Source organism: Styela clava, chromosome 2 (genome assembly GCF_964204865.1).
Source record: "Styela clava chromosome 2, kaStyClav1.hap1.2, whole genome shotgun sequence".
Classification (NCBI taxonomy): Eukaryota; Metazoa; Chordata; class Ascidiacea; order Stolidobranchia; family Styelidae; genus Styela; species Styela clava.
The window spans coordinates 25,520,412-25,584,228 of NC_135251.1; the positions used below are offsets into that span (position 1 = coordinate 25,520,412).

Here is a 63,817-nt window from a genome sequence, read left to right on the forward strand (position 1 = left end):
CAGAGCACTATTGCTTATTTCGGATCAGCATCATATTTGTCACGAGACTGACGACATGGCCAAGTATTAAGGGCATAAAACGGCCTGTTAAAATTTAGAAAACCGTTATTCCCAACAAAAAAACCATCAGTAGCCCAATTAATAAAACATTTTCAAACTGCCAATTAAGGTTATTGTTTAATATTTGAGATTCCAGCCTACATATACGAATGCTGTCAATCATGTTTTGTCGAAGTACGATTGAATCATCTCATTGGCATACGCGACCAGTATAACCCATGGAAGTTGGTCACAAGATAGTAAAGTTTGGTGTGGCGATCGGGTTGTGAATAAAGCGCCGTTAGGTCAGGTACCGAATAGTATAGCACCGTAGGTCAAAGATATGTAAGTTGTGGCAGATAGGGGAGTGGGTCTGAGGATAGCTAGGTTGAGGGAGATAGAACAGTAAGTCGAAAGGAGAGAGTTTGAGGGAGATAAAGCGATGGTTCGAGAATGTGAAAGTTGGGGAGAAAGAGCAAAGGGTCGAGGATAGGAAAGTTGAGGGAGGTCGGGTAGTGTGTCATGGAGATAGGGAAGTGGGTCGAGGACAGTTTTAAGTGTTTAACGGAGTACTTTTGGCACGCAAATGACAAAAGTTTACCGACCTCGTGTTTAGACTTCAGAGCCAGTGAAGTACTGCCCTTTCTCCCTCAACCTTCCTATCCTTGACCCACCGCCCTATCTCCCTCAACCGTCTATCCTCGATCCACTGTCCTATTTCCCCCAAACTTCCTATCCCCTTCAACCTCTTTATCCCCGACTCATTGCCCTATCTCCCTCAACTTTTCTTTCCTCTATCCACTGCACTATCTGCCTCAAATTTCCCACCCTCGACCCACTTTCTGATCTCCATCAAGTTACTTATCTTTGACCTACGACGCTATACCACTCAGCCCCTAACCCAACGGCGCTACAATCACGACTAGGTCGTCAAAAAGAACTCCACCATCTTGCAACCAACTTCCATGTGTTATACTGGTCGAGTATGCCAATGAGATGATTCAAACGTACGTCGACAAAACATGATTGACGGCATTCGTAAATGTAGGCTGGAATCTCAATTGGTAATCAATAACCATAATGAGTGGCTTAAAAATGTGCTACTACATGAGCTACTGATGGCGTCGGGTTTGAGGTGATTGTTTTTAAAATTTTGAAATGCCATTCAATATCGACATACCTGAGTTCATTTTCCGAAACTCATTCAATGTGGCTTTTATTTCCGTTCAAGGCAAAACGATGAGGAAATAATAAAATATTTGCACGCGTACTCATTTTCAACAAATGTTCTGCCATATTCTGTTGTATATACAAATTTCTTTTACGTGACTGAGGAGACTGAAAAGTCAAAAACAGTCAAAATATAAGTCGCTCAGTGAGTGTAATCCCTTCCAAACTATTTTAGAGCCATGAAATGTTTTGTCGTAGCTAGCGTTGCCAACTTCCCTTCAATTCAGCGCATAGTCCCAAAATTGAGCTTATCTTATCTGCAACTTAATGAAGTTGCAAAGGACGCAGTTAGTACGTAATCTTTGGCATCGTTTTTACTATAAAATGTTGAAGAAAAATACTTTATACGGACCAGAACACTATTGCTTATTTCGGATCAGCATCATATTTGTCACGAGACTGACGACATGGCCAATTATTAAGGGCATAAAACGTTCTGTTAAAATTTAGAAATCTGTTATTCCCAACAAAAAACCATCAGTAGCCTAATTAGTAAAACATTTTTAAACTGCCAATTAAGGTTATTGTTTAATATTTGAGATTCCAGCCTACATATACGAATGCTGTCAATCATGTTTGTCGACGTACGATTGAATCATCTCATTGGCATACACGACCAGTGTAACCCATGGAAGTTGGTCGCAAGATAGTAAAGTTCAGTGTGGCGATCGGGTCGTGAATAAAGCGCCGTTAGGTCAGGTATCGAATAGTATGGCACCGTAGGTCAAAGATAGGTAAGTTGTGGCAGATAAGGCAGTGGGTCCGAGGATAGGTAGGTTGAGGGAGATAGGACAGTAGGTCGAAAAGAGAGAGGTTGAGGGAGATAAAGCGGTGGTTCGAGGATGTGAAAGTTGGGGAGATAGAGCAGTGGGTCGAGGATAGGATGTTTGAGGGAGCTAGGGCAGTGGGTTGAGGAAAGAAAAGTTGAAGGAGGTCGGGCAGTAGGTCGAGTATAGATAGGTAAGTAAGTAAATGGAGGTAGGACAGTGGGTCGAGGACGGTTTTAAGTGTTCTTTATTTAACGGAGTAATTTTGGCCCGCAAACGACAAAAGTTTGCCGACCTCTGGTTTAGACGTCAGAGCCAGTGAAGTTAAACAGTCATCCCATCACAAATCCGCCACCCACTGCCCTGTCTCCCTCGCCCAACTGCTCCACCTCCCTCAACCTTCCTATCCTCGACCCACCGCCCCATCTCCCTCAGCCGTCCTATCCTCGACAGACTGTCCTATTTCCCATCCCCTTCAACCTGTTTATCCTCAACTTTTCTTTCCTTCATTCACTGCACTATCTGCCTCAAACTTCCCACCCTCGACCCACGACGCTACACCACTCAGCCCCTAACCTAACGGCGCTACAATCACGACTAGATTGTCAAAAAGAACTCTACTATCTTGCGACCAACCTCCATGTGTTGTACTGGTCGAGTATGCCAATGAGATGATTCAATCGTACGTCGACAAAACATGATTGAGGGCATTCGTAAATGTAGGCTGAAATCTCAATTGGTAATCAATAACCATAATGAGTGGCTTAAAAATGTGCAACTAATTTAGCTACTGGTGGCCTCGGGTTTGAGGTGACTGTTTTTAAAATTTCGAAAGGTCATTCGATATCGACATGCCTGACTTCATTTTCAGAAACTCATTCAATGTTGCTTGTATTTCCGTTCAAGACAAAACGATGAGGAAATAATAAAGTATTTGCACGCTTAGTCGTTTTCAACGAATGTTCTGCCATATTCTGTTGTATATACAAATTTCTTTTACGTGACTGAGAAGGCTGAAAAGTCAAAAACAGTCAAAAATATGAGTCGCTCAGTGAGTGTAATCCCTTCCAAACTATTTTAGAGCCATGAAATGTTTTGTCGTAGATAGCGTTACCAACTGCCCTTTAATTCAGCGTATAGTCCCATAATTGAGCTTATCTTATCTGCAACTTAATGAAGTTGCAAAGGACGCAGTTAGTACGTTATCTTTGGCATCGCTTTTACTATAAAATGTTGAAAAAAAATACTTTATACCGACCAGAGCACTATTGCTTATCTTGGATCAGCATCATATCTGACACAAGACTCACGACATGGCCAATTATTAAGGGCATAAAACGGCCTGTTAAAATTTAGAAAACTGTTATTCCCAACAAAAAAAAATCAGTAACCCAATTAGTAAAACATTTTTAAACTGCCAATTAAGGTTATTGTTTGATATTTGAGATTCCAGCCTACATATACGAATGCTGTCAATTATGTTTTGTCGAAGTACGATTGAATCATCTCATTGGCATACACGACCAGTATAACCCATGGAAGATAGTAAAGTTCAGTGTGGCGATCGGGTCGTGAATAAAGCGCCGTTAGGTCAGGTACCGAATAGTATAGCACCGTAGGTCAAAGATAGGTAAGTTGTTGCAGATAGGGGAGTGGGTCTGAGGATAGCTAGGTTGAGGGAGATAGGACAGTAAGTCGGAAGGAGAGAGGTTGAGGGAGATAAAGCGGTGGTTCGAGAATGTGAAAGTTGGGGAGAAAGAGCAGAGGGTCGAGGATAGGAAAGTTGAGGGAGGTCGGGCAGTGTTTCATGGAGATAGGGCAGAGGGTCAGGGACAGTTTTAAGTGTTTAACGGAGTACTTTTGGCACGCAAACGAAAACAGTTTGCCGACCTCGGGTTTAGACTTCAGAGCCAGTGAAGTTACTGCCCTTTCTCCCTCTACCTTCCTATCCTCGACCCACCGCCCTATCTCCCTCAACCGTCCTATCCTCGATCCACTGTCCTATTTCCCCTGAACTTCCTATCCCCTTCAACCTTTTTATCCTCGACTCATTGCCATATCTCCCTCAACTTTTTTTTCCTCTATCCACTACACTATCTGCCTCAAATTTCCCACCCTCGACCCACTTTCCGATCTCCATCAAGTTACTTATCTTCTACTTATCTTTGACCTACGACGCTATACCACTCAGCCCCTAACCTAACGGCGCCATAATCACGACTAGATCGTCAAAAAGAACTCCACCATCTTGCAACCAACTTCCATGTGTTATACTGGTCGAGTATGCCAATGAGATGATTCAAACGTACGTCGACAAAACATGATTGACGGCATTCGTAAATGTAGGCTGGAATCTCAATTGGTAATCAATAACCATAATGAGTGGCTTAAAAATGTGCTACTACATAAGCTACTGATGGCGTCGGGTTTGAGGCGATTGTTTTTAAAATTTCGAAATGCCATTCGATATCGACATACCTGAGTTCATTTTCCGAAACTCATTCAAGCTCGCTTGTATTTCCGTTCAAGGAAAAACGATGAGGAAATAATAAAATATTTGCACGCTTAGTCATTTTCAACGAATGTTCTGCCATATTCTGTTGTATATACAAATTTCTTTTACGTGACTGAGAAGGCTAAAAAGTCAAAACAGTCAAAAATATGAGTCGCTCAGTGAGTGTAATCCCTTCCAAACTATTTTAGAGCCATGAAATGTTTTGTCGTAGATAGCGTTACCAACTGCCCTTTAATTCAGCGTATAGTCCCAAAATTGAGCTTATCTTATCTGCAACTTAATGAAGTTGCAAAGGACGCAGTTAGTACGTTATCTTTGGCATCGCTTTTACTATAAAATGTTGAAAAAAAATACTTTATACCGACCAGAGCACTATTGCTTATCTTGGATCAGCATCATATCTGACACAAGACTCACGACATGGCCAATTATTAAGGGCATAAAACGGCCTGTTAAAATTTAGAAAACTGTTATTCCCAACAAAAAAAAATCAGTAACCCAATTAGTAAAACATTTTTAAACTGCCAATTAAGGTTATTGTTTGATATTTGAGATTCCAGCCTACATATACGAATGCTGTCAATTATGTTTTGTCGAAGTACGATTGAATCATCTCATTGGCATACACGACCAGTATAACCCATGGAAGATAGTAAAGTTCAGTGTGGCGATCGGGTCGTGAATAAAGCGCGGTTAGGTCAGGTACCGAATAGTATAGCACCGTAGGTCAAAGATAGGTAAGTTGTTGCAGATAGGGGAGTGGGTCTGAGGATAGCTAGGTTGAGGGAGATAGGACAGTAAGTCGGAAGGAGAGAGGTTGAGGGAGATAAAGCGGTGGTTCGAGAATGTGAAAGTTGGGGAGAAAGAGCAGAGGGTCGAGGATAGGAAAGTTGAGGGAGGTCGGGCAGTGTTTCATGGAGATAGGGCAGAGGGTCAGAGACAGTTTTAAGTGTTTAACGGAGTACTTTTGGCACGCAAACGAAAACAGTTTGCCGACCTCGGGTTTAGACTTCAGAGCCAGTGAAGTTACTGCCCTTTCTCCCTCTACCTTCCTATCCTCGACCCACCGCCCTATCTCCCTCAACCGTCCTATCCTCGATCCACTGTCCTATTTCCCCTAAACTTCCTATCCCCTTCAACCTTTTTATCCTCGACTCATTGCCATATCTCCCTCAACTTTTTTTTTCTCTATCCACTACACTATCTGCCTCAAATTTCTCACCCTCGACCCACTTTCCGATCTCCATCAAGTTACTTATCTTCTACTTATCTTTGACCTACGACGCTATACCACTCAGCCCCTAACCTAACGGCGCCATAATCACGACTAGATCGTCAAAAAGAACTCCACCATCTTGCAACCAACTTCCATGTGTTATACTGGTCGAGTATGCCAATGAGATGATTCAAACGTACGTCGACAAAACATGATTGACGGCATTCGTAAATGTAGGCTGGAATCTCAATTGGTAATCAATAACCATAATGAGTGGCTTTAAAATGTGCTACTACATAAGCTACTGATGGCGTCGGGTTTGAGGCGATTGTTTTTAAAATTTCGAAATGCCATTCGATATCGACATACCTGAGTTCATTTTCCGAAACTCATTCAAGCTCGCTTGTATTTCCGTTCAAGGAAAAACGATGAGGAAATAATAAAATATTTGCACGCTTAGTCATTTTCAACGAATGTTCTGCCATATTCTGTTGTATATACAAATTTCTTTTACGTGACTGAGAAGGCTAAAAAGTCAAAAACAGTCAAAAATATGAGTCGCTCAGTGAGTCTAATCCCTTCCAAACTATTTTAGAGCCATGAAATGTTTTGTCGTAGCTAGCGTTACCAACTGCCCTTTAATTCAGCGTATAGACCCAAAATTGAGCTTATCTTATCTGCAACTTAATGAAGTTGCAAAGGACGCAGTTAGTACGTTATCTTTGGCATCGCTTTTACTATAAAATGTTAAAAAAAAATACTTTATACCCACCAGAGCACTATTGCTTATTTTGGATCAGCATCATATCTGACACAAGACTCACGACATGGCCAATTATTAAGGGCATAAAACGGCCTGTTAAAATTTATAAAACTGTTATTCCCAACAAAAAAAAACATCAGTAACCCAATTAGTAAAACATTTTTAAACTGCCAATTAAGGTTATTGTTTAATATTTGAGATTCCAGCCTACATATACGAATGCTGTCAATCATGTTTTGTCAAAGTACGATTGAATCATCTCATTGGCATACACGACCAGTATAACCCATGGAAGTTGGTCACAAGATAGTAAAGTTCAGTGTGGCGATCAGGTTGTGAATAAAGCGCCGTTAGGTCAGGTACCGAATAGTATAGCACCGTAGGTCAAAGATAGGTAAGTTGTTGCAGATAGGGAAGTGGGTCCGAGGATAGCTAGGTTGAGGAAGATAGGACAGTAAGTCGGAAGGAGAGAGGTTGAGGGGGATAAAGCGGTGGTTCGAGAATGTGAAAGTTGGGGAGAAAGAGCAGAGGGTCGAGGATAGGAAAGTTGAGAGAGGTCGGGCAGTGTGTCATGGAGATAGGGCAGTGGGTCGAGGACAGTTTTAAGTGTTTAACGGAGTACTTTTGGCACGCAAACTCCCTCAACCTTCCTATCCTCGACCCACCGCCCTATCTCCCTCAACCGTTCTATCATCGATTCACTGTCCTATTTCCCCCAAACTTCCTATCCCCTTCAACCTCTTTATCCTCGACTCATTGCCATATATCCCTCAACTTTTCTTTCCTCTATCCACTACACTATCTGCCTCAAAAAAAAAAAAAAACGAAAAATTTTTGCCGACCTCGGGTTTAGACTTCAGAGCCAGTGAAGTTACTGCCCTTTCTCCCTCGACCTTCCTATCCTCGACCCACCGCCCTATCTCCCTCAACCGTCCTATCCTCGATCCACTGTCCTATTTCCCCCAAACTTCCTATCCCCTTCAACCTCTTTATCCTCGACTCATTGCCATATCTCCCTCAACTTTTCTTTCCTCTATCCACTACACTATCTGCCTCAAATTTCCCACCCTCGACCCACTTTCCGATCTCCATCAAGTTACTTATCTTCGACCTACGACGCTATACCACTCAGCCCCTAAGCTAACGGCGCTACAATCACGACTAGATCGACAAAAAGAACTCCACCATCTTGCAACCAACTTCCATGTGTTATACTGGTCGAGTATGCCGATGAGATGATTCAAACGTACGTCGACAAAATATGATTGACGGCATTCGTAAATGTAGGCATGAATCTCAATTGGTAATCAATAACCATAATGAGTGGCTTAAAAATGTGCTACTACATAAGCTACTGATGGCGTCGGGTTTGAGGTGATTGTTTTTAAAATTTTGAAATGCCATCCGATATCGACATACCCGAGTTCATTTTCCGAAACTCATTCAATGTCGCTTTTATTTCCGTTCAAGGCAAAACGATGAGGAAATAATAAAATATTTGCACGCGTACTCATTTTCAACGAATGTTCTGCCATATTCTGTTGTATATACAAATTTCTTTTACGTGACTGAGGAGACTGAAAAGTCAAAAACAGTCAAAAATTTAAGTCGCTCAGTGAGTGTAATCCCTTCCAAACTATTTTAGAGCCATGAAATGTTTTGTCGTAGCTGGCGTTGCCAACTTCCCTTTAATTCAGCGTATAGTCCCAAACTGAGCTTATCTTATCTGCAACTTAATGAAGTTGCAAAGGACGCAGTTAGTACGTAATCTTTGGCATCGCTTTTACTATAAAATGTTGAAGAAAAATACTTTATACGGACCAGAACACCATTGCTTATTTCGGATCAGCATCAAATTTGTCACGAGACTGACGACATGGCCAATTATTAAGGGCATAAAACGGCCTGTTAAAATTTAGAAACATGTTATTCCCAACAAAAAACCATCAGTAGCCCAATAAGTAAAACATTTTTAAACTGCCAATTAAGGTTATTGTTTAATATTTGAGATTCCAGCCTACATATACGAATGCTGTCAATCATGTTTTGTCGAAGTACGATTGAATCATCTCATTGGCATACACGACCAGTATAACCCATGGAAGATAGTAAAGTTCAGTGTGGCGATCGGGTCGTGAATAAAGCGCCGTTAGGTCAGGTATCGAATAGTATGTCACCGTAGGTTAAAGATAGGTAAGTTGTGGCAGATAAGGCAGGAGATAGGACAGTAGGTCGAAAAGAGAGAGGTTGAGGGAGATAAAGCGGTGGTTTGAGGATGTGAAAGTTGGGGAGATAGAGCAGAGGGTCGAGGATAGGTAGGTGGCGTAGTGGGCCGAGGATAGGATGTTTGAGGGAGCTAGGGCAGTGGGTCGAGGATAGGAAAGTTGAAGGGGGTCGGGCAGTAGGTCGAGTATAGATAGGTAAGTAAGTAGATGGGGGTAGGGCAGTGGGTCGAGGACGGTTCTCAGTGTGTTTAACGGAGTCATTTTGGCCCGTAAACGACAAAAGTTTGCCGACCTCTGGTTTAGACGTCAGAGCCAGTGAAGTTAAACAGTCATCCCATCACAAATCCGCCACCCACTGCCCTTTCCTATTCTCGATCCTCTGCCCTGTCTCCCTCGCCCAACTGCTCCACCTCCATCAACCGTCCTATCCTCGACAGACTGTCCTATTTCCCATCCTCTTCAACCTCTTTATCCTCGACTCATTGCCATATCTCCTTCAACTTTTCTTTCCTTCATCCACTGCACTATCTGCCTCAAACTTCCCATCCTCGACCCACTGTCGGACCTCCATCAACTTACTTATCTTCGACCCACGACGCTACACCACTCAGCCCCTAACCTAACGGCGCTACAATCACGACTAGATCGCCAAAAAGAACTCTACTATCTTGCGACCAACCTCCATGTGTTATACTGGTCGAGTATGTCAATGAGATGATTCAATCGTACGTCGACAAAACATGATTGACGGCATTCGTTAATGTAGGCTGGAATCTCAATTGGTAATCAATAACCATAATGAGTGGCTTAAAAATGTGCTACTAATTTAGCTACTGGTGGCCTCGGGTTTGAGGTGACTGTTTTTAAAATTTCGAAAGGTCATTCGATATCGACATGCCTGAGTTCATTTTCAGAAACTCATTCAATGTCCCTTGTATTTCCGTTCAAGACAAAACGATGAGGAAATAATAAAATATTTGCACGCTTAGTCATTTTCAATGAATGTTCTGCCATATTCTGTTGTGTATACAAATTTCTTTTACGTGACTGAGAAGGCTAAAAAGTCAAAACAGTCAAAAATATGAGTCGCTCAGTGAGTGTAATCCCTTCCAAACTATTTTAGAGCCATGAAATGTTTTGTCGTAGCTAGCGTTGCCAACTTCCCTTCAATTCAGCGCATAGTCCCAAAATTGAGCTTATCTTATCTTCAACTTAATGAAGTTGCAAAGGACGCAGTTAGTACGTAATCTTTGGCATCGTTTTTACTATAAAATGTTTAAGAAAAATACTTTATACGGACCAGAACACTATTGCTTATTTCGGATCAGCATCATATTTGTCACGAGACTGACGACATGGCCAATTATTAAGGGCATAAAACGTTCTGTTAAAATTTAGAAATCTGTTATTCCCAACAAAACACCATCAGTAGCCTAATTAGTAAAACATTTTTAAACTGCCAATTAAGGTTATTGTTTAATATTTGAGATTCCAGCCTACATATACGAATGCTGTCAATCATGTTTGTCGACGTACGATTGAATCATCTCATTGGCATACACGACCAGTGTAACCCATGGAAGTTGGTCGCAAGATAGTAAAGTTCAGTGTGGCGATCGGGTCGTGAATAAAGCGCCGTTAGGTCAGGTATCGAATAGCATGGCACCGTAGGTCAAAGATAGGTAAGTTGTGGCAGATAAGGCAGTGGGTCCGAGGATAGGTAGGTTGAGGGAGATAGGACAGTAGGTCGAAAAGAGAGAGGTTGAGGGAGATAAAGCGGTGGTTCGAGGATGTGAAAGTTGGGGAGATAGAGCAGTGGGTCGAGGATAGGATGTTTGAGGGAGCTAGGGCAGTGGGTTGAGGAAAGAAAAGTTGAAGGAGGTCGGGCAGTAGGTCGAGTATAGATAGGTAAGTAAGTAGATGGAGGTAGGACAGTGGGTCGAGGACGGTTTTAAGTGTTCTTTATTTAACGGAGTAATTTTGGCCCGCAAACGACAAAAGTTTGCCGACCTCTGGTTTAGACGTCAGAGCCAGTGAAGTTAAACAGTCATCCCATCACAAATCCGCCACCCACTGCCCTGTCTCCCTCGCCCAACTGCTCCACCTCCCTCAACCTTCCTATCCTCGACCCACCGCCCCATCTCCCTCAGCCGTCCTATCCTCGACAGACTGTCCTATTTCCCATCCCCTTCGACCTGTTTATCCTCAACTTTTCTTTCCTTCATTCACTGCACTATCTGCCTCAAACTTCCCACCCTCGACCCACTGTCGGATCTCCATCAACTTACTTACCTTCGACCCATGACGCTACACCACTCAGCCCCTAACCTAACGGCGCTACAATCACGACTAGATCGTCAAAAAGAACTCTACTATCTTGCGACCAACCTCCATGTGTTATACTGGTCGAGTATGCCAATGAGATGATTCAATCGTACGTCGACAAAACATGATTGACGGCAATCGTAAATGTAGGCTGAAATCTCAATTGGTAATCAATAACCATAATGAGTGGCTTAAAAATGTGCAACTAATTTAGCTACTGGTGGCCTCGGGTTTGAGGTGACTGTTTTTAAAATTTCGAAAGGTTATTCGATATCGACATGCCTGACTTCATTTTCAGAAACTCATTCAATGTTGCTTGTATTTCCGTTCAAGACAAAACGATGAGGAAATAATAAAGTATTTGCACGCTTAGTCGTTTTCAACGAATGTTCTGCCATATTCTGTTGTATATACAAATTTCTTTTACGTGACTGAGAAGGCTGAAAAGTCAAAAACAGTCAAAAATATGAGTCGCTCAGTGAGTGTAATCCCTTCCAAACTATTTTAGAGCCATGAAATGTTTTGTCGTAGCTAGCGTTACCAACTTCCCTTTAATTCAGCGTATAGTCCCAAAATTGAGCTTATCTTATCTGCAACTTAATGAAGTTGCAAAGGACGCAGTTAGTACGTAATCTTTGGCATCGCTTTTACTATAAAATGTTGAAGAAAAATACTTTATACGGACCAGAACACCATTGCTTATTTTGGATCAGCATCATATTTGTCACGAGACTGACGACATGGCCAATTATTAAGGGCATAAAACGTCCTGGTAAAATTTAGAAATCTGTTATTCCCAACAAAAAACCATCAGTAGCCCAATAAGTAAAACATTTTTAAACTGCCAATTAAGGTTATTGTTTAATATTTGAGATTCCAGCCTACATATACGAATGCTGTCAATCATGTTTTGTCGACGTACGATTGAATCATCTCATTGGCATACACGATCAGTATAACCCATGGAAGTTGGTCGCAAGATAGTAAAGTTCAGTGTGGCGATCGGGTCGTGAATAAAGCACCGTTAGGTCAGGTATCGAATAGTATGGCACCGTAGGTTAAAGATAGGTAAGTTGTGGCAGATAAGGCAGTGGGTCCGAGGATTGGTAGGTTGAGGGAAATAGGACAGTAGGTCGAAAAGAGAGAGGTTGAGGGAGATAAAGCGGTGGTTTGAGGATGTGAAAGTTGGGGAGAAAGAGCAGTGGGTCGAGAATAGGTAGGTGGCGTAGTGGGCCGCGGATGGGATGTTTGAGGAAGCTAGGGCAGTGTGTCAAGGATAGGAAAGTTGAAGGGAGTCGGGCAGTATCGAGTATAGATAGGTAAGTAAGTAGATGGAGGTAGGGCAGTGGGTCGAGGACGGTTTTAAGTGTCTTTAACGGAGTCATTTTGGCCCGCAAACGACAAAAGTTTGCCGACCTCTGGTTTAGACGTCAGAGCCAGTGAAGTTAAACAGTCATCCCATCACAAATCCGCCACCCACTGCCCTTTCCTATTCTCGATCCTCTGCCCTGTCTCCCTCGCCCAACTGCTCCACCTCCATCAACCGTCCTATCCTCGACAGACTGTCCTATTTCCCATCCTCTTCAACCTCTTTATCCTCGACTCATTGCCATATCTCCTTCAACTTTTCTTTCCTTCATCCACTGCACTATCTGCCTCAAACTTCCCATCCTCGACCCACTGTCGGACCTCCATCAACTTACTTATCTTCGACCCACGACGCTACACCACTCAGCCCCTAACCTAACGGCGCTACAATCACGACTAGATCGCCAAAAAGAACTCTACTATCTTGCGACCAACCTCCATGTGTTATACTGGTCGAGTATGTCAATGAGATGATTCAATCGTACGTCGACAAAACATGATTGACGGCATTCGTAAATGTAGGCTGGAATCTCAATTGGTAATCAATAACCATAATGAGTGGCTTAAAAATGTGCTACTAATTTAGCTACTGGTGGCCTCGGGTTTGAGGTGACTGTTTTTAAAATTTCGAAAGGTCATTCGATATCGACATGCCTGAGTTCATTTTCAGAAACTCATTCAATGTCCCTTGTATTTACGTTCAAGACAAAACGATGAGGAAATAATAAAATATTTGCACGCTTAGTCATTTTCAATGAATGTTCTGCCATATTCTGTTGTGTATACAAATTTCTTTTACGTGACTGAGAAGGCTAAAAAGTCAAAACAGTCAAAAATATGAGTCGCTCAGTGAGTGTAATCCCTTCCAAACTATTTTAGAGCCATGAAATGTTTTGTCGTAGATAGCGTTACCAACTGCCCTTTAATTCAGCGTATAGTCCCAAAATTGAGCTTATCTTATCTGCAACTTAATGAAGTTGCAAAGGACGCAGTTAGTACGTTATCTTTGGCATCGCTTTTACTATAAAATGTTGAAAAAAAATACTTTATACCGACCAGAGCACTATTGCTTATCTTGGATCAGCATCATATCTGACACAAGACTCACGACATGGCCAATTATTAAGGGCATAAAACGGCCTGTTAAAATTTAGAAAACCGTTATTCCCAACAAAAAAAAATCAGTAACCCAATTAGTAAAACATTTTTAAACTGCCAATTAAGGTTATTGTTTGATATTTGAGATTCCAGCCTACATATACGAATGCTGTCAATCATGTTTGTCGACGTACGATTGAATCATCTCATTGGCATACACGACCAGTGTAACCCATGGAAGTTGGTCGCAAGATAGTAAAGTTCAGTGTGGCGATCGGGTCGTGAATAAAGCGCCGTTAGGTCAGGTATCGAATAGCATGGCACCGTAGGTCAAAGATAGGTAAGTTGTGGCAGATAAGGCAGTGGGTCCGAGGATAGGTAGGTTGAGGGAGATAGGACAGTAGGTCGAAAAGAGAGAGGTTGAGGGAGATAAAGCGGTGGTTCGAGGATGTGAAAGTTGGGGAGATAGAGCAGTGGGTCGAGGATAGGATGTTTGAGGGAGCTAGGGCAGTGGGTTGAGGAAAGAAAAGTTGAAGGAGGTCGGGCAGTAGGTCGAGTATAGATAGGTAAGTAAGTAGATGGAGGTAGGACAGTGGGTCGAGGACGGTTTTAAGTGTTCTTTATTTAACGGAGTAATTTTGGCCCGCAAACGACAAAAGTTTGCCGACCTCTGGTTTAGACGTCAGAGCCAGTGAAGTTAAACAGTCATCCCATCACAAATCCGCCACCCACTGCCCTGTCTCCCTCGCCCAACTGCTCCACCTCCCTCAACCTTCCTATCCTCGACCCACCGCCCCATCTCCCTCAGCCGTCCTATCCTCGACAGACTGTCCTATTTCCCATCCCCTTCGACCTGTTTATCCTCAACTTTTCTTTCCTTCATTCACTGCACTATCTGCCTCAAACTTCCCACCCTCGACCCACTGTCGGATCTCCATCAACTTACTTACCTTCGACCCATGACGCTACACCACTCAGCCCCTAACCTAACGGCGCTACAATCACGACTAGATCGTCAAAAAGAACTCTACTATCTTGCGACCAACCTCCATGTGTTATACTGGTCGAGTATGCCAATGAGATGATTCAATCGTACGTCGACAAAACATGATTGACGGCAATCGTAAATGTAGGCTGAAATCTCAATTGGTAATCAATAACCATAATGAGTGGCTTAAAAATGTGCAACTAATTTAGCTACTGGTGGCCTCGGGTTTGAGGTGACTGTTTTTAAAATTTCGAAAGGTTATTCGATATCGACATGCCTGACTTCATTTTCAGAAACTCATTCAATGTTGCTTGTATTTCCGTTCAAGACAAAACGATGAGGAAATAATAAAGTATTTGCACGCTTAGTCGTTTTCAACGAATGTTCTGCCATATTCTGTTGTATATACAAATTTCTTTTACGTGACTGAGAAGGCTGAAAAGTCAAAAACAGTCAAAAATATGAGTCGCTCAGTGAGTGTAATCCCTTCCAAACTATTTTAGAGCCATGAAATGTTTTGTCGTAGCTAGCGTTACCAACTTCCCTTTAATTCAGCGTATAGTCCCAAAATTGAGCTTATCTTATCTGCAACTTAATGAAGTTGCAAAGGACGCAGTTAGTACGTAATCTTTGGCATCGCTTTTACTATAAAATGTTGAAGAAAAATACTTTATACGGACCAGAACACCATTGCTTATTTTGGATCAGCATCATATTTGTCACGAGACTGACGACATGGCCAATTATTAAGGGCATAAAACGTCCTGGTAAAATTTAGAAATCTGTTATTCCCAACAAAAAACCATCAGTAGCCCAATAAGTAAAACATTTTTAAACTGCCAATTAAGGTTATTGTTTAATATTTGAGATTCCAGCCTACATATACGAATGCTGTCAATCATGTTTTGTCGACGTACGATTGAATCATCTCATTGGCATACACGATCAGTATAACCCATGGAAGTTGGTCGCAAGATAGTAAAGTTCAGTGTGGCGATCGGGTCGTGAATAAAGCACCGTTAGGTCAGGTATCGAATAGTATGGCACCGTAGGTTAAAGATAGGTAAGTTGTGGCAGATAAGGCAGTGGGTCCGAGGATTGGTAGGTTGAGGGAAATAGGACAGTAGGTCGAAAAGAGAGAGGTTGAGGGAGATAAAGCGGTGGTTTGAGGATGTGAAAGTTGGGGAGAAAGAGCAGTGGGTCGAGAATAGGTAGGTGGCGTAGTGGGCCGCGGATGGGATGTTTGAGGAAGCTAGGGCAGTGTGTCAAGGATAGGAAAGTTGAAGGGAGTCGGGCAGTATCGAGTATAGATAGGTAAGTAAGTAGATGGAGGTAGGGCAGTGGGTCGAGGACGGTTTTAAGTGTCTTTAACGGAGTCATTTTGGCCCGCAAACGACAAAAGTTTGCCGACCTCTGGTTTAGACGTCAGAGCCAGTGAAGTTAAACAGTCATCCCATCACAAATCCGCCACCCACTGCCCTTTCCTATTCTCGATCCTCTGCCCTGTCTCCCTCGCCCAACTGCTCCACCTCCATCAACCGTCCTATCCTCGACAGACTGTCCTATTTCCCATCCTCTTCAACCTCTTTATCCTCGACTCATTGCCATATCTCCTTCAACTTTTCTTTCCTTCATCCACTGCACTATCTGCCTCAAACTTCCCATCCTCGACCCACTGTCGGACCTCCATCAACTTACTTATCTTCGACCCACGACGCTACACCACTCAGCCCCTAACCTAACGGCGCTACAATCACGACTAGATCGCCAAAAAGAACTCTACTATCTTGCGACCAACCTCCATGTGTTATACTGGTCGAGTATGTCAATGAGATGATTCAATCGTACGTCGACAAAACATGATTGACGGCATTCGTAAATGTAGGCTGGAATCTCAATTGGTAATCAATAACCATAATGAGTGGCTTAAAAATGTGCTACTAATTTAGCTACTGGTGGCCTCGGGTTTGAGGTGACTGTTTTTAAAATTTCGAAAGGTCATTCGATATCGACATGCCTGAGTTCATTTTCAGAAACTCATTCAATGTCCCTTGTATTTACGTTCAAGACAAAACGATGAGGAAATAATAAAATATTTGCACGCTTAGTCATTTTCAATGAATGTTCTGCCATATTCTGTTGTGTATACAAATTTCTTTTACGTGACTGAGAAGGCTAAAAAGTCAAAACAGTCAAAAATATGAGTCGCTCAGTGAGTGTAATCCCTTCCAAACTATTTTAGAGCCATGAAATGTTTTGTCGTAGATAGCGTTACCAACTGCCCTTTAATTCAGCGTATAGTCCCAAAATTGAGCTTATCTTATCTGCAACTTAATGAAGTTGCAAAGGACGCAGTTAGTACGTTATCTTTGGCATCGCTTTTACTATAAAATGTTGAAAAAAAATACTTTATACCGACCAGAGCACTATTGCTTATCTTGGATCAGCATCATATCTGACACAAGACTCACGACATGGCCAATTATTAAGGGCATAAAACGGCCTGTTAAAATTTAGAAAACCGTTATTCCCAACAAAAAAAAATCAGTAACCCAATTAGTAAAACATTTTTAAACTGCCAATTAAGGTTATTGTTTGATATTTGAGATTCCAGCCTACATATACGAATGCTGTCAATTATGTTTTGTCGAAGTACGATTGAATCATCTCATTGGCATACACGACCAGTATAACCCATGGAAGATAGTAAAGTTCAGTGTGGCGATCGGGTCGTGAATAAAGCGCCGTTAGGTCAGGTACCGAATAGTATAGCACCGTAGGTCAAAGATAGGTGAGTTGTTGCAGATAGGGGAGTGGGTCTGAGGATAGCTAGGTTGAGGGAGATAGGACAGTAAGTCGGAAGGAGAGAGGTTGAGGGAGATAAAGCGGTGGTTCGAGAATGTGAAAGTTGGGGAGAAAGAGCAGAGGGTCGAGGATAGGAAAGTTGAGGGAGGTCGGGCAGTGTTTCATGGAGATAGGGCAGAGGGTCAGGGACAGTTTTAAGTGTTTAACGGAGTACTTTTGGCACGCAAACGAAAACAGTTTGCCGACCTCGGGTTTAGACTTCAGAGCCAGTGAAGTTACTGCCCTTTCTCCCTCTACCTTCCTATCCTCGACCCACCGCCCTATCTCCCTCAACCGTCCTATCCTCGATCCACTGTCCTATTTCCCCTAAACTTCCTATCCCCTTCAACCTTTTTATCCTCGACTCATTGCCATATCTCCCTCAACTTTTTTTTCCTCTATCCACTACACTATCTGCCTCAAATTTCCCACCCTCGACCCACTTTCCGATCTCCATCAAGTTACTTATCTTCTACTTATCTTTGACCTACGACGCTATACCACTCAGCCCCTAACCTAACGGCGCCATAATCACGACTAGATCGTCAAAAAGAACTCCACCATCTTGCAACCAACTTCCATGTGTTATACTGGTCGAGTATGCCAATGAGATGATTCAAACGTACGTCGACAAAACATGATTGACGGCATTCGTAAATGTAGGCTGGAATCTCAATTGGTAATCAATAACCATAATGAGTGGCTTAAAAATGTGCTACTACATAAGCTACTGATGGCGTCGGGTTTGAGGCGATTGTTTTTAAAATTTCGAAATGCCATTCGATATCGACATACCTGAGTTCATTTTCCGAAACTCATTCAAGCTCGCTTGTATTTCCGTTCAAGGAAAAACGATGAGGAAATAATAAAATATTTGCACGCTTAGTCATTTTCAACGAATGTTCTGCCATATTCTGTTGTATATACAAATTTCTTTTACGTGACTGAGAAGGCTAAAAAGTCAAAAACAGTCAAAAATATGAGTCGCTCAGTGAGTCTAATCCCTTCCAAACTATTTTAGAGCCATGAAATGTTTTGTCGTAGCTAGCGTTACCAACTGCCCTTTAATTCAGCGTATAGACCCAAAATTGAGCTTATCTTATCTGCAACTTAATGAAGTTGCAAAGGACGCAGTTAGTACGTTATCTTTGGCATCGCTTTCACTATAAAATGTTGAAAAAAATTACTTTATACCCACCAGAGCACTATTGCTTATTTTTGATCAGCATCATATCTGACACAAGACTCACGACATGGCCAATTATTAAGGGCATAAAACGGCCTGTTAAAATTTATAAAACTGTTATTCCCAACAAAAAAAAACATCAGTAACCCAATTAGTAAAACATTTTTAAACTGCCAATTAGGGTTATTGTTTAATATTTGAGATTCCAGCCTACATATACGAATGCTGTCAATCATGTTTTGTCGAAGTACGATTGAATCATCTCATTGGCATACACGACCAGTATAACCCATGGAAGTTGGTCACAAGATAGTAAAGTTCAGTGTGGCGATCAGGTTGTGAATAAAGCGCCGTTAGGTCAGGTACCGAATAGTATAGCACCGTAGGTCAAAGATAGGTAAGTTGTTGCAGATAGGGAAGTGGGTCCGAGGATAGCTAGGTTGAGGAAGATAGGACAGTAAGTCGGAAGGAGAGAGGTTGAGGGGGATAAAGCGGTGGTTCGAGAATGTGAAAGTTGGGGAGAAAGAGCAGAGGGTCGAGGATAGGAAAGTTGAGGGAGGTCGGGCAGTGTGTCATGGAGATAGGGCAGTGGGTCGAGGACAGTTTTAAGTGTTTAACGGAGTAATTTTGGCACGCAAACTCCCTCAACCTTCCTATCCTCGACCCACCGCCCTATCTCCCTCAACCGTTCTATCATCGATCCACTGTCCTATTTCCCCCAAACTTCCTATCCCCTTCAACCTCTTTATCCTCGACTCATTGCCATATATCCCTCAACTTTTCTTTCCTCTATCCACTACACTATCTGCCTCAAAAAAAAAAAAAAAACGAAAAAATTTTGCCGACCTCGGGTTTAGACTTCAGAGCCAGTGAAGTTACTGCCCTTTCTCCCTCGACCTTCCTATCCTCGACCCACCGCCCTATCTCCCTCAACCGTCCTATCCTCGATCCACTGTCCTATTTCCCCCAAACTTCCTATCCCCTTCAACCTCTTTATCCTCGACTCATTGCCATATCTCCCTCAACTTTTCTTTCCTCTATCCACTACACTATCTGCCTCAAATTTCCCACCCTCGACCCACTTCCCGATCTCCATCAAGTTACTTATCTTCGACCTACGACGCTATACCACTCAGCCCCTAAGCTAACGGCGCTACAATCACGACTAGATCGACAAAAAGAACTCCACCATCTTGCAACCAACTTCCATGTGTTATACTGGTCGAGTATGCCGATGAGATGATTCAAACGTACGTCGACAAAATATGATTGACGGCATTCGTAAATGTAGGCTGGAATCTCAATTGGTAATCAATAACCATAATGAGTGGCTTAAAAATGTGCTACTACATAAGCTACTGATGGCGTCGGGTTTGAGGTGATTGTTTTTAAAATTTTGAAATGCCATTCGATATCGACATACCCGAGTTCATTTTCCGAAACTCATTCAATGTCGCTTTTATTTCCGTTCAAGGCAAAACGATGAGGAAATAATAAAATATTTGCACGCGTACTCATTTTCAACGAATGTTCTGCCATATTCTGTTGTATATACAAATTTCTTTTACGTGACTGAGGAGACTGAAAAGTCAAAAACAGTCAAAAATTTAAGTCGCTCAGTGAGTGTAATCCCTTCCAAACTATTTTAGAGCCATGAAATGTTTTGTCGTAGCTAGCGTTGCCAACTTCCCTTTAATTCAGCGTATAGTCCCAAAATTGAGCTTATCTTATCTGCAACTTAATGAAGTTGCAAAGGACGCAGTTAGTACGTAATCGTTGGCATCGCTTTTACTATAAAATGTTGAAGAAAAATACTTTATACGGACCAGAACACCATTGCTTATTTCGGATCAGCATCAAATTTGTCACGAGACTGACGACATGGCCAATTATTAAGGGCATAAAACGGCCTGTTAAAATTTAGAAATCTGTTATTCCCAACAAAAAACCATCAGTAGCCCAATAAGTAAAACATTTTTAAACTGCCAATTGAGGTTATTGTTTAATATTTGAGATTCCAGCCTACATATACAAATGCTGTCAATCATGTTTTGTCGACGTACGATTGAATCATCTCATTGGCATACACGATCGGTATAACCCTTGGAAGTTGGTCGCAAGATAGTGAAGTTCAGTGTGGCGATCGGGTCGTGAATAAAGCACCGTTAGTTCAGGTATCGAATAGTATGGCACCGTAGGTTAAAGATAGGTAAGTTGTGGCAGATAAGGCAGGAGATAGGACAGTAGGTCGAAAAGAGAGAGGTTGAGGGAGATAAAGCGGTGGTTTGAGGATGTGAAAGTTGGGGAGATAGAGCAGAGGGTCGAGGTTAGGTAGGTGGCGTAGTGGGCCGAGGATAGGATGTTTGAGGGAGCTAGGGCAGTGGGTCGAGGATAGGAAAGTTGAAGGGGGTCGGGCAGTAGGTCGAGTATAGATAGGTAAGTAAGTAGATGGGGGTAGGGCAGTGGGTCGAGGACGGTTCTCAGTGTCTTTAACGGAGTCATTTTGGCCCGTAAACGACAAAAGTTTGCCGACCTCTGGTTTAGACGTCAGAGCCAGTGAAGTTAAACAGTCATTCCATCACAAATCCGCCACCCACTGCCCTGTCTCCCTTGCCCAACTGCTCCACCTCCCTCAACCTTCCTATCCTCGACCCACCGCCCCATCTCCCTCAGCCGTCCTATCCTCGACAGACTGTCCTATTTCCCATCCCCTTCAACCTGTTTATCCTCAACTTTTCTTTCCTTCATTCACTGCACTATCTGCCTCAAACTTCCCATCCTCGACCCACTGTCGGATCTCCATCAACTTACTTACCTTCGACCCACGACGCTACACCACTCAGCCCCTAACCTAACGGCGCTACAATCACGACTAGATCGTCAAAAAGAACTCTACTATCTTGCGACCAACCTCCATGTGTTATACTGGTCGAGTATGCCAATGAGATGATTCAATCGTACGTCGACAAAACATGATTGACGGCATTCGTAAATGTAGGCTGAAATCTCAATTGGTAATCAATAACCATAATGAGTGGCTTAAAAATGTGCAACTAATTTAGCTACTGGTGGCCTCGGGTTTGAGGTGACTGTTTTTAAAATTTCGAAAGGTCATTCGATATCGACATGCCTGACTTCATTTTCAGAAACTCATTCAATGTTGCTTGTATTTCCGTTCAAGACAAAACGATGAGGAAATAATAAAGTATTTGCACGCTTAGTCGTTTTCAACGAATGTTTTGCCATATTCTGTTGTATATACAAATTTCTTTTACGTGACTGAGAAGGCTGAAAAGTCAAAAACAGTCAAAAATATGAGTCGCTCAGTGAGTGTAATCCCTTCCTAACTATTTTAGAGCCATGAAATGTTTTGTCGTAGCTAGCGTTACCAACTTCCCTTTAATTCAGCGTATAGTCCCAAAATTGAGCTTATCTTATCTGCAACTTAATGAAGTTGCAAAGGACGCAGTTAGTACGTAATCTTTGGCATCGCTTTTACTATAAAATGTTGAAGAAAAATACTTTATACGGACCAGAACACCATTGCTTATTTCGGATCAGCATCATATTTGTCACGAGACTGACGACATGGCCAATTATTAAGGGCATAAAACGTCCTGGTAAAATTTAGAAATCTGTTATTCCCAACAAAAAACCATCAGTAGCCCAATAAGTAAAACATTTTTAAACTGCCAATTAAGGTTATTGTTTAATATTTGAGATTCCAGCCTACATATACGAATGCTGTCAATCATGTTTTGTCGACGTACGATTGAATCATCTCATTGGCATACACGATCAGTATAACCCATGGAAGTTGGTCGCAAGATAGTAAAGTTCAGTATGGCGATCGGGTCGTGAATAAAGCACCGTTAGGTCAGGTATCGAATAGTATGGCACCGTAGGTTAAAGATAGGTAAGTTGTGGCAGATAAGGCAGTGGGTCCGAGGATTGGTAGGTTGAGGGAAATAGGACAGTAGGTCGAAAAGAGAGAGGTTGAGGGAGATAAAGCGGTGGTTTGAGGATGTGAAAGTTGGGGAGAAAGAGCAGTGGGTCGAGAATAGGTAGGTGGCGTAGTGGGCCGAGGATGGGATGTTTGAGGAAGCTAGGGCAGTGTGTCGAGGATAGGAAAATTGAAGGGAGTTGGGCAGTATCGAGTATAGATAGGTAAGTAAGTAGATGGAGGTAGGGCAGTGGGTCGAGGACGGTTTTATGTGTCTTTAACGGAGTCATTTTGGCCCGCAAACGACAAAAGTTTGCCGACCTCTGGTTTAGACGTCAGAGCCAGTGAAGTTAAACAGTCATCCCATCACAAATCCGCCACCCATTGCCCTTTCCTATTCTCGATCCTCTGCCCTGTCTCCCTCGCCCAACTGCTCCACCTCCATCAACCGTCCTATCCTCGACAGACTGTCCTATTTCCCATCCTCTTCAACCTCTTTATCCTCGACTCATTGCCATATCTCCTTCAACTTTTCTTTCCTTCATCCACTGCACTATCTGCCTCAAACTTCCCATCCTCGACCCACTGTCGGACCTCCATCAAACGACGCTACACCACTCAGCCCCTAACCTAACGGCGCTACAATCACGACTAGATCGCCAAAAAGAACTCTACTATCTTGCGACCAACCTCCATGTGTTATACTGGTCGAGTATGTCAATGAGATGATTCAATCGTACGTCGACAAAACATGATTGACGGCATTCGTAAATGTAGGCTGGAATCTCAATTGGTAATCAATAACCATAATGAGTGTCTTAAAAATGTGCTACTAATTCAGCTACTGGTGGCCTCGGGTTTGAGGTGACTGTTTTTAAAATTTCGAAAGGTCATTCGATATCGACATGCCTGAGTTCATTTTCAGAAACTCATTCAATGTCCCTTGTATTTCCGTTCAAGACAAAACGATGAGGAAATAATAAAATATTTGCACGCTTAGTCATTTTCAATGAATGTTCTGCCATATTCTGTTGTGTATACAAATTTCTTTTACGTGACTGAGAAGGCTAAAAAGTCAAAACAGTCAAAAATATGAGTCGCTCAGTGAGTGTAATCCCTTCCAAACTATTTTAGAGCCATGAAATGTTTTGTCGTAGATAGCGTTACCAACTGCCCTTTAATTCAGCGTATAGTCCCAAAATTGAGCTTATCTTATCTGCAACTTAATGAAGTTGCAAAGGACGCAGTTAGTACGTTATCTTTGGCATCGCTTTTACTATAAAATGTTGAAAAAAAATACTTTATACCGACCAGAGCACTATTGCTTATCTTGGATCAGCATCATATCTGACACAAGACTCACGACATGGCCAATTATTAAGGGCATAAAACGGCCTGTTAAAATTTAGAAAACTGTTATTCCCAACAAAAAAAAATCAGTAACCCAATTAGTAAAACATTTTTAAACTGCCAATTAAGGTTATTGTTTGATATTTGAGATTCCAGCCTACATATACGAATGCTGTCAATTATGTTTTGTCGAAGTACGATTGAATCATCTCATTGGCATACACGACCAGTATAACCCATGGAAGATAGTAAAGTTCAGTGTGGCGATCGGGTCGTGAATAAAGCGCGGTTAGGTCAGGTACCGAATAGTATAGCACCGTAGGTCAAAGATAGGTAAGTTGTTGCAGATAGGGGAGTGGGTCTGAGGATAGCTAGGTTGAGGGAGATAGGACAGTAAGTCGGAAGGAGAGAGGTTGAGGGAGATAAAGCGGTGGTTCGAGAATGTGAAAGTTGGGGAGAAAGAGCAGAGGGTCGAGGATAGGAAAGTTGAGGGAGGTCGGGCAGTGTTTCATGGAGATAGGGCAGAGGGTCAGAGACAGTTTTAAGTGTTTAACGGAGTACTTTTGGCACGCAAACGAAAACAGTTTGCCGACCTCGGGTTTAGACTTCAGAGCCAGTGAAGTTACTGCCCTTTCTCCCTCTACCTTCCTATCCTCGGACCCACTTCCCTATCTGCAACAACTTACCTATCTTTGACCTACGGTGCTATACTATTCGGTACCTGACCTAACGGCGCTTTATTCACAACCTGATCGCCACACTGAACTTTACTATCTTGTGACCAACTTCCATGGGTTAAACTGGTCGTGTATGCCAATGAGATGATTCAATCGTACTTCGACAAAACATGATTGACAGCATTCGTATATGTAGGCTGGAATCTCAAATATTAAACAATAACCTTAATTGGCAGTTTAAAAATGTTTTACTAATTGGGTTACTGATGTTTTTTTTTGTTGGGAATAACAGTTTTATAAATTTTAACAGGCCGTTTTATGCCCTTAATAATTGGCCATGTCGTGAGTCTTGTGTCAGATATGATGCTGATCCAAAATAAGCAATAGTGCTCTGGTGGGTATAAAGTATTTTTTTTCAACATTTTATAGTAAAAGCGATGCCAAAGATAACGTACTAACTGCGTCCTTTGCAACTTCATGAAGTTGCAGATAAGATAAGCTCAATTTTGGGTCTATACGCTGAATTAAAGGGCAGTTGGTAACGCTAGCTACGACAAAACATTTCATGGCTCTAAAATAGTTTGGAAGGGATTAGACTCACTGAGCGACTCATATTTTTGACTGTTTTTGACTTTTTAGCCTTCTCAGTCACGTAAAAGAAATTTGTATATACAACAGAATATGGCAGAACATTCGTTGAAAATGACTAAGCGTGCAAATATTTTATTATTTCCTCATCGTTTTTCCTTGAACGGAAATACAAGCGAGCTTGAATGAGTTTCGGAAAATGAACTCAGGTATGTCGATATCGAATGGCATTTCGAAATTTTAAAAACAATCGCCTCAAACCCGACGCCATCAGTAGCTTATGTAGTAGCACATTTTTAAGCCACTCATTATGGTTATTGATTACCAATTGAGATTCCAGCCTACATTTACGAATGCCGTCAATCATGTTTTGTCGACGTACGTTTGACGATCGGGTCGTGAATAAAGCACCGTTAGTTCAGGTATCGAATAGTATGGCACCGTAGGTTAAAGATAGGTAAGTTGTGGCAGATAAGGCAAGAGATAGGACAGTAGGTCGAAAAGAGAGAGGTTGAGGGAGATAAAGCGGTGGTTTGAGGATGTGAAAGTTGGGGAGATAGAGCAGAGGGTCGAGGATAGGTAGGTGGCGTAGTGGGCCGAGGATAGGATGTTTGAGGGAGCTAGGGCAGTGGGTCGAGGATAGGAAAGTTGAAGGGGGTCGGGCAGTAGGTCGAGTATAGATAGGTAAGTAAGTAGATGGGGGTAGGGCAGTGGGTCGAGGACGGTTCCCAGTGTCTTTAACGGAGTCATTTTGGCCCGTAAACGACAAAAGTTTGCCGACCTCTGGTTTAGACGTCAGAGCCAGTGAAGTTAAACAGTCATCCCATCACAAATCCGCCACCCACTGCCCTTTCCTATTCTCGATCCTCTGCCCTGTCTCCCTCGCCCAACTGCTCCACCTCCATCAACCGTCCTATCCACGACAGACTGTCCTATTTCCCATCCTCTTCAACCTCTTTATCCTCGACTCATTGCCATATCTCCTTCAACTTTTCTTTCCTTCATCCACTGCACTATCTGCCTCAAACTTCCCATCCTCGACCCACTGTCGGACCTCCATCAACTTACTTATCTTCGACCCACGACGCTACACCACTCAGCCCCTAACCTAACGGCGCTACAATCACGACTAGATCGCCAAAAAGAACTCTACTATCTTGCGACCAACCTCCATGTGTTATACTGGTCGAGTATGTCAATGAGATGATTCAATCGTACGTCGACAAAACATGATTGACGGCATTTGTAAATGTAGGCTGGAATCTCAATTGGTAATCAATAACCATAATGAGTGGCTTAAAAATGTGCTACTAATTTAGCTATTGGTGGCCTCGGGTTTGAGGTGACTGTTTTTAAAATTTCGAAAGGTCATTCGATATCGACATGCCTGAGTTCATTTTCAGAAACTCATTCAATGTCCCTTGTATTTACGTTCAAGACAAAACGATGAGGAAATAATAAAATATTTGCACGCTTAGTCATTTTCAATGAATGTTTTGCCATATTCTGTTGTATATACAAATTTCTTTTACGTGACTGAGAAGACTAAAAAGTCAAAACAGTCAAAAATATGAGTCGCTAAGTGAGTGTAATCCCTTCCAAACTATTTTAGAGCCATGAAATGTTTTGTCGTAGATAGCGTTACCAACTGCCCTTTAATTCAGCGTATAGTCCCAAAATTGAGCTTATCTTATCTGCAACTTAATGAAGTTGCAAAGGACGCAGTTAGTACGTTATCTTTGGCATCGCTTTTACTATAAAATGTTGAAAAAAAATACTTTATACCGACCAGAGCACTATTGCTTATCTTGGATCAGCATCATATCTGACACAAGACTCACGACATGGCCAATTATTAAGGGCATAAAACGGCCTGTTAAAATTTAGAAAACTGTTAATCCCAACAAAAAAAAATCAGTAACCCAATTAGTAAAACATTTTTAAACTGCCAATTAAGGTTATTGTTTGATATTTGAGATTCCAGCCTACATATACGAATGCTGTCAATTATGTTTTGTCGAAGTACGATTGAATCATCTCATTGGCATACACGACCAGTATAACCCATGGAAGATAGTAAAGTTCAGTGTGGCGATCGGGTCGTGAATAAAGCGCCGTTAGGTCAGGTACCGAATAGTATAGCACCGTAGGTCAAAGATAGGTAAGTTGTTGCAGATAGGGGAGTGGGTCTGAGGATAGCTAGGTTGAGGGAGATAGGACAGTAAGTCGGAAGGAGAGAGGTTGAGGGAGATAAAGCGGTGGTTCAAGAATGTGAAAGTTGGGGAGAAAGAGCAGAGGGTCGAGGATAGGAAAGTTGAGGGAGGTCGGGCAGTGTTTCATGGAGATAGGGCAGAGGGTCAGGGACAGTTTTAAGTGTTTAACGGAGTACCTTTGGCACGCAAACGAAAACAGTTTGCCGACCTCGGGTTTAGACTTCAGAGCCAGTGAAGTTACTGCCCTTTCTCCCTCTACCTTCCTATCCTCGACCCACCGCCCTATCTCCCTCAACCGTCCTATCCTCGATCCACTGTCCTATTTCCCCTAAACTTCCTATCCCCTTCAACCTTTTTATCCTCGACTCATTGCAATATCTCCCTCAACTTTTTTTCCCTCTATCCACTACACTATCTGCCTCAAATTTCCCACCCTCGACCCACTTTCCGATCTCCATCAAGTTACTTATCTTCTACTTATCTTTGACCTACGACGCTATACCACTCAGCCCCTAACCTAACGGCGCCATAATCACGACTAGATCGTCAAAAAGAACTCCACCATCTTGCAACCAACTTCCATGTGTTATACTGGTCGAGTATGCCAATGAGATGATTCAAACGTACGTCGACAAAACATGATTGACGGCATTCGTAAATGTAGGCTGGAATCTCAATTGGTAATCAATAACCATAATGAGTGGCTTAAAAATGTGCTACTACATAAGCTACTGCTGGCGTCGGGTTTGAGGCGATTGTTTTTAAAATTTCGAAATGCCATTCGATATCGACAAACCTGAGTTCATTTTCCGAAACTCATTCAAGCTCGCTTGTATTTCCGTTCAAGGAAAAACGATGAGGAAATAATAAAATATTTGCACGCTTAGTCATTTTCAACGAATGTTCTGCCATATTCTGTTGTATATACAAATTTCTTTTACGTGACTGAGAAGGCTAAAAAGTCAAAAACAGTCAAAAATATGAGTCGCTCAGTGAGTCTAATCCCTTCCAAACTATTTTAGAGCCATGAAATGTTTTGTCGTAGCTAGCGTTACCAACTGCCCTTTAATTCAGCGTATAGACCCAAAATTGAGCTTATCTTATCTGCAACTTAATGAAGTTGCAAAGGACGCAGTTAGTACGTTATCTTTGGCATCGCTTTTACTATAAAATGTTGAAAAAAAATACTTTATACCCACCAGAGCACTATTGCTTATTTTGGATCAGCATCATATCTGACACAAGACTCACGACATGGCCAATTATTAAGGGCATAAAACGGCCTGTTAAAATTTATAAAACTGTTATTCCCAACAAAAAAAAACATCAGTAACCCAATTAGTAAAACATTTTTAAACTGCCAATTAAGGTTATTGTTTAATATTTGAGATTCCAGCCTACATATACGAATGCTGTCAATCATGTTTTGTCGAAGTACGATTGAATCATCTCATTGGCATACACGACCAGTATAACCCATGGAAGTTGGTCACAAGATAGTAAAGTTCAGTGTGGCGATCAGGTTGTGAATAAAGCGCCGTTAGGTCAGGTACCGAATAGTATAGCACCGTAGGTCAAAGATAGGTAAGTTGTTGCAGATAGGGAAGTGGGTCCGAGGATAGCTAGGTTGAGGAAGATAGGACAGTAAGTCGGAAGGAGAGAGGTTGAGGGGGATAAAGCGGTGGTTCGAGAATGTGAAAGTTGGGGAGAAAGAGCAGAGGGTCGAGGATAGGAAAGTTGAGGGAGGTCGGGCAGTGTGTCATGGAGATAGGGCAGTGGGTCGAGAACAGTTTTAAGTGTTTAACGGAGTACTTTTGGCACGCAAACTCCCTCAACCTTCCTATCCTCGACCCACCGCCCTATCTCCCTCAACCGTTCTATCATCGATCCACTGTCCTATTTCCCCCAAACTTCCTATCCCCTTCAACCTCTTTATCCTCGACTCATTGCCATATATCCCTCAACTTTTCTTTCCTCTATCCACTACACTATCTGCCTCAAAAAAAAAAAAAACGAAAAATTTTTGCCGACCTCGGGTTTAGACTTCAGAGCCAGTGAAGTTACTGCCCTTTCTCCCTCGACCTTCCTATCCTCGACCCACCGCCCTATCTCCCTCAACCGTCCTATCCTCGATCCACTGTCCTATTTCCCCCAAACTTCCTATCCCCTTCAACCTCTTTATCCTCGACTCATTGCCATATCTCCCTCAACTTTTCTTTCCTCTATCCACTACCCTATCTGCCTCAAATTTCCCACCCTCGACCCACTTTCCGATCTCCATCAAGTTACTTATCTTCGATCTACGACGCTATACCACTCAGCCCCTAAGCTAACGGCGCTACAATCACGACTAGATCGTCAAAAAGAACCCCACCATCTTGCAACCGACTTCCATGTGTTATACTGATCGAGTATGCCAATGAGATGATTCAAACGTACGTCGACAAAACATGATTGACGGCATTCGTAAATGTAGGCTGGAATCTCAATTGGTAATCAAAAACCATAATGAGTGGCTTAAAAATGTGCTACTACATAAGCTACTGATGGCGCCGGGTTTGAGGTAATTGTTTTTAAACTTTTGAAATGCCATTCGATATCGACATACCTGAGTTCATTTTCCGAAACTCATTCAATCTCGCTTGTATTTCCGTTCAAGGCAAAACGATGAGGAAATAATAAAATATTTGCACGCGTAGTCATTTCCAACGAATGTTCTGCCATATTCTGTGGTATATACAAATTTCTTTTACGTGACTGAGAAGACTGAAAAGTCAAAAACAGTCAAAAATATGAGTCGCTCAGTGAGTCTAATCCCTTCCAAACTATTTTAGAGCCATGAAATGTTTTGTCGTAGCTAGCGTTGCCAACTTCCCTTTAATTCAGCGCATAGTCCCAAAATTGAGCTTATCTTATCTGCAACTTAATGAAGTTGCAAAGGACGCAGTTAGTACGTAATCTTTGGCATTGCTTTTACTATAAAATGTTGAAGAAAAATACTTTATACGGACCAGAACACTATTGCTTATTTCGGATCAGCATCATATTTATCACGAGACTGACGACATGGCCAATTATTAGGGGCATAAAACGGCCTGTTAAAATTTAGAAATCTGTTATTCCCAACAAAAAACCATCAGTAGCCCAATTAGTAAAACATTTTTAAACTGCCAATTAAGGTTATTGTTTAATATTTGAGATTCCAGCCTACATATACGAATGCTGTCAATCATGTTTTGTCGACGTACGATTGAATCATCTCATTGGCATACACGACCAGTATAACCCATGGAAGTTGGTCGCAAGATAGTAAAGTTCAGTGTGGCGATCGGGTCGTGAATAAAGCGCCGTTAGGTCAGGTATCGAATAGTATGGCACCGTAGGTCAAAGATAGGTAAGTTGTGGCAGATAGGGCAGTGGGTCCGAGGATAAGTAGGTTGAGGGAGATAGGACAGTAGGTCGAAAAGAGAGAGGTTCAGGGAGATAAAGCGGTGGTTAGAGGATGTGAAAGTTGGGGAGATGGAGCAGTGGGTCGAGGATCGGATGTTTAAGGGAGCTAGGGCAGTGGGTCAGGGATAGGAAAGTTGAGGGAGGTCGGGCAGTAGGTCGACTATAGATAGGTAAGTAAGTAGATGGAGGTAGGGCAGTGAGTCGAAGACAGTTTTAAGTGTCTTTAACGGAGTACTTTTGGCCTGCAAACGACAAAAGTTTGCCGACCTCTGGTTTAGACTTCAGAGCCAGTGAAGTTAAACAGTCATCCCATCACAAATCCGCCACCCACTGCCCTTTCCTATTCTCGATCCTCTGCCCTGTCTCCCTCGCCCAACTGCTTAACCTTCCTATCCTCGACCCAGCGCCCGATCTCTCACCGTCCTATCATCGACCCACTGTCCTATTTCCCATCCCCTTCCTCCTCTTTATCGTACGTCGACAAAACATGATTGACGGCATTCGTAAATGTAGGCTGGAATCTCACTTGGTAAGCAATAACCATAATGAGTGGCTTAAAAATGTGCTACTAATTAAGCTACTGGTGGCATCGGGTTTGAGGTGACTGTTTTTAAAATTTTGAAAGGTCATTCGATATCGACATGCCTGAGTTCATTTTCAGAAACTCATTCGATGTCGCTTGTATTTCCGTTCAAGACAAAACGATGAGGAAATAATAAAACATTTGCACGCTTAATCAATTTCAACGAATGTTCAACCAATGAGATGATTCAATCGTACGTCGACAAAACATGATTGACGGCATTCGTAAATGTAGGCTGGAATCTCAATTGGTAATCAATAACCATAATGAGTGGCTTAAAAATGTGCTATTAATTAAGCTACTGGTGGCCTAGGGTTTGAGGTGGCTGTTTTTAAAATTTCGAAAGGTCATTCGATATCGACATGCCTGAGTTCATTTTCAGAAACTCATTCGATGTCGCTTGTATTTCCGTTCAAGACAAAACGATGAGGAAATAATAAAACATTTGCACGCTTAGGCAATTTCAACGAATGTTCTGTCATATTCTGTTGTACATACAAATTTCCTTTACGTGACTGAAAAGGCTGAAAAGTCAAAAACAGTCAAAAAATATAATTCGCTCAGTGAGTGTAATCCCTTCCAAACTATTTTAGAGCCATGAAATGTTTTGTCGTAGCTAGCGTTACCAACTGCCCTTTAATTCAGCGTATAGTCCCAAAATTGAGCTTATCTTATCTGCAACTTAATGAAGTTGCAAAGGACGCAGTGACTACGTTATATTTGGCATCGCTTTTACTATAAAATGTTGGAGAAAAATACTTTATACTGATCAGAGCACTATTGCTTATTTCGGATCAGCATCATATCTGTCACAAGACTCACAACATGGACAATTATTAAGGGCATAAAACGGCCTGTTAAAGTTTAGAAAACTGTTATTCCCAACAAAAAAAAAACATCAGTAGCCCAATTATTGTTTAATATTTGAGATTTCAGCCTACATATACGAATGCTGTCAATCATGTTTTGTCGAAGTACGATTGAATCATCTCATTGGCATACACGACCAGTGTAACCCATGGAAGTTGGTCACAAGATAGTAAAGTTCAGTGTGGCGATCGGGTCGTGAATAAAGCGCCGTTAGGTCAGGTACCGAATAGTATAGAACCGTAGGTCAAAGATAGGTAAGTTGGAGTTAGCAGGTAAGTTAGTACGTAATCTTTGGCATCGCTTTTACTATAAAATGTTGAAGAAAATACTTCATACGAATCAGCATCATATTGTCACAAGACTTACGACATTGCCAATTATTAAGGACATAAAACGGCCTGTTAAAATTTAGAAAACTGTAATTCCCAACAAAAATCCATCAGTAGCCCAATTAGTAAAACATTTTTAAATTGCCAATTAAGGTTATTGTTTAACATTGAGATTCCAGCCTACATATACGAATGCTGTCAATCATGTTTTGTCGACGTACGATTGAATCATCTCATTGGCATACACGACTAGTATAACCCATGGAAGTTGGTCGCAAGATAGTAAAGTTCATTGTGACGATCGGGTCGTGAATAAAACGCCGTTAGGGTATCTTGATAATAAATCCTGTATCGATCTAAACGGCAAGATGACAAATGCAATCACCAAAAAAGCGGGGCATAAGACAGCGATGTCCTCTGAGTATGTTGCTCTATGCAATAAGCGTCGAGCCCCTGGCAAGATCTGTGCAGATGAATACAAACATCCACGGTATCAAACTGGGTAAGTACGAAACTGGGTAAGGTCCATATCGTGTTGAATGATAGGAAATAGGAATCCCGTGAGAATAGTTATGGACGAAAAGATCGCCTCCGCACCAATGGCCAAGTACGACTCTGATTCAACGTATTTTTCATACAATAATTTTACACGAATGTACTGAACAGTACCGGTATCTAAAGTTGCTCAAACACTCCCAAAATTAGTAACAAAGCATGAAAATAATGTTTGGGGTCAAAGGTCAAACGTCCATTTTGCTCTAATTTGACGTATTTTTTATCCATTAATTCTGCGTAAAAACACCACCAAAATTAATGACAAAGTATGTCCATTTTGCTCTGGTTCAACGTATTTTTTATCCAATAATTTTACGCGGATGTACTGAACAGTACCGGTATCCAAAGTCGCACAAACACTCTCAAAATTAGCGACAAACTGTAGAAATAATGTTTGGGGTCAAAGGTCAAACGTCCATTTTTTCTCTGATTCAACGTATTTTTTATCCGATACCGGTAATTTTACGCGGATGTATTGAGAGGTATCTGATGTCAAAGTCAGTTGCACGCGAGTGCAGTTGTTTTGCACGTCGTGAGCTATAATTGCACGCCAGGAATTCTTATTTGCACGCGGGAATTTCTGATTGCACGCCCGATTTCTCGTTCAAAAAGGCCATGAAATCCAGACTGGTCAGTGGGTCGAGGACAGTTTTAAGTGTCTTTAACGGAGTCCTGAGGCTCCGTACGGAGCACTTTGAGAACCCAAAGTCTACGTAGTAGGATATAACAATGCGAACAACTAAGTACCGGTAACGAATGTTTCTCTGACTTTTGATCTCTTTAATTCTTCCTCTTTACACTCTACCATTGCAAAATTATTGGTACTTTTCTCAAGAATGGTTTTGCGAGTTTAGGACTTATATTTACCAAAACACAACTAAAATCTAACAAATAACACGCGAAAACCGACAAAACGAGGTAATATCACAACCACGAGAGACTGTCTGAATGGCAAAAGTATCTGAGCGCTTCTGAAACATTTATTGTTACTTCAATTTTGCACTTATGCTGATTGGTCAATGTTACGTCAGTAAATAAGGAAGTGTATACTCGGGGAAACATTCATAAAATATAATCAGATATTTATAAAGTTGTTATACATAAATACTCTGCACAGACGCGATTCTCATATTTATGGAAAATTTAAATTGTTTCGCGACCCAGAGCGGAGGACTCCGCGACCCAAATTTGGGTCGCGACCCCGTAGTTGCGGACCCCTGCTCTAGAACACTGGTTCTCAACCAGTGGGCCATGGCCTCTGGTCCACAGGAACATTTAAAGGTGGGCCATAGACCTATTAAAAATTGCTAGAGTTGCTGATAAAGTTGGTTAAATTTGATGGTAGTAGCAATGGATGCATAGTTAATGCTTTTTGCTGATTTTCATACCGTCTCGAATGGAGCCCAAACTGACTTTGCTTCAAGCTTGTTGATCACCAAACTTGCACACCTCCGTTGTGTCACCCAACCCGCAGGATCGCTCTTCTTGATTGAGAATTTACTCTAATCTTTATTATTCAAAGAATCAATAACACTTACTAACTTGGTGAAGCTTTTTAGGAATCTGCCCTAATATGGATGACAAATTAAATGTCATCTACAGTATCACAGTATTAAGGAAGCTTGATAACTATTGTTCATTGCAGCTTGATAAAAATACTCTCACATTCGATTAATCTTCTGTATTTCACAGTTCAACAGCAGCATAATTTGGGATCTCAGCGAGCATCCAGTCTATCAGATCTTGCTGCAACGGATCCTTCTGTGCAAAGTATGATGGAAAAGAGTTTATGGGATGCTGATGCAGGCATTACGTTATCAGGTAGATGTTGTTTGTTGCTCTTACTATTAACAGGGCAACTCATACAATCTAAAAATTTCTTAATTACTTCAATGAAAATAAAAACAAAATTTGTTTGAGTATGTTGTAAGCCTACCCAAAAGTTATGTTCCCTCTAGAACAGGGTTGTGCAACCTGTGGCCTGCGGGCCAAATGCGGCCCACAAGGGAAATTGTGTCACGGAAAAGTGCCAATTTTGAATGGTGTGCTGCCTGCGGAACGAGTTTTCAATTTAGTTTAATCTGGTATGTGCGAGTAATTACAATCCCTTTCCCTTGCAAAGCCAACACTTGAGTTCAATTTATTATCTATGCCTATGATAACAATGCTCTCACAGATAGCTTGTGCAAAACAAACAACTGAAATTTTATTGTGCATGCAACTACTGGAAAGCCTATGTTAAATGAAGGTTCGGCCAACGGTTTCACCCAGATATTTGTATCTGGCCCTCTTGTATAAGCAATTGCACACCCCTGTTTTAAAATATGAATTTTTTGCAACATTATCATGTAAAATTAAAATAGCTTAAGGAGTGTTACGGTACTACTTGGGAACTGACGTAAATGTGATGAAAAAAAAGAGATGCTTTTGATCGATGTTATGACAATGCCACTGTTTCATGCAATCATCTATGTTATCTGGATATTATTTTCTATTAAATTGAATTTTTTTTTTTCAAAATTGATCCAAATCGCTTTGATTTATTAAAATTCTGAAACTTACATCGCTGATGCTGGTAAACAGCTCGTTTGGCGCTTCATAAGTGTGTGTACTAATATGGAGGGAACTAATTTTGTTTGCCTACTTTACATCGAGTTGTATAAAGGGACGAAGGCTATGGGCAGTGGGTATATTCACTTGGCTAACACAGACAGTCCCCGAACTCGTAATCGAACTAAAATAAAAAAATTGGAATAAAATTATGGCCTAACTCTAACCTGGTACACACACTACGTGAGTACAGCTCTTTTAATATGCATAGTGACGACATCACAAAATCCATCAGTTTTAAATAGATTTTTTGATATGTTATTACCACAGGTGCCAACAAATACAGAAATATTAACCCAGCTGGTCAATCTCAGGCATTGGCTGAACAAAGCAAAGAACTTCTGCAAGAAAGCAAAGCCAAACATCAAGCCATGGTGGCTCAGGTAGCACGGGTGAAAATGATTTCTACTAATTTCAATAATTCTTTTTTTATTAATTTATATTAATTAAAAGACCTGTCTTGCATAGTATTTTGTTGTGTTCAGTTTTAATTGCATAATAATACATACTAATTTTTAAATAATTTTTCATTCAATTATAAAGAGTACAGCGCTTTTACGGGTGGCACGATGACGTAGCAGTTAAAGCTTTAGGCGTAATTGTGCTGGCATTGTAAATTACATATCTTGGGTACAAATCCCATGCCCCCACTTCACCCAGGGTGTAATAAGTAGAGTGAGCGGCGCTCCAGAAGTGTGTGTACCATTATGGAGGTAAATAATTTTGTTCGCCTACTCCACATCAAGTTGTGTAAAGGGACTGAAACCTATTGGCAGAGGATATATTGACCTGGCAAACAAACAGTCCCGAACTTAAAATAATGAAGATTGTAATAAAAATAATTCCCTAATTTTAACCTGGTACACATACTACTGGAGTACCGGCTAGGCAATGGCGAACCGGTAAGGTGCCGGTTCTGCCAAATAATAGTAGCTTCGAGCATATTAGATATCAGCATCTGCTTGTATAAAACCAGCAAAAGGACGTGAAAAATATATAATCAACAGATTACTTTCACATGGTTCATGATTTACAGGTTATTGATGGGTGGAGAGGAGAGACAGATATTGAGGTTAATAATGCAGGAAATTTTTACGATGAAGAAAGTTTTATTTCAAGTGGAGTTCAGTGCATTGAGCCACAGAGGAGAAATTTCCTCGATTCTTTAATGTGTGGATGGGATGAGGAAGAATGTGAAGAAACCACAGAGGATCAATGTTCAAAATTGTGCAGAATAGAAACAGTTTCAGCTTATAGATGGGAATCACCAAGAAACAATTCACCAGAAAAAAGTCTTTTCTATTACAGACTTGTAGAATCTTATGTTCCATTAAAATATTCCGTCACCAAATTTTGCCCATGCAGTAAAAAAGCAGTTGATGATTCTAAAGCTAGTTTGCCATCATCAAGTGAGAAAGGTTCCTTGACGGAAGATTGTAGACCGAAAGTTAAATCATGTATTAACCATGACTGCAAAGATATGAATGAAAAAGACCTAGTCAAGGGGAACGGTAGCATGCCAATTTCGATCATAAACGCCAAATCAGGCCAAAATCAAGAGTAGAAAATGTTTGGAATTCATACCATAAAACTGGTTCAAACAGTAGCAATCCATCCGCAAAATCATCAAAATCTCTAAAAAAAAATTCCAGAGAAAGTTCGGACAAATCATCGAATGAATTGAGCCTTGATACGTCTTCAAGTACAATGGTATATAAGAATGCCCTAGACTGGGCAAAAACGGGAGACAATCATACTGTACAAAACGCTATATCAGGCATCAAAGGAATGTTTAAGGCAGGAGAACTACCTTGTAAAAGATGGAGATATCAGAATTCATGCGCAGGTTCCATAAGAACAGCAGAGAGCTGTAGGAAAAACAAAAAGGAAGTTGTTAATAGTAACAAAGAAAGAAAAGCTACCCAAGAAAAAACAGTTAAGAGAAAGGTGAATGTATTTGGGATTTCCACTACAGAGAACTAGAAGCTGTAATTTAAAACTAGTATCGGTAATATTTGTGCTGTGTTGTAATTTATTAAATTCATTGCTGTTGTAATTGTTTTTTTTTTGCTAAAAAATCTTGGTTGAATTGAAATATATCATTGTTTTTTGTTTTTTTTCCAACCTGTATTGCCGTTTATTACTTTTTTACCAAGTTTTTGCATCACATGCAGGCACATAACATGGTTTCGATGGGAGTTGATGCAAAATCACAACACGTATATGAGAACAGATGACTCATACTCACTCAGACATCGTCCAAATTCAGCCTCATCAATAGCTCATAAACTGTCATCTTCAGCGAATGCATCTACCAATAATAGTTCTTGACCACCCCAGGTGCCATGACCACCAGAAAAACCTAAACCTGTTGAAAGAGTTGTTCCTACTGTGAGAAAACAATTGGGTGAGTTCTCTCATTATCATTGATGGAGTAGAATTGTATAAGTTTTGAAATCCCAACTAACATCAGTTAATAATGCCTGGCAGTGGAGTCTGGTCACTGGTCAGAGTTTGGTGTTTTTGTTGATATTGGAGTCAAAGCTGTATTTCAATTTCACGTTGAAAATTGTTTCAATTGTAGCATAGTATAGTATTCTAGTATGTGTCTAATTTTGAGTAGGCTGCGTTTGGACTCAACTTGTGTGCAAAGTTTGATTAGGAATGGGGCAACAAATTGGCTTTTTTAATTTTGCAGATCTATTCTTATTAGGAATCAATTTCACACACTATATTTACATTATCTAGAATTATTACATTATTCGTAGATGAGAACAGAGTCTCCAACTTTAAAATTTCCCTCAAGTAAATTGAATTATGTCATGATTCTCCTCGTAAATACAAAAAAATGGATGATACAGTAATAAATGAATTTCCATTAACAATTTCTGAAGAAACTTCTGCTTTTTTTGTTTGATTACCATATTTATTTCACAATTTGACTTGTTTTCAGAATTTTTTCGTAGATTTCAATAATATCTTGTGATATTATATTTGCTTGTGTGTTGTGTTTTTATTGGTTTGCATTGCTTATTGTTTTTGAATAGGAAATACTAAAATCACTCGAACGGGAAGTCACCCAATGTTGACGGGTTTGTCCCCAAATCCTTCTACTATGACAGTGAATGATGATAGCCTTCAACTTGACTTTTACAACAGTTTCAAATATGACAACTCGACAGGATCAACTAGTATCGTAGAGAAACCACAAGAGTATCACACTGTGGGAAATACAAATGGTGGTAAGTTGTTTTGTAATAGCTTTAGTAAGAAAGCAAGTTGGATTACAAATTCCGATGTAAAATAAAGGTTCTTACGCTATTATTGAGTTATAGTGTAAAGGAGGGTTTCCCAAACTGGGGTCCATGAACCCTTAGGGGTCGGTGATGACTGCACAGGGGGTCCGCAAAGATATTGAAAGAGTCCTAAACATGGATACAAATGGATTGTAATCTTATCAAATTTCTGTTAGTTTTATTTCGTTTTAAAGTATCTCAAAATTTATTTATATATAAGTTCTAAAATTCTAATAAATTCTACTAGTTAAATTTGAGTCTGTGATATTTCTTACTGTTCTTCATGAGAATATCATGAATTTTTAAAGTGCTATAATAAATAATCATTTTTTTTAGCTGTAAATGTTGTATCAAGACCATTCAGTGCCAAACGACCGACTTGGAAACCTTGAACCAATTTCTACTTCATCTGTGTGTTCTATTCAGATAATGACATCAAAGATTTGTTCTGTATCGATTCGATTCTTATTTTTATTCCAAATGTTATGCAATACGATATTCAACAATATCAAAGTGAAATGCTGAACCAAACTAATTTTAACCATATTAAGTATTAAATTTTATATAGATATTATTAACCACTATTATTTTTTATTTTCATTATTAGAAACTGGTATTTCATTTATTACATATATAGCACATTAATTCTGTTCCTGATGTTTAGTAGTATTGCTAAATTAACTGATGCTCTCATATTGTTTGAATAGACTATTAGTCTTTGAAAGCATCATTTAGTTTATTGGCGCTCTATGTTCTCGCTTAATTAAAACAATACATAACAAGATAAAGAAGGTTGATAGAAAATTAATGAAATTTCACCCGCTTTTGACACTTTCATAGATTCTAGCATTGTTTCTGTAAAGCAACAGCACTGTGATTTCTCTAAAGTGATGAACTGCTGTATTACCAGTAACTTGAAATGTTCTACGTTTTTGTACTTATCACATTTGTTTCTAGAAGTTTTTAACTCTTGTATACTACTTTATTGTATTCTTCGCTGTAATTACCTATATTAAGTGAATATGCTGAATTAACGGCTCAAAATATGCAAAAGAAAAAAAGTGTCCCAACCTTCCCCACTTTCCCCTACCGTCAGTTGGGCAGTCAGGGCTGCGATCGCTCATATTCAAAATTTCAATTTCCTGGCCGGTATGGTAATTTTAAAAAAAACTAATTTTGGACCTCCTGAAGTATGCGCACCAAGATGGCGCACAACCTGAACTCTGGTCGTGTACCAGGTCAGGGTTCAGGTTGTCCGACATCTTGGTGCGCAGACTTCCGGAGTACCCTGAATTTGGACGCATGTCCGCACCGCTATGCACAGTACTGTTATCAGCTATTGGCTTTGACATCGTTTATCACATAACAATGCAATTGATGTTCATTTCTCTCAACGTCTTGTCACTTTCCTTTCGAAAGTGCATCTGCAGAATGTTTTAGGGGTTATACGGGGTTATACGAGAACTAGATGCTACTTTGCATTTTATTAGTTTCTCGCTTACAATGCCGTTGAAAAAACAAAATCTTTCAGACTTGAAATAAAAACGTAGAAATCTGAAAATAACAATGAAGCAGTGTAAAAGTGCATTAATGTGGTTCAAAGCTGATCGAAAAATATAACTCTATCAGAGTGGAATTCCCTTCAAACTCTTTGAAAAGTAATTTGCCGCATCATCCTAAACGTTTTTGGTAATTCATATGCGTGTTTTCGTTGTCTAATTTCATAAAATCGAGTGCCATCCCTGTTAAAAGTGCTGCATAAGTGAAGCCCAAAACTACACCTACATCAACAGAATCTTATAAGATTTGTTTCTCCCGGAAATTATTATTTATAAGATTTGTTTCTCCTGGAAATTTATCCTGGAAATCCCATGGCTATATGCCATATTTTTGAAGTCAAATTTCGATTTCAATTGTGGGGAAAATATTTCGAGTAAAACCGTGCTACTACTGCTGTAAGTGCAAATGATTCACATACCATTAAACGACGCAGGTATAAAACGATACGCTGGTCCACTGTTGCCCATCCACCCGAAACTTGGACTGCGGCCAAACTGAAGTTCATGTTTCACCATATGATGAAGCCGTATTTTCGGCTTCATTCCTAGTGACATAAATATAAAATATCATAGAATTTTGGAGGGGATCGCATAAACATATCAGCTAATGTCTTCTGCCCGTCTGCGTATTTGATGGGTGTATTGAACTGTTGGGATTCAGGGGGTTCGCTCGATCTCGCTTTTGAGGTGGAAAATTTGACAATGATAAATTCAGAATCAGATTGTGGTCAAAATATATTATTCACTATTTTATTGAAAAATCGTCTATTCAATGTGCGCAGTTGATGCTGATTTTCTTTATGATATCTCCCAATAGAATTTGCACATAGAACACTGAGAATTTGTGACATTTAGTAACGTAATCGGGTTTCACTAAAATACCCACGTATGTTCGAAGCACGCTGCATATCTCTTGCAGCAGAGCGATCACGAAACTATCACGATTCATGAATAATTTTTAGAGATACTGGGATAGATCTTACGAAATTACTTTCTGATCATTGTGAGTTCAGTCTTTTTCTGTCCGCTTGGAAACAGGAGAATTCACCAGATTCGTCACGATCACCAAGCAACGAAAACGTCCACAAGACGTACTTTCTTTTTTTACGAAAAAGTAAGCGTTGCTCATTTTACATTTTAAATATCCTTTTTTGAATGCTATTTGGGTTCCTAGGTAGCCTATGGTAGAATTTTTGATGGGTCTACAAAGTGAGTTTACAAATCCTTCATGTTGATTAGGGTGGTCGGAAACACAGTTTCACAATACAACAGGCCCAAATACCTAGGAATAACTGCATTTTGGGGCAGTGAAGACGACATCAAATGGAATCCCACCAACTTGCCAAGCTAAATATTTTTGTCAATGTTACATTTGAAATGGGCCCTTTTTAAACACTATCGCCGAATAATTGGATTGTAAACGACTATTATTTGTGACGGTACAGCGATGGTGTCTACATATAGGGAGGGGCCTGTTGATGAAATCCACTTTGAATATAGATTGAAATCGGTTCGTTAGTAGTTGATTGGAATTTAAAAAAAATTAATGCCATTTTTCTTCAGTTTTGAGGTGTAAACAATCAGAAAATAATAATAATTACAAGCCAAGAACAAAAGGTGTGTTACACGGTGATTATGTATGAGGTGATAAAGGTGAAGCCGTGGGAGAAATCTGACACTAGCTCGTGGCTGATAACTTGGTGATTTTTGTATCGTGTTATGCTGTAGTTTGTAAATTATGATCAAATAATGCATTGTTACTCTCTGCAACTGAAGTGTTGAATTTTGCATTGGGCCCTAGTTCAAGCTTGAAAAACAGTAATCGAACTATCCATAAGTGACGTATATATATATATAGTAGGCCCGTCAAATACGGACACCACTATAGCAAAATCTTAATTTCTCGTAATCTTTACCATATAGGAGCGTAACTCCCGTATTAAAATAACCAATTTGAACGTGGCCAACAGCCCACTGTCAATTTCGGCAATCCGCTTTATATTTTGTTAGATATGAGCATTTTTTCCCAAAATATTTATTCGGGTAAAACGGACACATGGATGGGTAAAACGAACATTAAACAAAATTAATTGAACACACTACTGAACTATTTGAATGCGTATAAAACGCCTAAAAAATCATAAATATTAAGCCTCGAGCATTACAGTGGGGGCGAGCAATGATGTTCATATTACCCCATCAGACATTAAAGCTTATTAATCATCCAGGCATGTACTTTCAACTGAACAAAAGCTTTGCTGATGCATGCACAATCTTTAGTTGATCAACTGAATGTCCTTTACCATAAATAACATAACGAAACTACCCTAATGAAACAGGCAAGTTATTTATATGTAAATTATTACTGGCTTTCCTCACATGTGAAAGCTTGAACGATTCTTCCATAAACACCAGCACAAATGTCATGAAACCATCTGAGGCATTGCTGACATTGTATCCACCCCTCATCTTCCTCATCATCGTAAAAATTACCTTCACAAAACTCACAAACATCACTATTTCTAACAAACAGCCTTGGCAGATTCTTTCCTGTTTATAATTCTTCCTAATTTGACCTTGCTCACATGAGGTTTATTCAAACTGCTGGCCTCTATTTTCTTGGAACCTGCTTTTGCTTTTTTCTTAGTTATAATATCAGAGTCCTCTTTATTCTCTAGGACTGCTAGTTCTTTCTTATATCCTTCACTGGTGAGTATTCTCATACAAGTTATGATCGCTTTCTCACGATCACGAGGTGGTTTTAGTCGAGGTGAGGCCGGAAAGGGCAGAATCTCTTCAAATGAAGTGTCACTCGAATCCAATAAACTATCATCTGCAGATGCTGGTGAACTACTCTGTTGTTCTGTAGAGATTTGCTGCCTAAACTTGGGACCTGATGTTTGCTGAATAGTTTTACTAGAACAAGGTGAATCATTGTCAGCTTGCTGCAAACCACATGCAACAAAATTATTACTTGTCGACGAGATAGTAATGGGGAGCGGTGGTTGGGAAGTGATGTTGCTAGGCTCTAATAAATCGAGGTTTACTAAAGTTTGACAGGAGCTGCGGTTTTCGTATATTTATCAAGTTTCCATATCGTTCCCGAAACCAGTCTTTTCCTGCCATTTTAGCAGATTCTGAAAATTTATTAGAAATTTTGTTCACCATTGCAAATTCATAAGCCAACTTTCGAATGTCTTTAACCGTTAATGGGAAGCGTCTCTTTTCAAATTCGAGTATATGTTGCAAATGATCCTTTTTGTTCTGGCCCAAAGTAGGAGAACAACCAAGACTCCGTGATCCTGAAGCCTTCTTCAGCGTTCGATAAACATGACAGCGAAGTGTAGCCCTTGGAACCGAATATGTACTGGCTTCAGTCAGGAGTTTTCCTCCGCTTCGTACCATTTCAATTGCTTTTTTCATGTTTTTTCCATCCATTAACATCTTTTACTACTTCTCTTCCATTTACAGGACATATTTCTCGAACAACAATTCAAAATCTGAGACAGTGTCCCATTTTGGGGTGAAATGGACACTAAAAATAAGAAAGCATATTGTTTTGTACTGTTAGACTGAAATGAAACAACTTATATCCCAAATAAACACCACTCAGATAGTGTATAAATCTGACCATTTTTTATTTTAATTGCATAACCACAGAGCCTACGATAAAAAATCACCCCCTAATTGTCATGACGTCATGAGGTTTATTTCGAGCTCCCACAAGCAATCATCTGCGCAGTCGAACTATGCAAACGACCTTAAAACCTCATGAGGTAAAGTAAAAAAGCAAACAAAGTGTTTATTACCTTATACTTGGTGTTTTGGTCCCACAATTGACGTTAGAACTCAATATGATAGTAAATACCCACTTTTTCGCCCCTCCAAAAGCGACCCCTTCTGACGCAATCCCCCAAAATCGCAAGCATGTTGACCAGATTTGCGGTAATAGCGACGTATTCGCTTCAGCGAAACTATGCTTAGTTACGTAACAAACGAGCAGTGAAACCGCGGCCGTAGCTCTTTTGGTGACGCTGTAGGATCTTTTTGTATTTCTAATATGATTGACTTATACTTTACTGAACGTAACTTTACGTATGTTTGAGAGAATACATTTCCAATGTATGTTTTACCAAGACTCGTATGCCTAGTTGCTGTTTTTCTGCGCTCTATTAAAATATCAGATTTTAGATCAAGTATGTTCAAGTATTCCTATTACATTAAATATATGTAGGGAAAGATGGGGCACGTTGGGACATGGGGCACAGTGGAAAATCAGATCTCGCACTGATACTATATCCGCAATCCTGTCCGCGGTTCGATGTTTCAATCCGCCCTTCGGTGAGTTACAACGCCCCCGCGAACAGACAACGGACGGGTAGAGCGGCGCAAGCTATGAGGTGAAATTTGTTTTGGGAGGTTGAGACTAAAATTTCACCGTTACAGTTTTTTCTTTCTTCTTTTCGAGCCTTTCCAACATGACAAACCACCGTCTGATATTTTTCAGCTTTAGTCCACTGTAAAATATTCATAACTTTGGCGAGTGGATGTACCTTCCGAATTTCGCCGTGGGATGGTCTGAAAATATTTGTTTCCTATGGGGAACAATGGACCGGGGTTCAGTAGGACATGCCCTACAGGGCAAAATTCAAGAGTGTTTGATACAATAAGTGCTCAGAGACCTAGAGATGCGGTATATTTTGTGTAAGATTATGGTTTTTTTTCGACCCATGGCCCAATATGGAATATATTCCGGAATCAATAATATTTCCAGATTTAGATTCGATTTAGATTTTAGGAAATAATCAAATTTGTTTGCAAAATTTTTTGTCAAAATATTGGAACTATTTCAGTTGAACATTGATTTTAAAAATATTAAATCTTCAAATTTGAAGTCTCCCTGTTCTTTAGACGAGTATGCTGATTAATTGCTTATTTTTTAGAGCATAATTCGTTGAAGTTTGACAGACTGACCCACTGTGCCCCAGGGTCTGTCCGGATATGCCCCACAAGTGGGGTACAGAGGGACACTTGACAGACGTTTTTCAAAGCATTTTGGTAGTAAGATGTGTGTCGCAAGGGAATTTCTTATTCGCTGAATAAAAACTACATTTACCCCACTATGCATTAGTCCCGCCAACTTAACTTTTTATCACCAGGTGTACCCAAACAAAACGTTGTAGCTCATGGCTAACTTTAATATCAAGTCTCTCATCAACAAGTTCCAGTCAGTAATTTGCCTAATTTATAATACAAAATATCGAGTTAAAATAAACTCAAAATGGACCAAGACCAAGAAGAGCCTGAACTCGGGCACAATGGAGAGTAAATTGCCTTTCCCCTCAACTTGTCGTTATTCAGTGATAATGCATCTATCGATCCAAACTTTTCGACAACTAGTATTGCATTGTATTTCGCAAATTCGAGTCGAGTCCGTATACAGTCGCCAAATCAGTGGGCGCTTTGTCTGTGATTCATGTTTTTTGAAAAGAAATGATAACTGTTCGATGATTGAAATCTATCCATCTTGGTTTTTCTCAAATACCGATGGGCTGATTATAGAGTGCCTTTTATTTATTTTCAAAAATAGCACATTGCTCGCTTGTACGTATTGTGCTATAAAATCTAATCTATTACCTGGTCGATTCCCCTACTAGTCTGGATCCGTTTTATGGTGGTCATCCGTTATTACCCGTTGCATATTCATTTATATATAGGTAAGGATTAGAACATCAATATTTTCTTAGATATTTGTACCAGTGTATGAACAATTGTTACGTAGATGACAAAATAATTTTGATGACGACACTAAGGGATGATAATCTGTAAAATCTTTCAAATTTTGAACAAACATACTTATTTATACTAGACTTTTAAACCAGGAGAAATTTTAGGCGTTTTTAGTTATTGAGATGTGACGTTAAAACATAGTAAGGCCAGATATATCGAATAAGAGAAAATTGTTTGCGAAACATCTAACCTTCCATGGCCATATAATTCCGTTTGGTATCCATGTCTTCTTATGCAGCGTTTCCCCAAACTTTTTTGGTCACGGACTATTTTTTCACCGGCGAAAACCTTTGCGGACTCAAGGTGCGTTTATTGCAGGGGGCAATAAAACCAAGCACAACATAATTTTAACAAATTTCAACAATGGCCTTTTCTGTCGCACCACATTCAATCCATGACAACGACGAGAATTTGACATGTCTTTCTATTTTAATTTATTTGTGTTCATAGTAACTCGCGGTTGCGTCGACTTACGACAAGATGAAAGCATTAGTTTTTTAAAATGCCACGGCAATCTTCGAACATGAAAATGTGAGCATATATTGCCCGATTATATTTAGTTATATTAATTATAGATATATAGATTATATTAATTTAGTTGTGGTCATTTTAACTTTGTGTTGACGAAATAAAAGCAATAGTACTCAGAAAATATCATGGCAATCCGTGGACACAAAAATGCGTGGTAAAGTGCCTAATTATATTTTGATTCGTATTTTTGTGAATTCTACAAATTTGAGCTGTTCGTACAACACCTACGGCAGTACTGCACGTACCAATGTGGGGGCAGTAAAGCGAAGAATACAAAGGGAAAATTGCCTAAAAAAGTGTTTTCAATTGGTCGCGGACCACCATAAAACAAAAAAAAAATGGGCTCTCCGTTTCATTTTCAGTATTTTGTCTGGCCGCTTTTCAATTTAGGAAATTTGGGTCGCCACCATTACCACCTACCAAAAATAAATAAACTATTTATTCCTCGTTGTTCGAACTCGCGAGAAACACCACTTAGGTATCTATCGACGCTTGTGTACAGCAGACTCTTGTTTTCGTCGGAAATCCGCAAGCGAGTTGTGAAATCTCATCGTTCAATGAAGCGACGCGCGAGTAAGGTTTCCTATATGGTGCACAGTCTTTGATACAGCCAGAGACGAATGCCACTGTCAACATCAAAACGGTTTTTAGATTTTGTTTTGATGGTGACAAGATCAGAAAAGCCAGATGGGCTGTGGCAAGTCATAGGCCTACTATCAGTGAAGAAGCTTTCATGTTAAGTAGTGGCTAAGAATACGAAATGCCACTTCATAGCTACATTCACTCTGTCATCTAGATTGACTTTGGTGAAGCCAACGCCAATGCGACTGTCTCCATTTTCGTATTGTGGGCAATATGATGAAACAATTCACGTATGGAAAAGTGAATTCACCCTGAAATCGCAAATAACCTGTTCATGTAATGAAACTGCGGTGAACGCCTGAACGGGAGATTTTGTTTTAGAATAAAAGTATGCAAACTAAGTTGCTTTATGATCAATTATTGGTCTTGTGTCGTGGCCCCTCTTGAACTGCTGCATCGGCCCCCGGTTGAGAACCACTGCTATAGACAGTGTTTTGATATGTAAGGCCGATGAAATCCTTTTTTTAAAACTCCAAGCAATTGCAGGTTTCTCACTTGGGTAGTCATAATAATTTGTCTATGACATGAAAGGTAAGGTGATCACGAGCAGATGTAAAATAGATTTAGCATGGTTTACGTTATTTATGCATCAAAACTTGTATACTCCACGCTTGGTATACAGTAAAAAGATATCACCTATATGGAAGTTGATTAAGACGTGGGTTCCTTTGTGTTGTCATCAAATTGTTACAGGCTGATATTTAAATTTACTTTCTGGTCGTTGCTAATACATAAACCGACAACACAGTTGCTGATGCATCATCGGCACAGTCTTGGAGACAATAAGTTATAGTAGGGAATACAGAATTACCGTAAGCACAATTACCTAACCAAAGTAGCCGCTGACAGGTATACCGAATGGTCATTTCGCGGTTATCCTGTCCATTCTGGGCAAAGTCATGAATATGTATATATATATATTTTCATTCTGCTTTAACTTTGTTGTGCCCATTTGCCTGCATGGATGGCTAATAAAAAACGATTTGATTGATTGATTGAATTATTTGTGATTATTTTAGGTTACAGTTTTTAATTGTGATAATTTTTATACTTTAAGAAATCATATAGCACGGATAATATTTTTTTTAGATGCAAAGAAATTTCAAAAGAACGTAACACACGCATTTAATAACAGGTTCGGTGGTATTAACCATGATAACAAGTAACCTATTTTAAAAGATTCAAATCTCGTTTACTAAGACAATTCAGGAAAATGTAAAATGCCATAAAGGTCCTAGATCCTCGGCTCTAGCTTCTTAAAAGCAACACGGCTTTCGCCACCAACCCAAATAATGCATGTCGCTGGAACATTATATATATATATATATATATATATATATATATATATATATATGACTTACCATATTCCTTGTCGACGGTGTTGGTAATCGAGCAGTAGACTGCGTTTGAGTAGAGTTGTAGCTCATTATACGTTCACCGAAGAAAAATATCACTGGGCAACTGTATTTTACTAAATAGCCCATGGGTTTCAGATACTGAAGAAATGTTGTCTTTCAATCGTGGGTTTACATTATTAAAATAGTGTATTTCCAAATCATAATTATTTTATAATTAGAGGAATATATCGATTTGAAGGCGGTATTTTTTTTTATAAACAAAGCCAGCTACCCAAACTAGTAAATATCTTACATGTGGGATAGTACGAGTTGGACCCTTTGTACAATGCTATTAGACGTACGGTCATTTACATATAACAGATTGAAGAGTTTGGGAAAAGGGAAGGACAAAGAAATATTTTACATGCATACTTGATTATAATTTTATGCCACGATTTAAATCAGATGCTAACCACAAGTGTTTATGTGTTATACAGCTATTCTAAATTTAGCTTCCAATAACGCACCCAGCATAATAGTATCATTGGCACGTTATGAATATTTCCAGGGGCGGATTAAGCCCCTTTGGTGCCCTAAGCACTGAATACTTTGGTGTTTGGTGACCCCTCATGTGTAATTTAATTATAAAAACAATAAACCACATAAGTGTATTATTCATTAAAGATAATCACAACCAACAGTAAATAGAACAACTTTTACGAACATTTTTAGGTTTTTTAACTGTTATATATATAGCCGATATATATATCGGCCGTTTACTGCCGATATTATATATATGCAAACACGCAATATCGGGCCGATATATCGGTTGGGCTAATCCTGAGGGAGTGTGACAATAAAGATTCATGCCTCCAGTCTCAACGTGAATCAAAATACCATAGCATACAAGTCACAACTGTAGTTTGAAATTTTACCGGTACCTAGTAGTCTACCTCAAAGTGGTTTAAGGTTGCTATGTTGAAGGACCGCAAAAACTTTTGAGGAGCTCTCGCGGGCCGCAAGTCGGAGAAAACCCAAAAGTGATCAAAATATCGCGAGTTTACTTACTTTAAATTTAATAAACAACGAGAGTTCACCGTTCTAATCAGACTATTATCATGTTGCATGGGTGGCGTTCTTTTAAAGAAGATATATAAAGCCTTCAGTTATTTTAAAGTTAATTACCGTTGTATTTTGCGCATCTCGCGTTTAATGTCGCTTCAAATTATATTCTTTCGTGACAGATATTACTCACACTATGTGATGGGCAAGGAAATACATTTCCGCCGTGTTCTCTTATGTCACCTTTCTTGCGACACTCATTTCATTACGAATTGTTATATTGAGTAGTTTAAAAACTTGCAGCGTAAGCAAGCTTAGTGACATCGTCAAATACCAACCAAGTCCGTCTCAGTTGATATTTCGGGTCCTAACTGAAAAAAAACTGGATTACGCAGCGTTAAGTCGGCTCTGCGTTTCGTCACTACTGTCACATGGCCGACGCTTGTAAACAGAGGAGTGTTTTTACTAAAATAAAGGCACAAAGCGTTAGAAAAAGGGTTTGAATTTCGGGATTCCAACCCCAGTTGGAATATCTAAAAAAAAACTCAAAAACGTTACTCCATTAGATACAAATATACGCTAAAATTGTTCTGTGAGCCGCACGGAATGGATCACTTCACTACAAACTACTTCACTTCTTATTTTAGTAGTTACAAACCGTCATTTGCAACGTTTATTATGAAAACAACCAACAGCTTTTTTACCAACTTCTTTGTTGCAAAAGATGTCAATTTCAAGATTCCTCCCTGGGTAATAAAGCCACCGCAAATTGATACAACGTTAACGATTTATGGTACAACATGTTCACCAACAATACTTCAAACGTCATTTCTTGACCATATACACGAAAAACTATCGAGACTATGTACAAGTATTTACTGACGGTTCGAAAAATCCATTTGGCGTAGGTGCTGCATATTATGTGCCTCAAGCGAAAGTAGAGCAAAAACTGAAATTACATCATAAAAACTATTAATATTCCGGGGCTAAAAAGTTTGGGAAGCGCTAGCTTAGGGTAGGGATAGTGGGAGTAAGCCGCCAGCAATCCTCTGGTACTAAATTATCCCCTACTGGATTTGAACCTGCGAATCTAAGCGGGGTAATCTTAGGTTAGAAATCAAGCGTAGTCCTAAGGCTTAGCACGATGCGCCACTCAACGCGAACGTAGTCAACTGCAGTGCACTGACATAGATACTAAACATATTAAATACGTCTATACCCTTACGCCCTCTTTTCTTGGTGCCCTAAGCACGTGCTTATATTGTTAAATGGTTGATCCGGCGCTGCTTAGAGTGATTAAAGTATTCCTGGCGCCAAGAAGATCTTCCGCTGTTGGGTATATGATTTTGGGGTATATACACTCCGATTCATCGAATACCTGAAAAATTTGAGACTATTTTATAAATAGCGTTGTATTTCAAAAATAATTATCATAGTAAATATTGGTATGGACTAATCACGGCGCCACGGTTTCAGTTTTGAGACCTTATTTTACACACTTTGGAGTTATTTCATTTTATATGATTATGGCAATATTTATTTTGTGCTAAAAAAGTACTATAGTTTTATTTTATTAAATGCGTTTGATGTTTCCTGAAGCGGTTACTTAATAAATAAGATCTTCGCCCAAGTTCCTAAACTTGCGGTTGTATGCGAAGTAAAAGTTAATTTGTTTCCTGCACTTGTTACACTTCAAAAATTACCTTCAAATTTATTACAATCAACAGTCAAGATAAATGTTGAATAATCTGATGCAAACACAATCTTCTTGTTGCCATTTTCATAGGACTCAGCAGTAATAATAAACACATAAATTTAACAAATGTTTGTGTTACAAGTGGTCACAGTCGAAAGTAATTTTTACTTACAGTATACAAATATTGAAGGAATTACATCATAAACAAGAGAGCTATGCTCAAATATATAGACACGTTACGCTGATATTAAAAGTAATAGCCTTCCAGAAAAAAAATTCCATCATTAACTACTGAAAATTTCAAAGCAATTGGTCCAGTAATGAAAGAGAAAAGCGACTTTTTAAAAACGTGTCAAAGAACAAGAACAGGAACAATAAGAACAACGACTATATTGCGGAAACTGGCTGTAATCTAATCACAATGTTTGGTTGCATTAAAAAGTACTCATATTATAGCGTTACAATCCCAGTGTAACGAAATGCCTTTACATATTATACATTATAGAAAATGTCTACATTACAAATGCAGAATGATTCCTCATGACAGCGGAATTACAGCACATTTATTCAAACAGTCGTGGGAAGAATATTTTCTTTACAAACCGTCATTTGCAACGTTTATTATGAAAACAACCAACAGCTTTTTTACCAACTTCTTTGTTGCAAAAGATGTCAATTTCAAGATTCCTCCCTGGGTAATAAAGCCACCGCAAATTGATACAACGTTAACGATTTATGGTACAACATGTTCACCAACAATACTTCAAACGTCATTTCTTGACCATATACACGAAAAACTATCGAGACTATGTACAAGTATTTACTGACGGTTCGAAAAATCCATTTGGCGTAGGTGCTGCATATTATGTGCCTCAAGCGAAAGTAGAGCAAAAACTGAAATTACATCATAAAAACTATTAATATTCCGGGGCTAAAAAGTTTGGGAAGCGCTAGCTTAGGGTAGGGATAGTGGGAGTAAGCCGCCAGCAATCCTCTGGTACTAAATTATCCCCTACTGGATTTGAACCTGCGAATCTAAGCGGGGTAATCTTAGGTTAGAAATCAAGCGTAGTCCTAAGGCTTAGCACGATGCGCCACTCAACGCGAACGTAGTCAACTGCAGTGCACTGACATAGATACTAAACATATTAAATACGTCTATACCCTTACGCTGGATGACGAAATCTCAGGATTGTTCTTTATGGCGTACATACCTGTATCATGATCGCTTTTTACCAAGAGGTCTACTGTAGAGACAGACTCAAATTGCTTCATACAGAACTATAGAGTCTCCGCGAACTATTCGTTTACTCAAAATGACATTAATAAAATTTAAGAAGAAGCAAATACATCCGAGTTATTGAATAGCGTATTTTCAAATCACTCATTAATATTAATCTGTAAGTAACAATTTGGTTTTGTTACGTTCTTGTTGTGGGGCTCCGTAAATAGCAGTCTACCTCTTCACGAGCTTCATAACACCAAATATGTGAATCAGTCGTTGTCGTCGGTATGCACTTGTCTTGAGCAGTCAATTATCGTATTTACTTTACATAGAACCGTGGTTAATGCTGTTGCTGATGTTATGTCTCTGCCGTTTGGTTTGGGCGGAGAAATTACCTTTACTGTAGGCCAGGACCGCACCTAATTATTTATTTTGGATCATTAGCCCCAGTTTTTGAATTCCTATTATACAATGACTTTCATAGTTTTGAATATATACGAAAAGAACTATAACACCATAATAAACAATTTTAATTTGCTACTAATCATTAGCCGTCGAGGAATTGCCCGTTTAAGGAGGCCAAAATATCATTTCTGGAAAGACCGGACCCAAATAAATTTTGAAGTTTTGTTTGCGGACCTTCGATAAAAATAGTTGAGTAGCCCTGCAGTAGGCATCGAAACAACGACCCATTGTGACTCCATTTTTAAGGACATCGCCGTCACGTTATTGTAAGAAAACATTCTTGACTGCGAAAGTCAATGAGCTAAGATTTGTACGTCAATTTAGAGAATGCATTGATATAGCGCTAAACACGCCGTTATTCTTTCATGGAGTGGAGGGAAGGTCACATTTTTGATGATATCCACGTGCGGGTTTACTCGAAAAACAAAACAGACAAATATAATGGAAATGCTGAATTCTTTGTACTAAGCTCCCGTCACTGATGTAAAAATGTGAGATCTGAGATAAACGGTTCCATTACATTTAAACCCGTGTACATTTGAACCCACGTACATTTGAACCACGTACATCTGAACCCACGACAATTGCACCTGTGTACTATTGCACTTATGGAAATTTATTTGTTTTACGGATATTTGTACATGGTTCAAATGTACGTGGGTTAAAATATACGTGGGTTCAAATGTACGGTCACCGAGATAAACATCCCCGAAAATACTATGAACTAGGTATTATGCGATTAGAAAATGTATGAAGCAAATCCTAACCGTCATCTTCATTCTGCAACTTTGAGATCACGCGTTAGAAGCGTGATCGGATCGTAACGGCAAACGGAGTAATTAAAGTAATCAGTTGAAAATATTTGATTACAACAATCAGTTAGCTTTTTTCGTCAAATATTTGTGCGCGGGAAGCCACAAGCGACATCGCAGTCACAAATGTTCGTCGTAGGATAAGGTTTGATTTTGTGTAGAATGTATGGACAGCTACCTGTTGGGTTATGACAGCGAGTTTGAAACAATATTCAGGTGAGCTAAATGTTCTTTAAACCTATTGTTTTCATTGCTATTCCATTGCTTTCATATTTCTATTGTATAAGTGGTAAATTAGAGGTTTTCGGGCCTATACGAACTGGAATTATTAACTTAATACAGAAGTCTAGATTGGTGGGTGATTCTCTTTTGTATCGAACGGGTTCCATTGTTTCCTCAAAATTGGTTGAACTTAAAAGCTATATGACAATACATAGACTTATCATATTAAGAAATTTAAACGTAATATACTGATCTACGTCACTACGTAAGCTGCATTCAACAGGACAAGATTTACATGAATGTAATGCATAACTTTCAAAACTTTCGCAAATGTAGCGCAAAATCAATGGTTTATTAGAGATTCGCCGTAGCCTTTTCCCTTTCATATTTTATTGTGTATAGGGTGCTCCCAGAGTATTCGTACCAAGATGGCGCACAACCTGAACACAGTATGTGTACCTAGTTAGGGTTCAGGTTGTGCACCATCTTGGTACGAATACTACCGGATCGCCTTGTATAGATTGGATCTTTGTACAAAGACCCTATCAACCTTTAAAATAAGAGAATTAATAATTATTCAGTTTAAGTTAGCAATGCAGATTGCGCTGGGAATTCAATTTTTAAATAGTTCCTAACCCCAAATGGATAATTAATAAAATGTCATTTTAAAACGTGGCGGGAGCGTTGGCAGAAGATCCGATAGATTCAGTCCCGCTGTTCATTGAATATGCTAGCTACAGTTCTGCGACAGTTTATTTATCAATATTTTAACTTTTTTTCAGATGCAAAACTATTAAAGGTTGTAGATTCAAAGACACAAAGCAACGAACGAGGAATTTTACAAGTAAATATCATTTAAACATTTTATTTGACTTTCGACGCATATTTTATTCCTGTACACCACTGTTTTCGTTTAGAATGCTAAACAATTAGATGCAAGCGCACCGCGTCTCGGGTCTTGCGATCAAAGTCGGCATTGCCACTTATTTGATCGTGTGTTTTCCCTCGAAATTGTAAGATTTATATTTTCACAAGTTTTAATAATTGTCTTTCGAATCAAAGTTCCAAAAAAGTACAACCCACGTTCACGTTTAAAAGGCTAAATAGTTCAATGCAAGCCAACATTGTTACGCTGTATATTTGATCCTGTGCATTCTATCGAAATTTAAGATTTAGATTCTGTCCATGTTTTAATAATTGTGTTTTAAAGCAGAAGTCCGAAATAGTACTATTATTATAGTACCTTGTATCAAACTGGTGTACCCTTTGCGCCCCCTAAAATTCGTTGCTCGCTTCTCTGCTGAATAGCGATCCCCATCGTGAACAAGGTGATAATTTTACAAGTTACTGATCAGAGGTAATTAGTCATATACTCCATGAAACAGTTATAAAAGTTCATTGGGTGTTTTACTTTTATTGTAATATTTGCAACTCGTGCAGTTTGAAAACTACACCTGGTATGTTATAAAATATGGAGCTGTATTTATGAAATTGAATGATTACATATACCTGTAACTGTAAGGTCGATGAAAAGCAATTTCTATGGTAATCTATAATATTTGAAATTTAATGGCAATCGCTGAATAAATTTTATTCGTCTAAATTTTCTTAGTTTTGTGTATTTAACAAAAAATCGGAGAAAAGTTTGGCTTTTATGAAATCTAATGTCGAAATTTACCCGTTACGTATTTTATTGAAACTAACGTCTATTTTTTGCTTTGCAGTGTCTCTGTCAAATAACATTTGTCTGAATTAACTACCTATTGACATAGTTGGCTCAACGAAATTTAGTTTAACTCAAATTTAGAATTAGCTTGCACAAAATCATGACATATATATTGATTTTCAGCTTTTTCCAACACTGCTTGAAAGTTGACAGAACAATTTATCATTGTAGCAAAAGAAATTCGTCAAGTGCCAGCTTTTCATCACTGAGTGAGATGGAGGCCTATCAAGTCTGAAGAGCAAGTATGTAACCAAATCATTTGAAAGCTTTTCAATTTAGATGTCTATAGTATAGGTAAATGATATATTGTAATTTTTTCGGAAAATCTACATACAAATATTACTTTCTATATATTGAGTATAAGTTTTGGTTTGTGTGTCAAATGAAATTTTCTAAAAATTACAATCTCCAAATTTCATCATAACATGATTCGCACAACTACCGTTTTATTCTGGCTGCTGAGTCGATCCAGTGAATAAGGCTAGGGCCATGTTTTAGAAATAAAAATTAAGCTTTTTTTGGTTCCCTCCCAATAGTCGAGGTACAAGAATGCATTAAATTGATCTTATTTTTGTCAGTTTGGGCATCAATGCGCGCTCATAATTGTTTATGACAAAATCTGTTAAACCAAACCATGCTCATTTCGTAGTATCGCGGAATTAAATATTCTGTCCTACGAATTAACTGTAGCAATATCCAATGAATGATGGCATAGTCAGTACAGCGTAAGGGCTAACTGCTGTGTTGTCCCATCTGCTGTCGTTTCGTTTAATCGTCCAAACCGAAAGGCCAATTACTATCTTGCAATGTCAGTCTATTTAAAGGTTATTAGGCCAGCATAAATAAAAGGCGTTTCACCGCAATAGGGTGTCACGTTGAGATTACGACAAACAGTGAATTTTTTTCATATTGATACTTTAAGTTCAGCACGTGTATATCTGCAGAGATACTGTAAGAATTTGAACTATGCCTCGTTAAGTGTAATTCGGTCAAAGCACAACCCCAACAAAAACCATGCAAATATTAAAACTTTTTGTTTAACTTGTTGTTTATCATAGGGTGCCTATATATACTAATATGTCTGGTAGTTCACAGTTGATATTCATGCCAATGATGTTCCCAACTATTTCAAACTGGAATCGCCGTTAATCTTACACCTTAGAGCAACTAAAATTTCCAAAAACGATACTGTATGAATTATATTCAACCAAGTGTAAACTCCCTCTTGATTCTTATCCCCTTGCTAGAAGTTCTAAGTTATCATTCCATCCATGTTCATAACTATTTAAAAATAGAGACATAGAAATATGTGTCATATTTTCCCTATTGTTAGTGCGGGTCACGTCATGTTATGCCTAATCATGTGCATTAAGAATAGCTTAATTAATGTAAACTCTTCTATATAATTTCTACTAAATGGTCTCTTTCATATACGGTACTCACCGTCAATATAAGATATAGTGGTTTCAAAACTATAGAATTCTTACTTTTTAAATTAAATATTAGGAACTTGGGTGTCGCTGCTCGATAGCCAGTTTGGTTCCCCGCGACGTCCCTTCCCCAGTAAAACGGTGTAAATTTTCTTTGTGTCGTATTTTATGGTTGTGATACTTTTTGCTGGTTGGAAAAAATAAACTTGACTTTATTAATCGTATACCCCCTTTGGTATCAGTTAACCATGACATTCGTGTTCACATGTGTTTTGAACTAAAATCGCATTAAGTTCCCAATAACGAGTATATTATTATATGAGTGAGTAGAATCAAGTGCATCAATATGCATCAATATAACCGGGAATCCTTTAGTATTGGTTAACAATGGGATTTGTGTCCCAAACTAAAATTTCGAAGGTTACTATATATGAGATCCCACCAATTGTAAATCTACTATAGTCAGCCTATATCCCTATTGCTAGTAGCCTTATGTTCATAAGTGTTTGAATCTGGGAATATATTCCTTATTTCTCTGTCGTTTATTCCCTAGTTATGATCTGTCATGTTCTTATATGTATATATATAATGTCTAAAATGTCTTTGGCTGAAGTTATTTATAAATGTATATTTTCAGGTCTCTGGGATGGGAAGAGAAGAATATAGAGAACTTGAAGGTAAAATATAACACACTAATAAATAATTCACTAGTTAAAATTTAGATAATGAGAAACATAGCACACTGACAGATCATTCCGAATAAGTAATATTTATAATATTGAAAATCTGCAAATAATATAGAATGAACGTCAATGAATATCAGTACAAGTTGTTGTCCTCGTATCTTTAGAACAAGCATAGCTTATCACAAGAGCGTGGAGGGGCGTAAAGGTAATTAGAAACAGGAATATTTGTTAAATTTTATCTTTTCCCCCTTATTTTTGATATTTACATTTCTTAATAGCCGTATTTTCAACGTGCTATTCAATGAATATAAATAAAATTTATATGATGTGTTGCAATATTATACACCATTCATTCCAAAGTATTGTTAGTAAATAAGGGGGGAATCTGAATAATTTGTCAATGAACTGAAAATTAATATTTTTATTTTATGTATCCAAAGTATAAGCATAGCTTCTCTGTGCTCCTGTCAAATTACATTTCCCGTAACTTATAAATCTCAAACTTATTAATGACTTAGTTTGAACAACTATATTTATTCAAATCAATATTATACAAAATTTACTTACAGTTCATTATCTCGCATAAAGTTCAGCTTTCTAAAACTCTTCTTGAAAGCGGAAAAGACAGTTTATCATAATACATCAAAAGACATGCGGAGTTATTTGTCCGATTATGCATCACTGAGAGAGGTGGATGAATCGAGTCTAAAGAGCAAGTATGTTATTGAAATCTTCTGAATCTTTCTAATTTACATTCATCACAAACAAGTTAGAATACTATATTATAAAAATCGGTGAAGAAATAAATGATAAAGAGGTGATCCGCAACCCAATTTCTTGATTGCGGCATTATAAAATATTAAAATTAAAATATAAAACGGAAGATATCACCATGAGTTTTGTTTTAGCAGTCTCGCAGCAGATTGAATACGCTTTTTAGACATTGTAAATCACAAAATTTGGTGTTATGTTAGGATTTCTTTAAAATATATACCATAATAGTTGTTAGCGAGAATCATAACGTGTTTCTAATTTGATGACGTATTACGTTGTTACGCAGACGTTGCAAACGTATCGACGCAGCATTATTGCGACATAGTTCTGTTTCTCGATTAATCCCGGGAATTCTAAATTATCGCCACGCTGCTTCGAGGAGTTGGCACCTTCTGTCTTGTATACAGTGTAATCTATTGCGCTAGGAGTTGTTTATCGTGTTTAATATTGGGTTTACTATTCGCGGTTAGGATAAACGATTCGAATTCAAGTTATTAATTGGGTTTAAAATCAACGGTTCATACTGGAGTTGTAATATAATGTAGGGATACAGGTTAGGGTTGTAATATAGTCCAAATAGAATGATAAATGCTGTTTCTTGTATTTAGTCACATAAGTTAAGTTGTATTTACTTTGGATTATAATTGTTGAATTGAGTTGCCTGGAGATCCTAAACATTCGGTATGTAAATATTGTTTTATCGTATGATTTATTCTGTATTTTAGTATTGTGAATACTATTTTATCCTATGTGATTTAATCTGTACATAATTGTGACATATGGTTATCTGCTAATTGATGTGAATTGTTATTGCTTGTAAAATGGTAATGCTGTTATATTTGATTAATTGTGCCATATAAGCTATTTAGTTTTATCTATTATTTTGGCAGAAAACCGTTCCATTAACAACGTTCCATTAACAACGTTCCTTTACGTTCCTCATACCCGGTATCAAGATTTACGTTACGTTCCATTAACAACGTTCCGTTTCCGGTACCCGGCAAGTTCTAATTTCCTGATTCAGGTTCGAGATTTGATTTGAAGTGTCTGTTGATTGTTATTAAAGATATTCACCGATTTCAAGTTGAATTATATTGGGGCAGCATTTGAAAGGCACAGAAGAATCTGGCGGCACTTTAATCGCTGTTTACAGACTTTAATCGCTGTTTACAGACTTTAATTGCTTGAAAGCACGGACTAGTTGTAACAATTAACCGATATAGGTTGGGGTCAGGACTGGGGTATTGGGACGCGTTTTTGAAGTCTCCAATCTTTTAATGTGCGTGAGAAGTAACCAGGCTACATAGAATCGAGCGCAACAATAGTAACTGAAATCAAAACACAGTAAATTGTGCACGCGATGTACTTTTGTCTATTCTGAAACTAACTACCTATGAAGCCGCATACGACTTTTTCTCGGTATGTGATGTGATATATAAAATAATTAATGCAAGATATCTAGATCGATTTTTTTTGCAATAATTTAAATTACAATTGTTCGTATTTTGTCTAAATCTTGGGATATTTCAAACGGTGAAACCTTAAAAAGAATTAGAGTGACAGGCCTGCGGCGGGGCGGATTCAGTGTTGTTACACTTGGTTTCACTGTTCTTCATTTCAAGTCCGCTGATCGAGTTTTTGAGTTGTAATGATTTTATATTGTCGTAAGACGTAAGTCGTCGCAACTGCAGGTTTCATTGAACACACTTAAGCCAATAAATACAGCATTTTAAATATTGCCGCATCCAGGGGCGCAGCCAGGATTTTTCAATGGGGGTTACGACGAAATTAAAAAAGAGTGCGCCAAAAGTGCAATTCACGACGACGTAAGGCGTTTAATAAACTAAAATGTATGGTCGTTCACAGCGAAATTCCACAGTTACGTTGTAGCCCATCTCTCTTTGCCTGATGGTGTTGGTGAATATTTTACAAGTCGTATTTCAAACGTCTACTATTAATCCGTAGTCAGCGGGTACCCGCATTTAGAAATAAAACATTAAAAATTCGGGAAAATTAATTTCAGAGAGAACTAAAACTCGCAGATGTCAGTAGTGTCATAATGGTTTATATGTACAAAAATACGCTCGCGTGTAGCGCCGATCAAATGCATGAAATTTAAAACTATTACTTGAAATTTATTGTTATGAAGTTGAACTTTTATTTCCATTCAATGATTATTTACTTGCGCCGTGATCCGTGGCGGGCATAATCGTATTTTTTAATCGAGTTAATCGAATATTTTTAACGGACACCGAATAATCAGTATTGTCATTTTGAACGACATCAATTGGGATGTCGGCCGCCGAAATCTCCGTCGTGACAATATTGTTTTTTTCGGATTTTACTAGAACAGTGAGGCGTTTTTCATTTCATAATTTTGTCGTAATCGAAGGCCTCAGTGAATTATTTGTCACCGCGATCGTTTTGGCGGCCGACATTCCAATTAATGTTGTTAGACTATATTAAAGCACTTTTTTATTCACTAGGAATTATTAATTATCACGGCGGATATCGTAGTTTTTATATTTCGGACATGATTGTAAGTTCACATCGGCAAAGAGGGACAACAAGTGCATTCACAACATAAATTAATTTTATTATGATTTCTGTCTTCTGTGTAGGATTTCTATCACAGTTTGTAAATTACGGTCCCAATTTTAGGCAAACAATATCATCATTATTGACCCCGGGTGCGATATTTGTGGAGCGAATAGTTGGACATTTCTATGCGTTTAATTTTAGATCGTGTCGGTATTACTTTCGTGTTAAATATTAATTAAAGAATTTCGCAAATTGGTAATCACTACAATACTTACTGTTGAATGTTCACGTAACTCAGCAACACTTTTTTATTGATACTAACCACATGAATAAATCGGCAATAATGGCATTTCTACGTGGTCAAAATAATATTGTTTGTGTATTTTTAATATAAGCTTACCTTTGCCTTACCTCTGTTAATAGGCATTTTTTGTGATTTGTAATCCAAAACTTGATAATGAAACTATATATTCATTTTCAGTTTTCTAAATCACTGCTTGAAAGGGTCATTGCATCAAACGGACATTGTTATCAGTCTGGTGCCTCACGGAGTGGGATGGAAGCCTATATAGTCCCAAGAGTAAAGAGCAAGTATGTAATCTTATAAATCTTTCAATTCATATTTTGTCGGGTATAAACTGATATATCATGTTAAATCCCGCTAGTCAGGAAGAACTGCAAATGTTTGAATTATCCTCACAAGATGTTCCGCCCAATTTTATTTATATAATTTCGTAAAGTCATATAATGCAATGTTTTCCACCAGCTAGTTCACGGAAGGTGTGCAGTTTTTAGCTGGTATGCAATAAATGTTTCTGCTTTGTTAATTTCGTATGCACAATTCCCGAAAAGACGCGGGTTATGTATCGAAGTATGCGGCAGTCCGCCAGCAATGGGGTTATAATACTAGTAATGGGGCAATTGCGGGGCTGCTGCATAGACTTATCATATTAACAAATTTAAACGTAATATACTGATCTACGTCACTACGTAAGCTGCATTCAACAGGACAAGATTTACATGAATGTAATGCATAACTTTCAAAACTTTCGCAAATGTAGCGCAAAATCAATGGTTTATTAGAGATTCGCCGTAGCCTTTTCCCTTTCATATTTTATTGTGTATAGGGTGCTCCCAGAGTATTCGTACCAAGATGGCGCACAACCTGAACACAGTATGTGTACTTAGTTAGGGTTCAGGTTGTGCACCATCTTGGTACGAATACTACCGGATCGCCCTGTATAGATTGGATCTTTGTACAAAGACCCTATCAACCTTTAAAATAAGAGAATTAATAATTATCCAGTTTAAGTTAGCAATGCAGATTGCGCTGGGAATTCAATTTTTAAATCATTCCTAACCCCAAATGGATAATTAATAATATGTCATTTTAAAACGTGGCGGGAGCGTTGGCAGAAGATCCGATAGATTCAGTCCCGCTGTTCATTGAATATGCTAGCTACAGTTCTGCGACAGTTTATTTATCAATATTTTAACTTTTTTTCAGATGCAAAACTATTAAAGGTTGTAGATTCAAAGACACAGAGCAACGAACGAGGAATTTTACAAGTAAATATCATTTAAACATTTTATTTGACTTTCGACGCATATTTTATTCCTGTACACCACTGTTTTCGTTTAGAATGCTAAACAATTAGATGCAAGCGCACCGCGTCTCGGGTCTTGCGATCAAAGTCGGCATTGCCACTTATTTGATCGTGTGTTTTCCCTCGAAATTGTAAGATTTATATTTTCACAAGTTTTAATAATTGTCTTTCGAATCAAAGTTCCAAAAAAGTACAACCCACGTTCACGTTTAAAAGGCTAAATAGTTCAATGCAAGCCAACATTGTTACGCTGTATATTTGATCCTGTGCATTCTATCGAAATTTAGGATTTAGATTCTGTCCATGTTTTAATAATTGTGTTTTAAAGCAGAAGTCCGAAATAGTACTATTAATATAGTACTTTGTATCAAACTGGTGTACCCTTTGCGCCCCCTAAAATTCGTTGCTCGCTTCTCTGCTGAATAGCGATCCCCAGTTTGCGATCCCCACCGTGAACAATGTGATAATTTTACAAGTTACTGATCAGAGGTAATTAGTCATATACTCCATGAAACAGGTATAAAAGTTCATTGGGTGTTTTACTTTTATTGTAATATTTGCAACTCGTGCAGTTTGAAAACTACACCTGGTATGTTATAAAATATGGAGCTGTATTTATGAAATTGAATGATTACATATACCTGTAACTGTAAGGTCGATGAAAAGCAATTTCTATGGTAATCT

General features: G+C 39.1%; 1 protein-coding gene across 2 annotated transcripts; it reads left to right on the top strand.

Annotated features, from left to right (window-relative positions):
- Positions 1–33,378: 33,378 nt before the first annotated feature.
- Positions 33,379–37,345, top strand: LOC144419847 (uncharacterized). 2 transcript variants are annotated; one of them, XM_078109954.1, is made up of 4 exons: positions 33,379–34,403; positions 34,815–34,943; positions 36,003–36,115; positions 36,769–37,345. In XM_078109954.1, the coding sequence occupies exons 2-4, from the start codon at positions 34,895–34,897 to the stop codon at positions 37,294–37,296; spliced, it is 690 nt and encodes a 229-aa protein (XP_077966080.1). In that variant the 5' UTR covers positions 33,379–34,403; positions 34,815–34,894; the 3' UTR covers positions 37,297–37,345. The 2 variants fall into 2 exon arrangements, with proteins under 2 accessions (XP_077966080.1, XP_077966081.1); XM_078109955.1 differs by having other exon boundaries at positions 33,379–33,871.
- The last annotated feature ends 26,472 nt before the right edge of the window (positions 37,346–63,817 follow it).

Coding starts and splice junctions, on each gene's coding strand:
- LOC144419847 (XM_078109954.1), top strand. CDS start 34,895: ATGATGGAAAAGAGTTTATGGGATGCTGATGCAGGCATTACGTTATCA. Junction 34,944..36,002: donor TGCAGGCATTACGTTATCAG/GTAGATGTTGTT, acceptor TTATTACCACAG/GTGCCAACAAATACAGAAAT. Junction 36,116..36,768: donor ATCAAGCCATGGTGGCTCAG/GTAGCACGGGTG, acceptor CATGATTTACAG/GTTATTGATGGGTGGAGAGG.